This window comes from Arachis stenosperma, chromosome 5, assembly GCF_014773155.1.
Source record: "Arachis stenosperma cultivar V10309 chromosome 5, arast.V10309.gnm1.PFL2, whole genome shotgun sequence".
Lineage (NCBI taxonomy): Eukaryota > Viridiplantae > Streptophyta > Magnoliopsida > Fabales > Fabaceae > Arachis > Arachis stenosperma.
The window spans coordinates 105922446-105994534 of NC_080381.1; the positions used below are offsets into that span (position 1 = coordinate 105922446).

At 38.0% G+C, this 72089-nt stretch overlaps 1 protein-coding gene and 1 non-coding gene across 2 annotated transcripts; one reads left to right on the plus strand and one right to left on the minus strand.

Moving 5' to 3' along the window:
- Window positions 1–8111: 8111 nt before the first annotated feature.
- On the minus strand, window positions 8112–14101 carry LOC130982090 (transcription factor BIM2-like). The gene is made up of 7 exons (XM_057905947.1): window positions 13665–14101; window positions 13240–13324; window positions 11796–11865; window positions 11595–11690; window positions 10192–10607; window positions 9729–9858; window positions 8112–8480 (listed from the first exon to the last, which is right to left on the minus strand). The coding sequence occupies exons 1-7, from the start codon at window positions 13777–13779 to the stop codon at window positions 8376–8378; spliced, it is 1017 nt and encodes a 338-aa protein (XP_057761930.1). The 5' UTR covers window positions 13780–14101; the 3' UTR covers window positions 8112–8375.
- A 27500-nt stretch (window positions 14102–41601) lies between these two features.
- LOC130983469 (small nucleolar RNA R71) lies at window positions 41602–41709 on the plus strand. The gene has a single exon (XR_009087456.1). It is a non-coding gene; the product is annotated as a small nucleolar RNA R71 (small nucleolar RNA).
- Window positions 41710–72089: the final 30380 nt, after the last annotated feature.

The window sequence follows — 72089 nt, forward strand, 5'->3', positions numbered from 1 at the left end:
GAGAGATATATGGAATATTTTACAACTTTAAGACATCAATGCAAATGATCATGCAACTAGAACAAGAGAACAGATAAAACATAACAGAAAACAGAAAAATAACAGAAGGGAAAGGAGGTAAAAGAGAACGAATCCACCTTTAATGGTGGCGACTAGTGCTTATCCTTGAGGATCCAATGTGATGCTTGATCTCTTCAATGTCACTTCTTTGCCTTAGTTGTTCTTCCCTCATAGCCCTTTCATCTTCTCTAATGGCTCTTTGATCTTCTCGTATTTCATTGAGGGTGATGGAGTACTCTTGATGTTCTACCCTCAATTGCTCCATGTTAGTGCTCAGTTCTCCAAGATAAGTTTGTCATTGATCCCAATAGCCTTGAGGAGCAAAATAAATACCTTGACGCATCTCAGGGATCTCATACTGAGGCAGCAGCACAGGCTCTTGTGCATGCTGTCTAGTTTGCTCCATCCTCTTCTTAGTGATGGGCTTGTCCTCCCCAATGGAGATGTCTCCATTTATGACAATTCCAACTAAATTGCATAGATGACAGATGAGGTGTGGGAATGCCAACCTTGCATTGGTGGAAGACTTCTCAGCTATCTTGTACAATTCTTGAGGAATCACCTCATGCACTTCCACCTCACTTCCAATCATGATGCAATGGATCATGATAGCACTGTCAATGGTCACTTCTGACTGATTTCTAGTGGGGATGATGGATCTTTGGATGAACTCTAACCATCCTTTACCTATGGGCTTAAGTTCAACCCTTCTTAGTTGAATGGGCTTACCTTGGGAATCCCTTTTCCACTGTGCTCCTTCCACACAGATGTCTGAGAGCACTTGATCCAATCTCTGATCAAAGTTAACTCTCCTAATGTAAGGATGAGGATCTCCTTGCATTAGAGGTAAGTTGAATGCAAACCTCACACTTTTTGGGCTGAAATCTAAGATTCTTCCTCGGACCATAGAGCTCCAATTCCTTGGATTTGGATTCACACTAGTGTCATGATTTTTAGTAACCCATGCATTAGCATAGAACTCTTGCACCATTAGAATCCCAACATCTTGAATGGGATTGGTTAGGACTTCCCAACCTCATCTCCGGATCTCTCTTCGGATTTTCGGATACTCATTATTTTTGAGTCTGAAAGGGACCTTAGGGATCACTTTCTTTTTTGTCACTACTTCATAGAAGTGGTCTTGGTGGGCTTTGGTGATGAATCTCTCCATCTCCCAAGATTCAGAGGAGGTGGCTACTGCATTTCCTTTCCTCTTTCTAGAGGGTTCTCCAACCTTGGGTGCCATGAATGGTACTGAAAAGAAAAAAGCTATGCCTTTCCAACACCAAACTTAAAACTTTGCTCGTCCTCGAGCAAAATTAAAGTAAAGAGAAGAATGAAGTAGAAGAAGAAGGAAATAGAAGAAGATAGAGGGAGAGATGGCTCTCAGTCAAGTGGGGTGTATAAGGGTATGAGAGGTGTGTGTATGAAGGGGTATGAATAGGGTTATTTATAGGGAGAGGGTAGGGTTGGGTTCGGTCATGGGTAGGGTTTTGGGTGGGAAATTTAATTTGAAGTGAGTGGGGGTTGGTGGGAGTTATGATAATTGTGGGAAAGTGGTATGGATGTGATTGGGCTAGGGTTTATAGGGAAGTATATATGGGGAAGTGTGAAAGCAAGTGGGGTAGGTGAAGATGTTGTGGGACCCACTGGTCCTGAGAGGCTAGGGAATCAGATTCCCTGATTCTCTACACTGGCGTTTGAATACTCAGGGGCTGCTCCCTAGCTGGCGTTTAACGCCAGCAATGCTGCCCATGAGGGGCATTGAACGCCCAGCAGGGATATCCTGGCTGGCGTTCAACTTTTATTAACACTCTCTCTGGAGTGTTCTATTTTCACTGCTGTGAATTCTGTCACTGTTCTATCTGATGCACATGATCATGACTCTAAAAATAAAATGATAAAAATAATTAAATAAGGTTGGGTTACCTCCCAACTAGCGCTTCTTTAACGTCATTAGCTTGACGGTTAGCTCCTTATGGAGGTGAGTATGAGCTCAGATTTTCGTCCCTGGCATTGAATTTTCTTCCTATCTTCTCATGAATGAGCTCCACATGCTCTAAAGACAAGATGCAATTCACTGTATGTGGTAAGACTGGCTTCTTGGTAAAGACAACTCTCATGCAAGTGAGAGGCCTTTAGTTGGGACTTTCTTGTCGCTCCAGCCTTTAGGTACTTTCTTTTTAGTACCTTTGTGCTTAGAGCTTGTTGATAGCTGCCCAACACTAAACTTAGAATTGATGTATGTGGGCTCTGTAATGCTCTGCATAGAAAGAGAGGGTTGGAATACTAGGTGTTGCACAAGTTATCTCTCTTTTATTTAAGGGAGAATTGGGATAAGGCATCTTAAATAAGATGTGATCCTCCCCTATTTGTAGAGTCAGTTCTCCCTTAGCCACATCAATGATAGCATTGGCAGTGGCTAGAAAAGGTCTTCCAAGGATGACAGAGTCATCCTCATCCTCTCCTACGTCCAAGACTATAAAGTTTGCAGGGATGTAGTAGTTTTCAACTTTTACCAAAACATCCTCTACTAAGCCATATGGCTTCTTCATTGTCTTGTCTGCCATCTCTAATGAGATATTTGCAGCTTATACCTCAAAAATTCCCAGCTTTTCCATTACAGAGAGTGGCATGAGGTTGATACTTGACCCTAGGTCACACAGAGCCTTTTCAAAGGTCATGGTGCCTATGGTGCAAAGAATCAGAAAGCATCCAGGATCTGGAAGCTTCTGAGGTAGCTTCTGCTAAACCAAAGCATGGAGTTCTTTGGTAAGCAGTGCAGGTTCTTCCTCCAAAGGCTTTGAACCAAATAACTTGGCATTCAGCTTTATAAGAGCTACTAGGTACCGAGCAACTTGCTCTTCCCTAGTGTCTTCATCCTCATCAGAGGATAAGTAGTCATCAAAAATTTTGCACTGCATAAGTGCATGCAAAGGAACCTCTATGGTCTTTATGTGAGCCTTTGCTTCCTTTGGTTCTGGGATAGAGGTTTCTTGAGTGGGACTCAAGCACTCAGAAGGTGTGCTTTCACTGGCGTTTAACGCCAGCTCTGTTAGCTTATTGGGCGTTAAAGGCACATGATGTGCACCCTTACTGGCGTTAAATGTCAGTCCCTCTATCATTTTGGGCGTTGAACGCCCAGCAGGGATGTCCTGGCTGGCGTTGAACGCCTAGTGAGGGGTTCCTCACTAGCGTTCAGTGCTAGAGTTCCTGGGTGTTTGGGTGTTGAACGCCCAGCCAGTACTCTCTGGCTGGCATTCAACGCCAGCTCTGCTGCCAGGATGCTGCCAGATTGGGCGTTAAATGCCTAGTGCACTGGCGTTCAACGCCACCCCATTCTCTCCAGATTCGGCCTCTACTTCCATGGTTATGGCCTTGCACTCTTCTCTTGGGTTCACTTTAGTGTTGCTTGGAAGAGTGTCAGGAGGAGCCTCAGGGTTCCTTTTGCTTAGTTGACCGTCTTGTACCTCCAGATTTTTAATGGAGGACCTTGTTTCATTCATGAAACTATGAGTGGTCTTAGAGAGGTTGAAAACCAGAGTGACTAAGTCAGAAAGGTTCTGCTTATAGGTTTCCATATTCCCTTGAGAAGAAAGGAATAGTGGTCTGTTGTTGAACCAATTCTGGTTCCTTCTACCTTGATTGTTATTGAAACCTTGTTGAGGTTTCTGTTGATCCTTCTATGAAAGGTTAGAATGATTCCTCCATGAAGGATTATAGGTGTTTCCATAGGGTTCTCCTATGTAGTTCACCTCCTCCATGGTGGGTTGATCAGGATCATAAGCTTCTACTTCAGAAGAGGCTTCCTGAGTACTGACAAACCCCAATTTGACGGTTTATCTTGTATTGAATTTAGGGGATTTTATAACCTTTTACCCACATTTATTCAATGAAATAGCATGGTTTTGTATATTCTCCTTTAATTGTGCTTAAGAGTGAAAACATGCTTTTTAGGTCTTAAAATAGCTAAATCTAATTCTCCTTGATTCAATTAGGTGCCTTGATATGTTTGTTAAGTGATTTAAGGTTTAGGAGGCAAAGATTGGACCAAGGGAATGAAGAAAGAAAGCATGAAAAGTTGGAGAACTCATGAAGAAATGAAAGAACCGGAAAGCTGTCAAGCCGACCTCTTCGCACTTAAACGACCATAACTTGAGCTACAGAGGTCCAAACGATGCGGTTTCAGTTGGGTTAGAAAGCTAACATCCGGGGCTTCGAAACGATATAAGATTTGCCATGGTTGCTACACGTATGGTGGCGCGCACGCGCACTATACGCGTACGCGTCGTTGTGCCACCTGGTTCACTTAATGCAATCCGTGGGCCAGCGAATTCTCAAGCCTTGTGGGCCCAATCCAACTCATTTCTGATGCTATTTAAGCCAAGGATTGAAGGGGAATCAACATACTTTTACATGTTAGTTACCATTAGTTTAGTTTAGTAGTTAGAGTTAGTTTCTAGAGAGAGAAGCTCTCACTTCTCTCTAGAATTAGGATTAGGATTAGGATTAGTTCTTAGATCTAGGTTTTACTCTTTGCTTTCTTTTACTTCTACCTTTCAATTCTTTGTTGTTAGATTCATTCTTCTTCTACTCTTTTGTTGTAATTTCCTTTATGTTGTTCTTACATTTTGTTGTAGATCTAGTATTGTTCCCTCTACATTCTTTCAATTCAATAAGAGGTAATTCATAATAATTGTTCTTCTTTGCTTTTCTATTATTGATCTCTCACCTTTGTAGTTAGATCTCTCTCTAATTCTTGCAATTTATGTTGGTTACTTTTGTTGCCTTTTATGTGTTTGTTGAAATGCCTCTTCTAGATATAGTATAGATTTTTGTTCCTCTTGGCCTAGGTAGAGTAATTAGTGACACTTGAGTTATCTAATCCCTTTGTTGATTGGTAATTGGAGAGATTGCTAATTGATTTGAATGCCTCTAAAGCTAGTCTTTCCTTTAGGAGTTGATTAGGACTTGAGGAATCAAATTGATTCATCCACTTGACTTTCCTCCATGGTTAGAGGTTAACTAAGTGGGAGCAACACACAATTCTCATCACAATTGAGAAGGATAACTAGGATAGGACTTCTAGTTCTCATATCTTGCCAAGAGCTTTGTTAGTTGTTAGTTTATTTTCTTTGCCATTTATATTTCTTGTCTAAAATCTCAAAAACCCCAAAACAACTCAAACCAATAACAAGACACTTTATTGTAATTCCTAGGGAGAACGACCCGAGGTTTGAATACTTCGGTTTATAGATTTTAGGGGTTTGTACTTGTGACAAACAAATTTTTGTATGAGAGGATTATTGTTGGTTTAGAGACTATACTTCGACGAGATTTCATTTGTAAAATTCTAAACCGTCAAAAATCCAATCGTCAAGTACTGCCTGCTGCAGTTTTCATTCCAGTCAAGTGCTGGGAGATCATATTAACCTGTTGGGTCAAGATCTTGTTCTGAGCTAGTATGGCATCCAGAGTATCAATTTCTGGAACTCCTTTCTTCTGAGAGTTTCCATGGTTTACAGGATTTCTTTCAGAAGTGTACATGAACTGGTTGTTAGCAACCATCTCAATGAGTTATCTAGCTTCTGCAGGTGTTTTCTTCAAGTGGAGTGATCCACCTGCAGAGCTGTCCAATAAAATCTTGGACATCTAAGACAAGCCATCATAGAACACGCCTATGACAGACCATTCTGAGAGCATGTCAGGAGGACATCTCCTGACCAGTTGCTTGTATCTTTTCCAAGCTTCATAGAGAGATTCACCTTCTCTTTTTCTGAAGGATTGAATATCCACTCTAATTTTGCTCATCCTTTGAGGGAGAAAGAATTTAGCAAGAAAAGCATTAACCAGCTTTTCCCAAGAGTTCAAACTCTCTTGTGGTTGGGACTCCAACCATGTCTTAGCTCTGTCTCTTACAGCAAAGAGAAAGAGTATAAGTTTGTGGACTTCAGGATCTACTCCGTTAGTCTTTACAGTATCATAGATTAGCAAGAACTCAGCTAAGAACTGATATAGATCTTCCATTGGAAGTCCATGAAACTTGCAATTCTGTTGCAAAAGAGAGACTAACTGAGGCTTAAGCTCAAAATTGTTAGCTCCAATGGCAAGTACAGAGATGCTTCTGCCATATAAGTCAGAGATAGGTATAGTGTAGTTACCAAGAACCTTTCTTGCTTCCTCTTGGGGTTCGGCCATGTCTTTCCTTTCTTGTTCAAAAACTTTCTGAAAGGTCTCTTCCGGAGTGTTGTGCTTTAACTTGTTGTAAACACCTCCTTAGAGTTTTCTCATGTTCAGGATCAAGAGTCAAGAGGGGTTCTTTATCCCTGTTTCTGGTCATAAACAAGAAAAGAAGAAAAGAGAGAAAGGAAGAAAGCTTTTTGTGCCACTTGGACCAAGAGCTTCCAGTTAGATGTGAAGAAGGAAAGAAAGAAGAGAGAAAGAAAAGTGAAGATGGAAGAAGAGAGAGAAGTAGAGTTTGAATAAATGGAAGTGAATAGGAGAAGAGGTATAAATAGAAAAGATAAATAAGAAATAAAATACTTTTGTTTTTATTTTATTTATTAATTGTTTTTGAAAATTAAGTTTAATTAAATTAAAAAGATTTGAATTTTAATTATTGTTTTTCGAAAAAGAGGGAAGAGAAATAGAAGAAGTAATTTTCAAAAATTTAGAGAGAGAAGAGTTAGTTAGGTAGTTTTGAAAAAGAAGAGAGAGAAGATAGTTAATTAATTAAGAAAATATTTGAATTTAAAGTAAGATAAAAGATAAGATATGAAAAGATTTGAATTTTAGAATTTGAAATTAGAAAAGATAAGATAAGAAATTGAAAAGATTTGAAAAAAAATTGATTTTAAAAATTGAAGGTAGAAAAGATAAGATTAAAAACAAAAAGATTTTGAAAAAGATTTTAAAAATATCAGATTTGAAATTTGATTTTGAAAAAGATAAGATCTTTGGAAAAGATATTATTTTTAATTTTGAAAAGATTTGATTTTTGAAATTTTACAACTAAGATGAGATAAGATAAAAATTTTGAAATTAAAATCGAAATTTTTAATTAAAAATTTCAAAAATATAGTTAAAATAAAAGTAGAAAGGATATTTTTTATTTTTGAATTTAATGATGAAAGAGAAAAACAAGTAAAAGACACAAAACTTAAAATTTTTAGATCTAACACCCCATGTTTTTTAAAATTTAAGGGAAAAAACACCAAAGAACACCAATGTTCGAATCCACAAGTAACTAGTCTGAACTACAAATATTCGAGTCCGACCTCTAAAGGCTCAGACTCATGTAGGAGCACTGTTCATACCCTGGTCCAAAATAAAGCTAGGCCCAAAAAGAATGCAGGCCCACACAAGAGATCAGGCCTCCTCCGCACCTACCCAACCTCATAGAGATCGAGCGCAACGACAGTTGTATAAAGACCTACTTATCTAAATAACTACTTCTTAAGATATCTCCTATCTATATAGAAAGAGATCTCAACAACTTTTCTATCAAAAGGAAATGGCCATCCACTGTCAAAGGTGGAACTACTCTAAAAGGTAGTTAACTATTCTACTATAAATACACTAACATCCTCAAGTATATTCAGAATCCAATCTACTAAACATCTGCCTAAAACCTTGTCTCTTGCATATACCACCTCCCACTTCTTTACGAAGAACTCGGACGGCAGCACCTCAACTCCAATACAAGTCGAACGTTGTCACAGAAGAAGCCTGAACTTCAGGTTTAGACCCAAACACAACCCAGTTTTAGATAACACTCGGAACAAAATCTATTCTTTTTCAGCAAGAATAATTCGGTCTACTGAGGTAACTTTTACCATTATTCATAAAAATTGTCTTATTGGGAAGCAAAGTAGCTATCAATTTATTTTTTATTTTGGATAAAAAATTACCGCTGGAAGCCTGGAAGTCTGAAAAGATAATTCCTCAACATCAAACTAATGTCGAGTACTTTTGCAGTTTTGCTGCCTAGGAATAGGATACATACACCAAAGAAATGGAAGTATTTAACACAAATTTACCAACCCAAAAGCTACATAACACTAACTATAATTATAATATGTACCATACAAACAAAATACAAGATATGGCATATGACATGTCCAGTCACATAAGTCATCTCAACAATATTCCCACAATAACATTTGCGTTCTTAGGTTTTTGTTTCGAAAATGACCTCCTTCGTAAGTGAATTAGAAACTGGCCAAGGATGTACATTAACAGAAGGATATACCACGTCGGGAACCAGTGCAGATTCTGGATGACCCCTGCAGGAGTTGCCGAAAAGCCTGGAGAAATCACTTGAATGTTTTCAGACGTTTCTGAGCTTGGTCCGAGTCTTCACTGCCTGCATCTCTAAACTGTGCAAAAGCTTGGTTGCTGGAAGGAACCATGTCGTGATTCTGCACAACACGGAAAAATAAAATAAAATCTAGACTAAAACGGAATCAAAATGGATTATCATATCCCTGAGTATGAATCATATCAGTGATATAAATCACACGAATCATACATGTACCGTAAGAATCATACACATTTGAGATGCACTAACATGATAAAACATACCGATAGCATGTTAAATCCTATCAAATTGAGAGACTCAAATCGCAAATGTAAGGTTCTAACTACCGTTAACTAAGCATGGTATCTAAAGTATAGGTCACTACCTATGAATAACTGAATACATGTTACATGTCCATGTCTCATCCAATTGAATTCGTCTCACACACTATACATCTCTTGCAGCACTCTATTGTAAAGTAGCATTAGAAGTTTGAAACCACAAATCAGCAAGCATTCACCACAGAACCAAGTAATTCTCAATCTTAGGTTTCAAGGCAAATGCCAACTATGTTTAGATTTGAATTAAACATTACATTGATCAATTTTTTTAAGTCAAATAGTTACCACTTAAGTAGATTATTCGTACAATATATATTCAGCACAGCAAAGGGGGATGGAATCTTTGATTAAAGAATGGCTCCCTTTATAACTGGCTTGTATTTAAAATATGTAACCTTATTACTTATACATAGTACGCAGGTATGACAACGTAGACCCAAAAGAATGTATGAGGATCATGATGGAAGACAAGAAATAGTTTTTGCCTGCCCAAAACTCCAGAATTAGAACCAACTAAAGACACACCAAACATAATTATTTTCCAATAAGTGATCTTCACTAGTGCATAATTTTCAAGCCCTAACTATGTTGAAATTCCACTTCAAGCATATTAAAATTTAGGCAGAAATAAGATTTTGGTCCCTATAAAATATCTGGTTTTTGGTTTGATACTTATAATTTTGGGTCTTGGCCCAAGGGAATTGGTTAAGAGCACCATAAAAGAAAAATTTTATTGAATGCTACTAAAAAGATAAGGCACTTTTTTAGCTAAATCCCTGTTTTTTGGGTTTCAATCCAGCAAAATAAAAACTTTGAAAGGTATTAGTCCCTGCCAATAACAGTCTATATTAACTACTAAGATGGCAAATAGAATTCCAATTCATATGATGATCTTAATTTTATATACAATGTTCCATAGATTGCATCAAAAAATAAAATAAAATAATAAAAATAAAAATTTCTCTTGGACATCTTGCTGACGAAAGGAACAAGTAAGATACGCTATATATGGTATAGCCTATATATACCTTGGGAGAAGAGGTCCCACAGCTTGGTCCATTGTTTGCTCGTTTTCCAAGATTAATCTGAACCGAAATGCTGGCCTGTGATAGATCTAAACCAGCACTCTGTAGTGCCTGAGTCAGATTGTTCAACAACCTGTTCTTCAAATCATTTTAATAATTGTTACTAAAGCTGATAAAAAGCCTTATAAACAAATGCGAGAAGATTAGAATTTCATTCAAGCCATACTCGTATTCATAACCATTGGAATTCTTTACAGCACTACAAGCATCACAGTATCAACAATGGCCATCATTTAATGCAAATGCCAATATATTTAGTCCTTATATCACAGTTTCTATTTGCAAACTTTAAATTTTAAAGACAAGGGGAAGAGCTAATAGAAGGTTAAGTGGTTCCCATTAAACAAACCATGCAGCAACAATAGACAGTTACAAAAAGTCAACAAAAGAAAAAGTAAGCACCCACCCTTGGGAGTACACACTAGAAATGCTGATTGTCCCTCCTTCAATAGTCAGCTCGTCCTGTTGGCTCAGTGGTTCACTAGCGGCAGGGCACTCAGTTGACTGCGCTTCTGAAACAGATCCCTGTAGAGGATGTGAAAGTACACCATCGCTTCTGACAGGAATAGACATGTTTGGGTGCATACCCAGGGGCAGAGCTATTCCCTTGCTAGCTAAATCAGTTTGTCCTTCGGATGCTTTGCTGACAATATCCCTACCCTGATCGGTGTCTATCATATGCTGGTTGCCGCTAAGCATAGTTGGAGAGATACTAATGTTGCTTTCGTCAAACTTTCCAGGAAAAGGTGACACAGGACCTGAACCATTCTTTATGGCTTGTGGTTGCCCAACAAAGCTTTGCACACGCCAATGGCTATTTCTCTGCAACATTAAGGTGAGTAAACAAGTTTAGAAAAATAAAAATAAAGGTTTAACATTAAACTAGGTAGATCATGATAAAATACTGTACAGTATTCAACCAAAACAATAGCCAATAGGACTAAACAAAGTCCACTACAAGACAGCAAAAGTAGAAAGCCTCATTTGCAGGAAATAAATTTAATATAGTTAAAATCCAAGTAGGAAACTAGATCCCTAATTTTATTTTAAATACAGAAAAGGGTTGAATCAATTAGTGACACAACTCGAGAATAAGGGGCTAATACTCAAAATAGCCTTTGAAAGATCATGCATAAGTCAATTTGGTCCCTAAAAGATACCAATGTGAGTCAAGTTAGTCATTCCATTAACTTTCCGTTGATGTGTCATTGATAATTGTTGACGTGTGAGGTCACATTTGCCACATACGACATTCTTAATGGGTTATATTGAACTTAACGTTGATATCATAATATGTCAGCTGAAAATTAAGGAACAATTTTGACTAGCATTGGTATCTTTAGGGACAAAATTGAAGCATTGAATCTTTTAGGGATCAAATTGACTCGTGCATAATTTTTCAAGGACCAATTTGAACACTAACCCATATACTTTTATGACAACGAAACTAAAAAATCAAATGAGTGTGACTAATTTGGCAAACAATGCATAATAAAATATACAAAAATTACAAACCCAAACAGCTGTTCTAACAGATATGATCAACAAGAACATAATTTTGAATTTCAATTTCACTCTGTACTCTGAGTGTCATTTATTTTTCATCTGAATGTACACATATGAGCACAACCACCACAACTACATATAATAGGTTAAGCCAAATGTCATATCATTGTTTTCTCCACACAAGAAAAGTGGTCTGAATTTGGGCTCAGCTACTTTGAAAGTACTATACGATGAGGGATTTGTATATAGTCAAAAAGTACATGATCTAGAAACAATATAGTTTCTATAGTTTCTGTAATTTACCCATGGCATCAACTTTGAGGGTTCATGACCCCAACCCTGATATGAGCCTTCATACTTTTGTACCTTCTCCTGTAAGTACTGAACATACTCAATCACCTGAAAAAAGAAAGCAAAAATCAGCAAGTTCTAAAGATATATCCTATCCTAATTTAAATAGTGATAAAGTACAACTTATTATTTGCTTTCTGTATCACGATGTACCTCCAGTAAGAATGATGCTGTGTCCCTCTTTTGATCACTATGAGGTATGAGATCCCTCAATATCTGAAATCTGAAAATAGATCACCAATATCCAGCTTAGCAACACATTATGGTAATTTCAATTAAAAGCATATCAGGTTGAAAGAAAGAAACCAAAAGTCCCCAGGATTTGTTTGGATTTATCTTTGTTTCTTGATTTTATCTCCTGCATTTCTTGTTTACTTGATTTTGTGAAAACATTTCCTATTTTCATTCTTTGTTTTCTATTTTATTTCTCTGAACCCAGTTTTCTACCCTAAACGACATGCAAGTATTCAAACTTGTCCAGTTGTCCATCCCCTATCTGACACACAAAAAGCAAAATAGTGAACACAACAAAAGAATACTACAGCATTGCACATTTTTGTAAGTTTAAAAATCTGGTGAATATTGGAACCAACCAACCATGCAATTTCAAAACAAAGATAGAATCAATGACATCATCACTAAACAGTCAAGATACCCTTCATTCCTGGCTTGGAGTACACTGCAACTGCTGGCGTGATTGGCATCAGTGACCATGCTGTTGTGGTGGTGCTTATGGAGGGATGTGGCTATCTACTACCTCAACCAGGAAGGAAGGGCTGCCAATAGACAGGGAATGGAGGGAGGTGCTAAGCCAAGTCACCTTCATAGCAGATAACTATGCCAACAGTGTTGACAGCTTGACGGCCAAAAGCTGACAGCAAAGCCAGTAGGGTCTAGGGACGTAATGGTGAATAAGGGTGGAGGAAAGTGCAAATGAGAGTCAGTGGTGGCTCTTTGGCACTATGTGTGAAACCTCACAGGTATGGGAGAAAGTGGCTGAAACTACAAATTTGCCACTGTACTAATGTGAAAATGCTGAAAACTATAGGATGTTATTTCCAAAATTTCCATAAACAATCCCTACAACTTAAAATGAAGCTGGTGAACCAAACATAACATCTATAAGCAACCAAAAAAGATACCCTTGGTTTCCATGGAAATGAAAGTCAAACAAACCAAATGTGCTCTAACGTTTCTTTCATCACTTGTTTCTGTTATTTTCTTCACACAATGTTAAAGTAGAAAACATAGGAATGAAAACAAAAACCAAAAAACACAAACATTTTTGCCAACATTAGCAACTTCAACATGTGTAATCATGCCAAAAATGAAGTATTCAGAGAATTAAACAATTACATTCAACCTCAAGCAATCCAGCAATAATAAACTAAAGTTGATTTCTTAATTGAATTCCAGGCAATCTACACTAGAAATCTCAATAAATTCCATCAATCATTTCAAAACACTGTCAGTTACACTCAGCAACAACACATGAAGCACACAACAACATTTCAATTTACCATCATGGTTGAGGGCTCCAACATCAAATACACTGGCACTGAGGACTGAACTTATGACACTGGCCCGTTGCACATACCTCTCATTTATCTTGCTTCTTCTTCGCTGCTCAGTCACCGAATGTTTTGATCTTATCACGCTTGCTTTATCAACAGCTTTGGCATCTGCATTAACAAAACCAGAAACTAAACATAACAACTGCAAATCTGTCCTAAGAATAACTCAAAATCACAAATGAAGAAGCAAACTCTTCATAAAAATTAAATTCACCAAATATAACATATTTTCCCCCAAAATTAAAACTTCAAAATTGTAACTCAACATAGTCACCGTAACATATTCAAAACATAATTTAGGGAAATGAAAAAACAACCACCAACACCACCTTTTCACACAACCTCGTACGACACACATAAAACACCTTCAAACAAATGGATCTAAGGCTAACATAAGAGCAAGGCCCTAACATGTTACACTAAAAAAAAGATTAAAAAAGGGAGTTGCCTTTGTTGGTGTTATTGGCGTTATTAGGGGCAGAGGAAGGGCCTTGTTTCTTAGAAGAACCGAATTCCTCTTCGTCGTACTCTTCCTCTTCTTGGTTCCCTTTCCCTACCCTCATTGTTCTACAAAAAGAAATGATTAGAACTTTGGGGGTACCCAGATGAGAAATCGATGAGAAATCACAGGGGAGAAGAAGGAAAAACAAATTGGGAAATTTAGGAAAGAAAAAACGGGCTTAGATTGGGGGCGAGGATGAAGAATTTGTGCGAGTTTTTGGAAGAAAAATGATAGGTTTGTGTTGTGGGGGTCGACGGTGTGGGAGTGTTCTTCTGATTTTGGGTCTCCGGCAGAGTACATCAGTCAGTCACCAGAGATAGAGAGACGAGAGGAAGAAACGATAGCATGTGGCTGGGCTCATGCGCATCTCGTGACCCCTTCATTTTTTTTTTTTTTTACTTGTTTTTATGCGTAAACTCCCCATTTACTTCTTGACAAATGTATAATTCATTATTATTTTTATTGGAATTTAATCTTAATGTATTAGTTTTTATATATCAGCCGTGAGTTAAAAAAATATTTTTATATTTTTATTTTTAAAATTATAAATTTAATATTAATAATTAAAAAATAAATTATGAAAAAAATAAAATATTTAAAGTTATTTAATATATATAAAAAATATAAAATAAATAAATTTAAATTAAAAAAATAAAAAAAATATGTTATTATTATGTATAACAAAATCAAGATAAAGATTTATTAACATTATTTATAAATTAGTTATTTATATATTAAATATTGATTTTTTTAATCCTATTTAATTTGAAACAAATTTAAAATTTTATATTTAAAACATTCTTTTATTTATACATAATTCTAATAGATAAAAAATTATTTTTTTAATCTTATATTGAACATTTTAGTTATCTTTAATTTTATTGTTATTTCAAAATTATTAATTTTTATTTTGATTATATCATTTTCTTTTATTATTTTTTTTACATGTATAACTATTATTGTCTATCTTGCCTTGTTTTATTCTCCTTCCTTATTGTTTTTTCCCTATTAACCCCAACCGCAATCTATTACCATCATACAATTGTCGCAACTCTCATTTTTGTTTATCACTTTGATCCATACGTATCTGTTGTTTTAACTTTTGAGTTGTTAAAAATTTGTTGAAAGAATTATTTTTTTGTTTGATTTAGATATCTAGATATATAACTATTATATAGATACTTATTTTTCATACTTTCTTGTTAAGTCATATTTTATCATTTTAAGAGAAAATTTAAGATATCAACCATTCAAAAATTTTTTATAGAATAATTAAATAAAAAATAAAAAAATTTATAAGCTATTTAATTTGTTTTAATATATAGAATAAATAAATATAAATTAATCTAGATATAATACTAAAATTATTACATTGTTATTATGTATAACAATGAAGATAAAAATTTATAAATATTTGTAAATTTATTTATTTTTCAATTATATATATTTAATTTAAAACAAATATAAAAATTTATATTTAAATCACTCTTTCTCTAATATAAGTTTAATGGCTAAAAAATTTTTATTTTTTATAATTTTATATTCAATATTTTTAATTATCTTTAGTTTTATTATTTTTTTAGAATTTTTAATTTTTGTTTTTTATTATTCTTTTTACTTAGCAATAAAAAAATCTTCACGAGGTTACTGTAAAAAAATAGATAAATCTTAATGAGGTTAATCTAAAAAATAGATAAAAAAATTTATTTAACGTAACTGACATAAGTCATGACTTAATGAAATAAGAGACAACGAAAATATATGTGATAAAAGAGAAAATGAGGTAGTGAAAATTTTTTAATGTAAAATAACTGACATATAGTGGAATAAATTGTTAGAAAGGACAAAATTAAAAGAGAATTTTGAAGACCAAAACAAATTTTATCATTATATATTATTATAGATATTATTATAGATTATAGATTACAATAAAATCGTTAGGATAAACTTTAATTTAAGATTATAAGAATACTATTTAATATCTTACCAAGCGTTGTATGTTATGCTAGATCAACAAATTAAATTATGAGTGTTTGAGAGATTTTTGTAGTTATCTTATAAAATAGTATTTTTTTGTATATAAAATGACTTCATTTATTTTTTAATATAAGAATGCAAAGGAATATTCTTTTATTTTTAATTTTTTATCCAAAACATCTATATTAATTTAAAACATAAATACATTTTTTCTTAATAAATTTATAATAAAAGTTTTAGTTAAAGAGTACTTAGTACTTCTTTTATTATTTAGAGTAATAAATTTAATTTCATTTCATAGTTATTATTGTGTAAGATATATCTATTCACCCAAATTCAAAAATACACATGACCAAAAATAAGCGTGCTTATATTTTTTCTCTTTATTCTATTTGTTATTATTAGTTTTATGAATAGATTGTTTATTTTAATTTTTAATTATTTATTTATTTTATGATAAAGCTAGAATATTAGAAAAACATTTATTATTATTTTGTCTATAAAATTTATTTTATGAAATGAATTATGTAAAGATACTCGAAATCTAAAAAAATTGGACACCAAACCTTGGTAACTTTATATATTATTTGATCAAGGACTACTCTGTTATATGTAAATTTATTTTTAAAACTAAACAATAGACATAAAAAAATATATAAACTGTATATATTAATTTAATTAATTTTGTTATAGAATACCAACCAATCTATCTACTTCTACTTAATATATTAAAACTAGATTTTTTCCCAACTAATGAAGGTGAGGTGTCGATCTCTTGTGACTCCATTTTCCATCCAAAATGAACTTTCCTATTCTCTATTCTAAATTATTTTATAAAAAAATATCTTTATTATAATTATATTATAATTAATATTTAATGAATAATACATAATTATACTAATTTAAAAATATATCTTTATTATAACTATATCAAATCAATATTTAATGCATTATTAAACTACTTATCAATTATCAATTGAAAATACTTTTAATTATTTTAATAATAATAATAATAATAATAATAATAATAATAATAATAATAATAATAATAATAATAATGATATGATAATTACACCGGCCGTAGTCATCATGATAAGAATATTTGAATCTAATCATAAAATGATCAAATTTTATGATATTAATAACGCACATTAATTTTAAATATTTTTAGTCATTTTAATTATATTAATTTTAAAAATATTAATATAATTCTAATTCTTATTTATTATCCAATAATAATAATAATAATAATAATAATAATAATAACTTTAAAAATCCGTATATAAACTATTTCAATTACCCGTGTATTATTATTAAAATTCTATATGTTCCTAATTATAAGTCTTGAAAAACACGACATGCACGGGCTATTAGTGTAGAGTTGTTTATGTTTATTTAGGAAGATATAATAGAATTTATATTGCTAAATTTCAAGACATATATTTCTATTTCAATCTGTGTATATCAGGTATAATATTCTTATTCATTGTCCGGAATTTCTCTGATTATGATAGAAGATAATGATTCTAATCATATTATAAAAAATTATATAATTTTAACAAAATTAATATATGATGTGTAATTACTGTATATAATAAAAAATTACCTAAATAATAAATAATTTACATATTTATTTTTGTTTTACTAAAGTCTATATATAGTATTTTTCTGTGGTACATGAATTTAAATTTGAGAGTCAACACATAATTTTATATTTATTATTTTTCTTTTACAACTTGACTACTTCATAGAATAAGAATGTATTCTTTGTTTTTCATCGAAGTTGATCTTTTATTTTAAGGTACAATTTATAATTTTGATATACTATTAGTGTAAAGTAGTTTTACACAAATATTCAATGACATAATATCATATCATAAAAAATAACTATCTTTTATATTGATTGCATTCACCTAAATGATAGTCCAAAAAAATAGACATAATTAAACAATTATATAAAATATTTTATACTATCAATTATTAAAATTAGACTCTAATTTGTATCTAAAAGTATAAGATAAATTATATATAAAATTAACTTAATAAAAATAAAATATTATTGTAACATTATTTAATTAATAAATTTATTTAGTTAAACGTTATATCTCTTTTTTTTTTTCAATTCCACTTTAATATTTACCAGTAAATTGAAGAATTTTGTATTGATATCTATTTTGATAATTAGTTCTCAAACATAAATTAAAATAAAAATCAATTAAATATTAACGCATTTTGTACTTTTATATATCTAAGTAACTAATTCTATTATTATTATTATTATTATTATTATTATTATTATTATTATTATTATTATTATTTAAAATTAATTTTTTGTCTTTCTTTTATTAAATAATTAAATAATAATTAAATAATCTATAAAATATATAATGAGGATATGAAAAATTTAGTAACAGATGGAGACTTCTAAGCAGAGTCTTTCTGACTTAGCAATCATAGTCTTTGAACACTCTAAGACCATCCACAGTTTCATAATAGAAACTAGGTCCTCCATTAGAAATCTAGAGGTACAAGTTGGTCAATTGAGCAAGAGAATCCCTGAGACCCCTCCTAACACTCTTCTCAGTAACACTGAAGTTAATCTAAGAGAAGAGTGCAAGGCCATCACTGTAAAAGTGGAGGCCGAATCTGAAGGGGATAATCTAGCATTGAACACTAGTAAGAAAGTCCTTACTGGGCATTCAATGCCCAAGGGTGAGCCATTTCAGCGTTGAATGCTAGTAAGGAGGTCCTTATTGGGCGTTCGACGCCCAAGGAAGCACCATCACTGGCGTTGAACACCAGTAAGAAAGGTCTTACTGGGCATTCAACGCCCATAGAAGCACCATCCCTGGCGTTGAACACCAGTAAGGAGGTCCTTACTGGGCATTCAACGCCCAAGGCAGCACAAAAGCTGGCGTTGAACGCCAATAATAGGGCAGCTGGGCATTCAACGCCCACTCAAGGCTTCCCTAATGAAGAACTGAAGGCAACTAAGGTTCATGAGGAGACTAGAAGTTCCCTCGAATGCCTTATTGTAAATTATGGATTATGAAGATCATTCCTCCTCTAATGAGGAAGAAGAAACTAGGGAAGAGCAAGTTGCTCGGTACCTAGGAGTCCTCATGAAGTTGAATGCCAAGATGTTTGGTACAGAGACATTGGAAGAAGAACCTCCAGTGCTCACCAAGGAACTCATTGGCTTGGTTCAACAGAAATGACCTCAGAAGCTGCCGGATCCCGGACGCTTCTTGATTCCCTGCACCATAGGCACCATTACCTTTGAGAAGGCTCTGTGTGACATAGGTTCAAGCATAAACCTCATGCCACTCTCTGTAATGGAGAGACTGGGAATCTTTGAGGTACAAGCTGCAAGAATCTCACTAGAGATGGCAGACAAGTCAATGACAAAAGCCTATGGTTTGGTAGAGGATGTCTGACGTTAGGATTTTTGCTAGTAAAGAATTTTATAAAGCTGCATTGTAAGTATAGATTCTAAACCAACAGAAATCCCTTCGTACAAACGTTTTGGTTGTCACAAGTAACAAACCCCCTAAATAAATTGATAACCGAGTATTTAAACCTCGGGTCGTCTTCTCAAGGAATTGCAGGGAGGTATGTTCTTATTATTGGTTATAGAGATTGTAAATTTGGGGTTTCAAGAGTGAGAAACAAGTATGGCAAATAATTTAAATGGCAATTAAAATAAATAAATACTGTAAAGCAATTCTTTTGGCAAGGTATGAGAAATTGGAAGTCCAGACTTTGTTATTCTTATCAATAATAATGAAAGTTGAATCTTAACTCCACTTAGTTAACCTTTACTAAAGCAAAGGAAAGTCAAGGGACTAATTATTTTGACCTTCGAATCCTATTTATTTCCTAAGAAAAGGTTGGGATTATTGAAGTTCAGTTCAATTAGCAAAGATAACAGTTATCAATTATGTTGAGCTAAGATAACTCCTGAGTTACTGATTTCTTAACCAAGACCAAAAAGGGGAAAAGTAAAATCTACTTGAATGAAAATAAATTGGATAAAGCCAAAGCATCCATAACATATAAATCTAAAATACCTCAAATTATATTAAATAAAAATGTCAATTCTAACATGGACAATATCAATAGCCAATTGGGCAATATCAATCAAACACAATAAAAGCTTCAGAGTAAACAAAAATAGAAGAGAAATTAAATAGTAAAAGGAATATTGAACCTGTAATGAAGAAGTTGAAATCCTAATCCTAATCCTAATCCTAATCCTAAGAGAGAGGAGAGAACCTCTCTCACTAAAAACTACATCTAAAACTAAAAATTATGAATTATGAAAGCATGATGAGTCTCTGCAAGTTCCCTGACTTTAATCTGTGTTTCTGGGCCAAAAACTGGGTTGAAATGCGGCCCAGAATCTCTGCCAGCGACTTTTGTAATTCTGCAGATCGTGCACGTCACGCGATCGCGTCATCCATGCAGACGCGTCATTCGCGTTTTCCCAGCCACGTGTTCGTGTTGTCCACGCTTCCGCGTCACTTGTGCTTTTCCAATCCGCGCGGTCGCGTGAGCCATGCGGCCACGTCACTGCGAATTCCTTTCTTCTGCGCAGTCGCGTCGCTGACGCGTACGCGTCACTTCTCGCTGGTCATCTCCTCAATTTCTTGTGTTCCTTCCATTTTTGCAAGCTTCCTTCCCAATCTCTCACTCATTCATGCCTTATAAAGCCTGAAACACTTAACACATAGATCAAGGTATCGAATGGTAATAAGAGAGGATTAAGATTAGCTAAATTAAGACCAAAGAAGCATGTTTTCAATCATGTAATAATTTTAGGAAGGAAATATAAATGCATGCTAATTATATGAATAAGTGGGTAAAGACCATGATAAAACCACACAATTAAACACATTGTAAACCATAAAATAGTGGTTTATCAATGTTTTAGTAAAGGTTGAAAATCTTTAGATCCCTGCAGATTTTATAATCTTGGATACTGCAGAGGAAGAGGATAAATCCGTCATCCTTGGAAGATCCTTCCTAGCCACTGCCAATGCCATCATTGATGTAGCAAGGGGAAAGCTAGTCCTGCAATTGCATGAGGACTGTATCTTATTCGAGATACCTAGCCCTAACTCTCCCTCTGACAAAGAGAGATAGTTATGCAACACCTAGTGTTCCAACCCTCTCTCTCAGTGCAAAGTTATACAAAGCCCTAGACACCGATTCTAAGTTTGGTGTTGGGTGGCCATCATCAAGCACTGAGAACAATGGTACTAAGAAGAAGGTACCTAAGGGCTGGAGGGACAAGAAGATCCCCATTGAAGGACTCTCACCTGGCATGAGAGTTGTCTTCACTGAGAATCCAGTCATCCCACATACTGTTAACAAGATCTTGTCTCTAGAACATGTGAAACTTATCCATGAGAGCATAGGCAAGAAGTTCACTATAAGGGATGAAATTATGAGCCCATATCTATCTCCGTAAGGGCTAACCGTCAAGCTAATGACGTTAAAGAAGCACTTATTTGGAGGCAACACAACCATAATTAAAGTCATTTCTACCTTTTTTTATTAAGTTTATTTTAGTTATCTTAGTTTAATTTTCATATTTGTTTAAGTTTGTGATCATGTGCAGTAGTTAGAATAGAAACAGAAACAGTCAGAGCTGGAAATAGAACACTCTGGAGCAGGCACCTTGCTAGTGTTGAACGTTAGACAAGAGGGCCAGAATGGGCATTCAACGCCCATGAGGAGCAGCATTACTGGCATTGAACGCCAGCCAGGGAGCATGAAGCTGGCGTTGAACGCCAGCCAGGGAGCAGAGACTGGGCGTTCAACTCCCCAACAAAGGCACAGACCTGGCATTGAACGCCAGGAAGGAGGCTCCCAATGGGCATTCAACACCCTAAAAGGAGCTGGAGCTGGGCATTCAATGCCCACAAGGGGGCAGGGAATTCGAATTCCCTACCCCTCAGGACCAGTGGGTCCTACAGAAACCCCACCTACCCCACCTTCTTCTCTCTCTTACTTTTCTTCTTCCCCATACACCCTACCCCATCCCACCCCTATAATTAACCCCTCATACCACCTCTTTAACACACACTTCATTCACTAAAGCCCCACTTGGCCGAATCATCCTCTCTTACTTTCTCTACCTCTTCTCTTCTTCTTCTACTCTTTTCTTCACTTTTGTTCTTATTTTGCTCGAGGATGAGCAAAGCTTTTAAGTTTGGTATTGAAAAAGCCTTGATTTTTGCTTTTCATTCATACTTATGGCACCCAAAGTCAGAGAATCCTCTAGAAAGAGGAAAGGAAAAACAGTTGCTTCCACCTCCGAACCTTGGGAGATGGAGAGATTCATCACCAAAGCTCATCAAGATCACTTCTATGAAGTGGTGGCAAAGTAAAGGGTGATTCTTGAAGTCTCCTTTAGGCTAAAAAAGAATGAGTACCTGGAGATCTGAAGAGAAATCCGGAGGAGAGGTTGGAAAGTCCTAACCAATCCTATTCCAGAAGTTAGAATCTTGATGGTATAAGAGTTCTATACCAATGCATGGGTCACGAAAAACCATGATACAAGCATGAACCTACATCCCAAAAATTGGCATACGATGGTCCGAGGGCATCTCTTGGATTTCAGCCCGGAAAGTGTACGGTTGGTGCTCCATTTTCAAATAATGCAAGGAGACCCACATCCTTACACTAGAAGAGTCAATTTTGATCAGAGGCTGGACCAAGTCCTTTCAAACATTTGTGTGGAAAGAGCTCAGTGGAAGAGGGATGCTCAAGGCAAGCCTATCCAATTGAGAAGGCTTGACTTCAAGCCCATAGCTAGAGGATGGTTGGAATTTATCCAGCGCTCTATCATCCCTACTAACAATCGGTTAGAAGTGACCATTGACAGAGCCATCATGATTCATTGCATCATGATTGGGAGTGAGGTGGAGGTACATGAGGTAATACTTCAAGAGTTATACAAGAAAGCTGAAAAGCCTTCCACCTTAGCAAGGTTGGCATTCCCCCACCTTATCTGTCATCTATGCAATTCAGCTGAAATTGTCATAGAAGGAGACATTCCTATTGAGGAGGACAAGCCCATCACTAAAAGAAGGATGTAGCAAACTAGAGATCCAGCACATAGACCACAGCAAGAGCATGTGGAGCTGCCTCAACAAGAAATTCCTGAGATGCCTCAAGGGATGCATTTTCCTCCCCAAGGCTATTGGGACCAATTGCACACTTCTCTAGGAGAATTAAGCTCCAGCATGGATCAACTAAGAATGGGACATCAAGAACATTCCACCATCCTCCATGACATAAGAAAAGATTGGTGCACGAAATTGTGATCATCAATGGTGCCATCAACATGGTACGCTCAATTGCAATCTCAACTCTTTATCACAACTTCGCACAACTAACCAGCAAGTGCACTGGGTCGTCCAAGTAATAAACCTTACACGAGTAAGGGTCGATCCCACGGAGATTGTTGGTATGAAGCAAGCTATGGTCATATTGTAAATCTCAGTCAGGCGGATTCAAATGGTTATGGAGGATTAATGATTAAAAGATGAATAAAACATAAAATAAAGATAGAGATACTTATGTAATTCATTGGTGAGAATTTCAGATAAGCATATGGAGATGCTTTGTCCCTTCCGTTTCTCTGCTTTCTGATGAGCGGATATTTTATACGCTTTTTGGGGGTATTTTCATGTAGATTTTAGCATGTTTTAATTAGTTTTTAATAGAATTTTATTAGTTTTTAAGCAAAAATCATATTTCTGGACTTTACTATGAGTTTGTGTATTTTTATGTGATTTCAGGTATTTTCTGGCTGAAATTGAGGGAGCTGAGCAAAAATCTGACTTAGGCTGAAAAAGGACTGCTGATGCTGTTGGATCCTGACCTCCCTGCACTCAGAATGGATTTTCTAGAGCTACAGGAGTACAATTGGCGCGATCTTAATTGCGCTGGAAAGTAGTCATCCAGGGCTTTCCAGCAATATATAATAGTCCATACTTTGCGCGAAGATAGATGACGTAAATTGGCGTTCAACGCCAGTTTCATGCTGCTGTCTGGTGTCCAGCGCCAGAAACAGGTTACAAGTTGGAGTTCAGCGCCCAAAACACATTACAACCTGGTGTTCAACTCCAGAAACAGCCCAAGCACGTGAGAAGCTTTAGTCTCAGCCCCAGTACACACCAAGTGGGCCCCATAAGTGGATTTCTGCACCAATTATCTTAGTTTACTTATTTTCTGTAAACCTAGGCTACTAGTTTACTATTTAAACAACTTTTAGAGGATTACTTTGGACCTCATGATATTTTTAGATCTGAAGTACATACTCTTTGACGGCATGAGTCTCTAAACTCCATTGTTGGGGGTGAGGAGCTATGCAGCGTCTCGATGAATTAATGCAATCACTTATATTTTTCCATTCACATATGCGTGTTCCTATCTAAGATGTTTATTTGCGCTTAATTATGGAGAAGGTGATGATCCGTGACACTCATCACCTTCCTCATTCCATGAACGTGTGTCTAACAACCACTTCCGTTCTACATCAGATTGAATGAGCATCTCTTAGATTCCTTAATCAGAATCTTCGTGGTATAAGCTAGATTGATGGCGGCATTCATGAGAACCTGAAAAGCCTAAACCTTGTCTGTGATATTCCGAGTAGGATTCCGGGATTGAATGACTGTGACGCACTTTAAACTCCTGAAGGCTGGGCGTTGGTGACAGACGCAAAAGAATCAATGGATTCTACTCCAACCTGATTGAGAACCGACAGATGATTAGCCGTGCTGTGACAAAGCATTTGGACCATTTTCACTAAGAGGATGGGAAGTATCCATTAACAATGGTGACACCCTACATAGAGCTTACCATGGAAGGAACTTTGCAATTATGTTATTGAGTTGAATATTACATTGCAGGAATTCAGAGGACAAAGCATCTCCAAAACCCCAACATATTCTTCATTACTGCACTACAAGTAATTATTTCACGCTCTTTTATTTTTCTAATAATTCAAACTGATAATTTTAATTGAAATCCTGACTAAGAATAATAAAATAAACATAGCTTACTTCAAACTAATAATCTCCGTGGGATCGACCCTTACTCACGTAAGGTATTACTTGGACGACCCAGTGCACTTGCTGGTTAGTGGTACGAGATCATAAGAAATCTTGATTTTGATATTGAGATTAGAATTTCGTGCACCACTTTCCTACTGTCTTCATCCAATCCTTCTTACTCCTTTCCATGGCAAGCTGTATGTTGGGCATTACCGTTGTCAATGGCTACAGTCCCGTCCTCTCAGTGAAAATGTTCAATGCGCTCTGTCACAGCACGGCTATTCATCTCTCGGTTCTCGATCATGTCGGAATAGAATCCAGTGATTCTTTTGCGTTTGTCACTAACGCCCCTTGATGCAGGTGGAAATTGTCTTGCAACAGATTTCCTTCGGCAAGTGTACCGAATTTGTCGTCAAGTAAAAACTCACAATAGAGTGAGGTTGAATCCCACAGGGATTGATTGATCAAGCAACTTTAATTAGAAGAATGCTCTAGTTGAGCGAATTCAGAATTTTGGTTGAGAGCTGCAGAAAATAAAATGGCGGGAATGTAAATGACAGAAAAGTAAATGCTAGAATTAAAGAACTGGAAGTAAATGACTGAAAATAAATTGCAGAATTGTAAATGGGAATGAGGTGTTTGCTCATGAAAGTAAACGCAGAAATTAAAGAGAATGGGTGAGATCAGAATTGGGGAATTCATTGGGTGCAGGAGATGTTGCAATTCTCTGGATCAAGTTCATTTTCATCTCTTCCTCAATCAATGCAATCATTGATCTCCTTGGCAATCTTAATTGATTGAATTACAATTTCTGGTAATTCAATCTCTCAAATCTTGATCAATAGCCAATTCCTTGGTCAATTGCTCATGAGAAGAGATGAAGTGTGGTCACTGATTATACCACATGCATTTCCCAAATCAAGTATTGAGAGGATTATAGTCACATATCCATCCAAACCCAATTTGGTCCAGCATGAGAAAGCATTTCTAGCTTGATCTCTTCATTCCTCTTTCAAGGCTCAGAAGAGATCCAAGTTTGAATAGCTCCTTTTCTAAGATAACTACCCAATGGGATGAAGATCGAAAGCTTTCAAGTAAAATCAAGAGAAAAGATAGAAGAAGAATAATGAAAACTAGTATTGATCCATCAAATTACAACAGAGTTCCCTAACCCAATGAAAGGGGTTTAGTTGTTCATAGCTCTAGAAAATGAAAACAAAGATGGAGAATACATCATGGAACTAGAAAAGCAGAGTAAAATACAGAGAGTAGTGCTCTCCTTTCAACCTCCCTAACTCTCTAATAATTCAAAGCTACTCCTATATATACTACTCTTCTCAGCTTCTAGTTGGTTCTTCAAGTCTTGGGCCTTTGGATCTTGAGTTTGAAGCAGTTCTTTTCTTCATTTGGGCTTGGTTTTACTTGCAAAGAAAAAGTGTGAAGTGGGCAGAGACTTTAGCTCAGGACGTTAGAGGTGTTAACATTCAGTGAGAAAATGGGTTCGAAAACGTTAGTGTCATTCAACTTTTTCACTAACGTTTCTTACCCAAGTAAAGGCCACGTTAACTTCAACGTTAGTGGCACAAACGTTGCCACTAACGTTGCCTCTTTGTCCTTCGCACACGTTATTGGGACTCAACTTTCCCAATAACGTTGAGAGCCTCCCCCTTTCCCACGTTAGAGTCCACGTTAACTTAGTTAACGTGGCTCTTTTAACGTAGGCATGCCAATCTTCGAGAATGTTAGTGACACTCAACATTGTCACTAACGTTCCAATATGCCCCTATTCACGTTAGAGTCCACGTTAACTAGGTTAACGTGGCTTCTAACGTGGCTTTGCAAACCATTTCCAACGTTAGTGACAATGTTGAGTGTCACTAACGTTGGCTCATCTTTCACTCATTGCCGTTAGCTTCCACGTTAACTAAGTTAACGTAGAAGTTAACGTGGCTCCTTGGGGTTTTGTGGTTGCTTCCAACGTTAGTGACAATGTTGGATGTCACTAACGTTGTCGACCATTCTTGCCTCTCACGTTAGCTCCCACGTTAACCAAGTTAACGTGGAAGTTAACGTGGTACATTGCACCTTAGGCCAACGTTAGTGACAATGTTGAATGTCACTAACGTTGGCTTCCTTCCCCTTGTTGACGTTAGAGGCCATGTTAACCAAGTTAACGTGGACTCTAACGTGGCCACTTATGATCATTGGCCAACGTTAGTGATAATGTTAAGTGTCACTAACGTTGGCTCAAAATCCTTTCTTCACGTTAGAGCTCACGTTAACGTGACTCTTAACTTGGGCAATGATGGCTTCGAGAGCGTTATTGGCAATCACTTTTCTCATTAACTTTGCAGGTTACCTCCCATTCCACGTTAGTGGCCACGTTAATTAGATTAACGTGACTGCTAAGTGGTTCCTCCTTGCTTCCTTTGGTCCTGAAATCAAGCAATAGAGTGCATCAAAGTTCTAGTCCAAGTCATGGGTAATGCAACATACAATTTGTCACTAAATTCATGCAAAATCCTCATGAAATCATGTAAAATGCACAATGTATGCTTGAATCAAGGTGTAAGTGAATATCTACCCAAAACTAGCTTATTTCCTAAGGAAATGCATGAAACTACCCTAAAAACAGTAAAGAAAAGGTCAGTGAAACTGGCCAAAATGCCCTTGCATCACAACACCAAACTTAAAGCTTGCTTGTCCCTAAGCAAGTACTGGAACAAGGGAATGATGAATGGAATGCCAAGAGAAATGAGTCATTCTTGTGGGGGTCATGTTACTGATTTTATGGTGGTTTCATGCATAGCAACTTAGGTTCATTCCATTACTGGCTTTCAGACCTTTATCATGCTCTAAAACACTGGTTTTGCTTATATACCATGAGACTTTTATTGATCCTTTTATTGTCATTTCAGGGTTTATTTGTGTTCTTCAGGCTAGGTGCTCTGTAAGGGGGCAACTCTTTAAATTAAGCTTTCAGCCAACACTCCCGAACCAGTTGGTTCAAGGTGCTAGATGTTGAAACACCCCTACGGACTTACTTCCTCAAGTCTCTCCCCCATACATACACACCACAGGCATATGGTTTATTTATTTTCTTTTCTTGAGACCTTGGTGTCCAGCACCTCTTTGGGTTACTAAATGCTCTGTAGTGAGGGTTACTCTTGATAGTGGACTTTCAGCTGATAATCCCGAGTTAGTTAACCCAAGTTACCAGGTGATAAGGCACCCCTAAGAGCTTATTCATCCAAGTAGATCTCTCACACAGGAGCACCACAGACACATGGCTCAAGTTAAAAACCATTGGTGCCTAGCCTTATTGCTTACTCTTTTTCTTTTATTTTTCACTTTAAGTGTTCTTTCCCTTTCTCTTATTAGGATCTTGCTATTTACTTAGTCTCATGGGTGTATTCACATCAAAGTGTTCAGGACAGATAGTTGTCTTCCTACCTCATGGTTGAACCAACTTAGCTAACTTATGATTACACCAAAGATTCAGAAAATTACTCCATATTATGAACTCCACTCTGGTCTTTTGAAACACAAACATTCTCTTCTTCCTTTGATTTTAAAGACAAGCATACAATAAGTAAAGATATGATGCAGTGACACTTAAACCAGAAATCATAGACCTAAGCAATAGACTTAAAATGCAGAATTGAAAAGATTCAAACTAACATGGAAGCATGTCCTATTTCATCCAAGATCTTTCATATTTAAACATAGAAAAAGATGGAGTAAAGAAGGAACTCCACCACCTTTTATTCTTGTGGTTGTCCATGCTCTCCTCCTTGCTTGTCTTCCTTGTGTCCCTCTTGAGTGCTTGTACTCCCACTCCCTTTGCCTTTTCCAAACAGTTTCTTCCAGAAACCTCCATCTTCCATCTTCTTCTTGAGTGTTTCCTTTTGCTGTTTCACCTTCCTCTCTTCTTGTTCTACAAAATCTTTTTGGACCTCATCATATGTAGGGATGGCATAGTGTAGATGATGCATATTACTGGACATGTAGTTCAACCTTGCTTGAGTGTTTACGTTGAACTCCTCCCTATGTAATTGACGTCCTTCATTAAGTACAGTGAACTCATTGAATGTTCTCATCTGAGCTAATTACCGCTGATTGAGTTCTTGCAATTGCTTATCTTGACGTCCTTGCCTCTCAGTAACTTGGTTGATGGTTTGAGTGAGCTGGGAGTATTGTTCCTGTTGCTGCTCCATTTGTTGTTTCTGCCACACCTCTTGTTGGCTCATCCAGCTCAGTATTTGCTCTTGCCCTTTCATATGTATCACTCCTATATCTTCAATAGCTCTTAGAAGGTGAGTCATATTCAAGTCTGCTGAGTAAGGATGCTCTTCTTGTTGATATTCTTCCTGATGAGACTCCTCTTGATGAGCTCCTTCTTTTGATTTTAGTTTTCCTATTTTTATACCTCTCCCAGTCAGCTGCTATAACACAAATGTCACCCACGATCTCAGTGAGCTCGTCATTGTCTTGGCTTTTATTTATCCTTGTATGATAACTGGGCTCATCAAAGTGTGGTGCTTTTAGGTGAAGAGTTCTCATTATAGCACCTGGGCTGAAGTCCACCTCCTTTTCTCTTACATAGATTTTGAAGGTTGGGTCCCTAGTTTTGTCTTCTCTTACCACATTTGTGTAAAATTCCTTGATGAGGTTTGCATTGATCTTCCCTTCTGGATTAGTGAGCAATTCCCACCCTCTTTCTTCTATCTTCTTCGGAATCTGTGGGTATTCGTTTTCATTGATTTGGAAGGTTAACTCGGGCAGTATATTTTTGAGTTTTATTCGCTCAAATTCTCGTTCATAGAAGGCAGTTTTGAACCTCTTTTCATCATAAGGAGTGTTCTCCATTGGTTCCTTCCTCTTCTGCCTCTTGGAGCTTGATGACGCCATGAATTTGCGTTGTTGTTTTGAGGTGTTTTGAGGATACGGATAGATGAAGAATGGGTTGGCTAGGACAATTTGTGATGAAGGATTTTAGTACGCCAAAAGTGTAGAGTGTGGAGAGTGGGGGTTTGAATGTGAGGAGTGAGGCTGCACTAAGGTTCCTTTATATAGGGAGATTATGAGAGAATGGAAGGTGTGGATTGCAAGAATGGTTGCTTGATGGATGGTTGGGGTTGTCTATGAAGGAAGGACAATGATCATCACTTAGTGAGAGTGAATGGTTCGGTCTTCAAAGGGTCTCCTTTCTTTAATGTTGCATGGCAACGTTTCCCCATGCGTTCCTTCTTGAGACAAGTGTGTAGTTCTCTTCATGAAGTGGCTGAACCTCCCCCATTTAATTGTCCAATCAATCTCCATCAATGCTCCTTTTCTTTTCCCTATAAAGACAAAATAAGAAAGGTGAGAATAATATCAAACCAAAGACAATTGAACTTTACGACTAGAATTAAAAAGAAAAATGAGAAAAGATTAAATTGTTTATTCATGAATTCCAACTAACTAACTAACTATTTGTGAGTCCTTATATGCATATTGGTGGCACCATGGGGTGACACCAAACTTAGTTTGGAGCACTGTGATGAAAAGTTCTGTTCAAAGCTTCCAAGACTAGTATGCTCTTGATTGCATTCATGCTTTCTTGGCATGCTTTAAACACCAAACTTGTTCTTCACTGTATACTGCACAATAAGGATTCCACCAAGAGTTTGTCAAGTTTGGGTTTGAATTCATAAATATTGACTTATTTAATATCTTCTAAAAGCTTATAAAACATGGGTTGCCTCCCATGAAGCGCTTCTTTAGCGTCACTAGCTTGACGTTTCTCCCTCATCAGGGTGGTTGGTAATGCTTGAAGTCCTCCCCTCTCGCTGTTGACTTGTATCCATTGGTTGTATCAATGATCTCTACATGTTCCAGGGAGAGAATTCTGTTGATTGTGAAGACTTTAGGTAACTGAGATGGTACAGTAGGGAGATTAGAGGGGATATCTGGGAAGTAACCTGAGATCACTCTATCTCCTGGAGAGAAGTCTTCCGTAGGGATCTTTTTGTTCCTCCACTTCCTTGGTACCTTCTTCCTTGTGTCCTTTGATATTGCCTTGCTCTTGATGGCTTCTTTTCCTACGGTAGTTGTGATGTTGTCTTCACATGCCTCTAGGGGTTTAGGTTCCTCTGCCTTTTCCTTGAGCTGTGGTAGTGGCTGTTTCCCTTGTTTATTAACCAAAGGGGTCTCCAGATAGGTTGGGTGTGCTTCTGTGCTTGCTTCCTCCTTTAGCATCTCATCATGGTCTTCACTTGGTTCCTTGTGTTCTTGGTCTACTTCTTGTGAGAGTTTGAAGACATTAAAGCTGAGCCGTTCATCATGGATCCTCAATATTAGCTCCCCTTTCTCCATATCTATGAGTGCTCTGGCCGTAGCTAGGAAGGGTCTTCCCAATATGATTGGGTGAATGTGACTCTCTTCCATGTCCAGGATGACAAAGTCTGTTGGGAGAAAGTATTTCCCAACCTTTAGTAACACATTTTCCACCACTCCTATTGCTTGCTTTTGAGTCTTGTCAGCCAGTCTGATGACCACATCTGTGGGCATTATCTCATTGATCTGCAGCCTCTTCACCAGGGATAGGGGCAGTAAGTTGATGCTTGCCCCTAAATCACAGAGTGCTTTATCAAACATTGTTTCCCCTATGGCACAAGTGATGTGAAAACTCCCTGGGTCTCTTCTTTTTGCAGGCAATTCAGGTTGAATAAGGGCACTACATTCCTTGTTTAACACTATAGTTTGGCTTCCTTTGAGTGAGCTTTTCCTGGAAAGAAGTTCCTTCATGTACTTGATGAATGCAGGCATTTGTTGTATGGCCTTGATGAATGGTATGTTCACATGCAGAGATGCAAACAAGTCTAGGAACCTTGAGTATATTCTCTTCCCCACAGCACCATTGAGCAGTTGGGGAAATGGTGTATAGAGCTTCAGCAACTCTTGTTGTGAGATTTCTGGTTTTTGGTGATCTCTATCCTCCTCCTCTGTTGAGTTGTTTTCAGGCTGTTGGGAGAGGTTGCTTTGCTCGTCTTCATCCTCTTGATCACTTGTAGTGACCATTTTGCAATCTTCCCATCTTACTTTCTTTGCCTCTCCTCTTGGGTTTTTCTCCGTGTCACTTGGGAAGCCATCAGTAGGTTTGGGAATCTTCTCCGCTAAGCATCCCACTTGGAATTCCAGCTTCTTGATGGTCTCTCATTGGTTCTTAATGTTGGCTCGCACCTCTTCTTTGAACACCTTGTCTTCTTGAATCTCTTGGCATATTCCTTCAAGTAAAGTTTCAAGCTTAGAGAGTCTGTCATCAATTGATGGTAAATTGGGATTAGAGGTGGAAGGATGAGAGGTGTTGTTGTGGGGGTGTTGATATGTCCTCTGTGTGAATTGTTGATGAGCTTAATTGTTGTTGAAGTTGTAACGTCTCTGGTCTTGGCTTTGCTCTTGCTGATTCCCCCACCCAAAGTTTGGGTGGTTCCTCTATCCAGAGTTGTATGTCTTGGAGTATAGATCATGGTTCTGTCTAGGTGAATTCCCAATGTAGTTGGCTTGCTCAAGGTCCTCTTCTTCAACTTCTTCTTGGGTTGTTGATGAGGTGGTGATTGCTGCCACGTAGTTCCTTTCCATCTTCTTGGTGAGGTCAGCTAACTGCTTGGTAATGAGCTTGTTCTGAGCCAGCAGAGCATCTACATTGTTTAGCTCTATTACTCCCTTAGTGTTCCCTCTTTCGAAAGCATAGAAGTAGTCATTCTCAGCTACAGTTTCAATGACATCTATGGCTTCTTCAGTGGTCTTCTTCTTGTTCAAGGATCTTCCAGAGGAATGATCTACTGCCTTCTTTGATTCATATGACAAGCCGTCATAGAAGATGTGCAGTTGGACCCACTCATTGAACATCTCTGGTGGGCATCTCCTCGTTAGGTCTTTGAACCTTTCCCAAGCTTCATAAAGTGTCTCCCCATCTTGCTGTCTGAACGTCTGTACTTCGGTTCTCAGCCTATTGATCCTTTGAGGGGGGTAAAACCTTGCCAAAAACTTATTCACTACCTCGTCCCAATTTGTCAGGCTTTCTTTTGGGAAAAATTCAAGCCATTTGAATGCCTTGTCCCTGAGAGAAAATGGGAACAAGAGCAGCCTATAGACATCCTGGTGGACTCCATTAGACTTCACTGTGTCACAAATCCTCAAGAAGATGGTCAAGTGTTGATTCGGATCTTCTTGAGCACCTCCTCCAAATGAGCAATTATTCTGCACAAGAGTGATGAGCTGAGGTTTTAGCTCGAAATTGTTGGCATGTATGGTGGGCTTCTGAATGCTGCTCCCACAGTTGCCTGGGTTGGGATTGATATAAGAGCTTAACACTCTTCTATCCTCCGCAACATTATTTGCTCTACCTCCTCCCCCATGGTTATTAGCCTCTTCTTCATGTTGGTTTTCTATGTTGCCTTCCATGTTTAGCTCAAAGTATTCCTCCTCCTCTTCAGCACCGATTGCACGTTTCCCTCTTGCTTCCCTCCTTAATCTAAGGAAGGTCCTCTCTGGTTCAGAATCGAAAGAAGTTGAAGCCCCGCTTCTTCTCCCTGTCATACAATCAACAAGTACAAACAAGTAACAATATGTGCAGATAGTATTGTTGTCAGAATTACTATTAGTTGTGAGTGATGCAATATATCAAACAGTTAGTGGGTTAGTAAACTGAATTGTAAATAACAAGGAAAACGAAAGAGTAGAGGGGGAAGGGGAGAAGTTAACTAAGACAGAAAGTAAATTACTCAAGCAGAAAATTAAATCAACAAAACAAAAATTGCTCAATCTAGTGATCTTCTATTTTAATCATTGTTGATGCACAATCAATCCCCGGCAACGGCGCCATAAACTTGATGCAGGTGGAAATTGTCTTGCAACAGATTTCCTTCGGCAAGTGTACCGAATTTGTCGTCAAGTAAAAACTCACAATAGAGTGAGGTCGAATCCCACAGGGATTGATTGATCAAGCAACTTTAATTAGAAGAATGCTCTAGTTGAGCGAATTCAGAATTTGGGTTGAGAGCTGCAGAAAATAAAACGGCGGGAATGTAAATGACAGAAAAGTAAATGCTAGAATTGATGAACTGGAAGTAAATGACTGAAAATAAATTGCAGAATTATAAATGGGAATGGGGTGTTTGCTCATGAAAGTAAACGCAGAAATTAAAGAGAATGGGTGAGATCAGAATTGGGGAATTCATTGGGTGCAGGAGATGTTGCAATTCTCCGGATCAAGTTCATTTTCATCTCTTCCTCAATCAATGCAATCATTGATCTCCTTGGCAATCTTAATTGATTGAATTAAAATTTCTTGTAATTCAATCTCTCAAATCTTGATCAATAGCCAATTCCTTGGTCAATTGCTCATGAGAAGAGATGAAGTGTAGTCACTGATTATACTACATGCATTTCCCAAATCAAGTATTGAGAGGATTATAGTCACATATCCATCCAAACCTAATTTGGTCCAGCATGAGAAAGCATTTCTAGCTTGATCTCTTCATTCCTCTTTCAAGGCTCAGAAGAGATCCAAGTTTGAATAGCTCCTTTTCCAAAATAACTACCCAATGGGATGAAGATCGAAAGCTTTCAAGTAAAATCAAGAGAAAAGATAGAAGAAGAATAATGAAAACTAGTATTGATCCATCAAATTACAACAGAGCTCCCTAACCCAATGAAAGGGGTTTAGTTGTTCATAGCTCTAGAAAATGAAAACAAAGATGGAGAATACATCATGGAACTAGAAAAGCAGAGTAAAATACAGAGAGTAGTGCTCTCCTTTCAACCTCCCTAACTCTCTAATAATTCAAAGCTACTCCTATATATACTACTCTTCTCAGCTTCTAGTTGGTTCTTCAAGTCTTGGGCCTTTGGATCTTGAGTTTGAAGCAGTTCTTTTCTTCATTTGGGCTTGGTTTTACTTGCAGAAAGAAAGTGTGAAGTGGGCAGAGACTTTAGCTCAGGACGTTAGAGGTGTTAACATTCAGTGAGAAAATGGGTTCGAAAACGTTAGTGTCATTCAACTTTTTCACTAACGTTTCTTACCCAAGTAAAGGCCACGTTAACTTCAACGTTAGTGGCACAAACGTTGCCACTAACGTTGCCTCTTTGTCCTTCGCACACGTTATTGGGACTCAACTTTCCCAATAACGTTGAGAGCCTCCCCCTTTCCCACGTTAGAGTCCACGTTAACTTAGTTAACGTGGCTCTTTTAACATAGGCATGCCAATCTTCGAGAACGTTAGTGACACTCAACATTGTCACTAACGTTCCAATATGCCCCTATTCACGTTAGAGTCCACGTTAACTAGGTTAATGTGGCTTCTAACGTGGCTTTGCAAACCATTTCCAACGTTAGTGACAATGTTGAGTGTCACTAACGTTGGCTCATCTTTCACTCATTGCCGTTAGCTTCCACATTAACTAAGTTAACGTAGAAGTTAACGTGGCTCCTTGGGGTTTTGTGGTTGCTTCCAACATTAGTGACAATGTTGGATGTCACTAACGTTGTCGACCATTCTTGCCTCTCACGTTAGCTCCCACGTTAACCAAGTTAACGTGGTACATTGCACCTTAGGCCAACGTTAGTGACAATGTTGAATGTCACTAACGTTGGCTTCCTTCCCCTTGTTGACGTTAGAGGCCACGTTAACCAAGTTAACGTGGACTCTAACGTGGCCACTTATGATCATTGGCCAACGTTAGTGATAATGTTAAGTGTCACTAACGTTGGCTCAAAATCCTTTCTTCACGTTAGAGCTCACGTTAACGTAGTTAACGTGACTCTTAACGTGGGCAATGATGGCTTCGAGAGTGTTATTGGCAATCACTTTTCTCATTAACTTTGCAGGTTACCTCCCATTCCACGTTAGTGGCCACGTTAATTAGATTAACGTGATTGCTAAGTGGTTCCTCCTTGCTTCCTTTGGTCTTAAAATCAAGCAATAGAGTGCATCAAAGTTCTAGTCCAAGTCATGGGTAATGCAACATACAATTTGTCACTAAATTCATGCAAAATCCCCATGAAATCATGTAAAATGCACAATGTATGCTTGAATCAAGGTGTAAGTGAATATCTACCCAAAACTAGCTTATTTCCTAAGGAAATGCATGAAACTACCCTAAAAACAGTAAAGAAAAGGTCAGTGAAACTGGCCAAAATGCCCTTGCATCACCCCACAATCGCGAGTTTGAAGCTCGTCACAGTCATTCAATCCCTGAATCCTACTCAGAATACCACAGACAAGGTTTAGACCTTCCGGATTCTCAAGAATGGCAACCAATGGATTCTAGCTTATACCACGAAGATTCTGATTAAGGAATCCAAGAGATATACATTCAAGCCTTGTTTGCATGTAGAACGGAGGTGGTTGTCAGGCACGTGTTCATAAGTGAGAGTGATGATGAGCGTCACATAATCATCACATTCATCAAGTTCTTGGGTGCGAATGAATATCTTAGAACAAGAATAAGCTGAATTGAATGGAAAATAGTAGTAATTGCATTAATACTCGAGGTACAGCAGAGCTCCACACCTTAATCTGTGGTGTGTAGAAACTCCACCGTTGAAAATACATAAGTGATAATGGTGATCATTGGCTTCGGCCCCAGAGAGGGAACCAGAAGAACCAAGATATGATCTAAGACAGCATAGGATTGATCAAAGATAAAAATACAATAGCAAAAGGTCCTATTTATAGAGAACTAGTAGCTTAGGTTTTACAAAAATGAGTAAATGACGTAAAAATCCACTTTCGGGCCCACTTGGTGTGTGCTTGGGCTAAGCATTGAAGTTTTCATGTGTAGAGACTTTTCTTGGAGTTAAACGCCAGCTTTTGTGCTAGTTTGGGCGTTTAACTCTAGCTTTTGTGCCAGTTCCAGCGTTAAACGCCGGGAATTCTTGAGCTGATTTGGAACGCCGGTTTGGGCCATCAAATCTCGGGCAAAGTGTGGACTATTATATATTTCTAGAAATCCCAGGATGTCTTCTTTCTAATGCAATTGAGAGCGTGCCTATTGGGCTTATGTAGCTCCAGAAAATCCACTTCGAGTGCAGGGAGGTCAGAATCCAACAGCATCTGTAGTCCTTTTCAGCCTCTGAATCATATTTTTACTCAGGTCCCTCAATTTCAGCCAGAAAATACCTGAAATCACAGAAAAATACACAAACTCATAGTAAAGTCCAGAAAAGTGAATTTTAAATAAAAACTAATAAAAATATAATAAAAACTAGCTAAAACATACTCAAAACATACTAAAAACAATGCCAAAAAGTGTATAAATTATCCGCTCATCACAACACCAAACTTAAATTGTTGCTTGTCCCCAAGCAACTGAAAATCAAATAGGATAAAAAGAAGAGAATATACAATGAATTCCAAAAACATCTATGAAGATCAGTATTAATTAGATGAGCGGGGCTTTTAGCTTTTTGCCTCTGAACAATTTTGGCATCTCACTTTATCCTTTGAAGTTTAGAATGATTGACTTCTATAGGAACTCAAAATCCGGATAGTGTTATTGATTCTCCTAGTTAAGTATGATGATTCTTGAACATAGCTACTTTATGAGTTTTGGCCGTGGCCCAAAGCACTCTGTTTTCCAGTATTACCACCGGATACATCCATGCCACAGACACATAACTGGGTGAACCTTTTCAAACTGTGACTCAGCTTTGCTAGAGTCCCCAATTAGAGGTGTCCAGGGTTCTTAAGCACACTCTTTTTGTTTTGGATCACGACTTTAACCGCTCAGTCACAAGTTTTCACTTGACACCTTCACGCCACAAGCACATGGTTAGGGACAGCTTGGTTTAGCCACTTAGGCCAGGATGTTATTCCTGTAGGCCCTCCTATCCACTGATGCTCAAAGCCTTGGATCCTTTTTATTATCCTTGCCTTTTGGTTTAAAGGGCTATTGGCTTTTTCTGCTTGCTCTTTTTCTTCTCTTTTTTTTTTTTGAATTCACTGCTTTTTCTTGCTTCAAGAATCATTCTTATGATTTTTCAGATCCTCAGTAACATGTCTCCTTTTTCATCATTCTTTCAAGAGCCAACAAATTTAACATTCATGAACAACAAATTCAAAAGACATATGCACTGTTCAAGCATACATTCAGAAATCAAAAGTATTGCCACCACATCAAAATAATTAATCTGTTATAAAATTCGAAATTTATGCAATTCTTCTCTTTTTCAATTAAGAACATTTTTCATTTAAGAAAGGTGATGGATTCATAGGACATTCATAACTTTAAGGCATAGACACTAAGACACTAATGATCATGAGACACAAACATAAATAAAACATTAAGCATAATAATTCGAAAAACAGAAAATAAAGAATAAGGAAATTAAAGAACGGGTCCACCTTAGTGATGGCGGCTTGTTCTTCCTCTTGAAGATCTTATGGAGTGCTTGAGCTCCTCATTGTCTCTTCCTTGCCTTTGTTGCTCCTCTCTCATGATTCTTTGATCTTATCTAATTTCATGGAGGAGGATGGAATGTTCTTGGTGCTCCACCCTTAGTTGTCCCATGTTGGAACTCAATTCTCCTAGAGAGGTGTTGATTTGCTCCCAATAGTTTTATGGAGGAAAGTGCATTCCTTGAGGCATCTCAGGGATTTCATGATGAGGAATTTCCTCATGCTCTTGATGAGGTTCTCTTATTTGCTCCACTCTTTTCTTGGTGATGGGCTTGAGGTCATGCCTTCTTAGTTGAACCGGCTTCCCTCTTTAATCTCTCTTCCATTGAGTGCCCTCTTCACAAATGTCTATGAGGACTTGGTCCAACCTTTGATCAAAGTTGACCCTTCTAGTGTAGGGGTGTTCATCTCCTTGCATCATGGGCAAGTTGAATGCCAACCTTACATTTTCCGGACTAAAATCTAAGCATTTCCCCTGAACCATTGTAAGCCAATTCTTTGGGTCCGAGTTCACACTTTGATCATGGTTCTTGGTGATCCATGCATTGGCATAGAACTCTTGAACCATTAAGATTCCGACTTGTTGAATGGGGTTGGTAAGAATTTCCCAACCTCTTCTTCAGATCTCATGTTGGATCTCTGGATATTCACTCTTTTTGAGTTTGAAAGGGACCCCGGGGATCACCTTCTTCTTGGCCACAACTTCATAGAAGTGGTCTTGATGCACCCTTGAAATGAATCTTTCCATCTCTCAGGACTCGGAGGTGGAAGCTTTTGCCTTCCCTTTCCTCTTTCTAGAGGTTTCTCCGGCCTTAGGTGCCATAAATGATTATGAAAAAACAAAAAGCAACGCTTTTACCATACCAAACTTAGAAGGTTTGCTCGTCCTCGAGCAAAAGAAGAAAGAAAAGAGTAGAAGAAGAAGAAAATGGAGGAGATGGAGGGGGCTTTGTGGTTCGGCCAAGGGGGAGAAGTAGTGTTTAGGTTGTGTGAAAATGAAGGAGTGAAGAAGGGTTTATATAAGGGTGGAGAGAGGGGTAGGGTTCGGCCATTATGGGTGGGTTTGGGAGGGAAAGTGGTTTGAATTTGGATGGTGGGGGAGGTGGGGTTTTATGAAGGATAGATGTGAGTGGTGAAAAGAATGGTGGGATTTGATAGGTGAGGGGTTTTTTTGGGGAAGAGGTATTGAGGTGATTGGTGAATGGGTGAAGAAGAGAGAGAGTAGTGGGATAGGTGGGGATCCTGTGGGGTCCACAGATCCTGAGGTGTCAAGGATAGCTCATCCCTGCACCAAGTGACGTGTAAAACGCCCTTTCTGCCAATCCTGTCGTTAAACGCCGGGCTGCTACCCTTTTCTGGCGTTAAACGCTAGTCTGGTGCCCCTTTTTGGCGTTAAACGCCAGTCTGGTGCCCCTTTCTGGCGTTAAACGCCCAGAATGGTGCCAGACTGGGCGTTAAACGCCCATTTGCTGCCCTTACTGGCGTTTAAACGCCAGCAAGTTTTTCCTCCAGGGTGTGCTATTTTTTATTCTGTTTTTTCATTCTGTTTTTTCTTTTTCAGTTGTTTTTGTGACTTCACATGATCATCAACCTATAGAAAACATAAAATAACAATGGAAAATAAATAAATATAACATTGGGTTACCTCCCAACAAGTGCTTCTTTAATGTCAGTAGCTTGACAGTGGGCTCTCATGGAGCCTCAAAGATACTCAGAGCAATGTTGGAACCTCCCAACACCAAACTTAGAGTTTGAATGTGGGGGTTCAACACCAAACTTAGAATTTGGTTGTGGCCTCCCAACACCTCACTTAGAGTTTGACTGTGGGGGCTCTGTTTGACTCTGTTTTGAGAGAAGCTCTTCATGCTTCCTCTCCATGGTTATAGAGGGATATCATTGAGCCTTAAACACAAAGGATTCTTCATTCACTTGAATGATCAATTCTCCTTTGTCAACATCAATCACAGCCTTTGCTGTGGCTAGGAAGGATCTGCCAAGGATGATGGATTCATCCATACACTTCCCAGTCTCTAGGATAATGAAATCAGCAGGGATGTAGTGGTCTTCAACCTTTACCAGAACATCCTCTACAAGTCCATAAGCTTGTTTTCTTGAATTGTCTGCCATCTCTAGTGAGATTCTTGCAGCTTGTACCTCAAAGATCCATAGCTTCTCAATTACAGAGAAAGGCATGAGGTTTATGCTTGACCCTAGGTCACACAAAGCCTTCTCGAAGGTTATGGTGCCTAATGTACAAGGTATTGAGAACTTCCTAGGGTCCTGTCTCTTTTCAGGTAAACTCTGCCTAGTCAAGTCATTCAGTTCTTTGGTGAGCAAAGGGGGTTCATCCTCCCAAGTCTCATTACCAAATAAGTTGTCATTTAGCTTCATGATTGCTCCAAGGTAATTAGAAACTTGCTCTTCAGTGACATCTTCGTCCTCTTCAGAGGAAGAATACTCATTAGAGCTCATGAATGGCAGAAGTAAATACAATGGAATCTCTATGGTCTCAGTGTGAGCCTCAGATTCCCATGGTTCCTCATTAGGGAACTCATTGGAGGCCAGTGAACGTCCATTGAGGTCTTCCTCAGTGGCAATCATTGCCTCTTTCTCCTCTCCAAATTTGGCCATGTTGATGGCCTTACACTCTCCTTTTGGATTCTCTTCTGTATTGCTTGGAAGAGTACTAGGAGGGAGTTCAGTAACTTTCTTACTCAACTGACCCACTTGTGCCTCCAAGTTTCAAATGGAGGTCCTTGTTTTAGTCATGAAACTTTGAGTAGTTTTGATTAGATCAGAGACCATGGTTGCTAAGTCAGAGTGGCTCTGCTTAGAATTCTCTGTCTGTTGCTGAGAAGATGATGGAAAAGGCTTGCCATTGCTAAACCTGTTTCTTCCACCATTATTGTTGTTGAAACCTTGTTGAGGTCTCTATTGATCCTTCCATGAGAGATTTGGATGATTTCTCCATGAAGGATTATAGGTGTTTCCATAGGGTTCTCCCATGTAATTCACCTCTTCTATTGATGGGTTCTCAGGATCATAAGCTTCTTCTTCAGATGAAGCGTCCTTAGTACTGCCTGGTGCAGCTTACATTCCAGGCAGACTTTGAGAAATCATATTGACTTGCTGAGTCAATATTTTGTTCTAAGCCAGTATGGCATTCAGAGTATCAATCTCAAGAACTCCTTTCTTCTGATTCGTCTCATTGTTCACAAGATTCCTTTCAGAAGTGTACATGAATTGGTTATTTGCAATCATTTCAATGAGTTCTTGAGCTTCTGCAGGCGTCTTCTTCAGATGAAGAGATCCTCCAGCAGAGCTGTCCAATGACATCTTGGAAAGTTCAGACAGACCATCATAGAAGATACCTATGATGCTCCATTCAGAAAGCATGTCAGAAGGACACTTTTTGATCAATTATTTGTATCTTTCCCAAGCTTCATAGAGGGATTCACCTTCCTTCTGTTTGAAGGTTTGGACTTCCACTATAAGCTTACTCAATTTTTGAGGTGGAAAGAACTTTGCTAAGAAGGCATTGACTAGCTTTTCCCAAGAGTTCAGGCTTTCTTTAGGTTGTGAGTCCAACCATATCCTAGCTCTGTCTCTTACAGCAAAAGGGAATAGCATAAGTCTGTAGACCTCCGGGTCAACCCCATTAGTCTTGACAGTGTCACAGATTTACAAGAATTCAGCTAAAAACTAATGAGGATCTTCCAATGGAAGTACATGGAACTTGCAATTCTGTTGCATTAGAGAAACTAATTGAGGCTTAAGCTCAAAGTTGTTTGCTCTAATGGCAGGGATAGAGATTCTTCTCCCATAGAAGTCGGGAATAGGTGCAGTAAAGTCATCCAGCACCTTCCTTGCATTGTTGGCATTGTTGTTGTTTTCGGCTGCCATGTCTTTTTCTTGTTTGAAGATTTCTGTTAGGTCCTCTAAAGAGAGTAGTGCTTTAGCTTCTCTTAGCTTTCGCTTCAAGGTCCTTTCAGGTTCAGGGTCAGCCTCAACAAGAATACTTTTGTCTTTGCTCCTGCTCATATGAAAGAGAAGAGAACAAGAAAATATGGAATCCTCTATGTCACAGTATAAAGATTCCTTGAGACGTCAGAGGAAAAGAAGAATAGAAGGAGGAGGTAGAAGAATTCGAACTTATCAAGAGGGATAGAGTTCGAATTGTGCATTGAGGAGGAGTGTTAGTCCATAAGTAGAAGGATGTGAGAAGAGGGGAAGAATTTTCCAAATTAAAGTAAAAGATTTTAAAAGAATTTTGAAAATTGATTGATGATTTTCGAAAACTAAGAGTGTGAAAGAAATTAAGTGATTTTTGAAAAAGATTTTTGAAAGTAGAAATCAAAAAGATATGATTGAAAACTTTTTTGAAAAAGATGTGATTAAAAAGATATGATTGAAAAACAATTTAAAAGGATTTGATTTTTAAAATTAATGACTTGGCTAACAAGAAATTTAAAAGATATGATTCAGACATTAAACCTTTCTCAACAGAAAAGGCAACATACTTGAAATGTTTGAATCAAATCATTAATTGTTAGCAAGTATTTTTGAAAAATGGAAAGAAATTGATTTTGAAAATATATGATTGAAAAGATATGATTTGAAGAAGATTTGATTTTGAAAAATTATGAAAACTAAAAAAAATTTGAATTAAAAACAAAATCTTCCCTCTTGTGCCATCCTGGCGTTAAACGCCAAGAATGGTATCCATTCTGGCGTTTAACGCCAAAATGCTACCCTTTTGGGCGTTAAACGCCTACCTGGCTGGCGTTTAAATGCCAGTTTTCCTTCCTCACTGGGCGTTTTGAACGCCCAGCTTTTTCTGTGTAATTCCTCTGCTGCATGTTCTGAATCTTCAATTCTCTGTATTATTGACTTGAAAAGACACAAATAATTTTTTTTTGAATTTTTAATGATGAGGAATAATCAAAATGCAGCTAAAATCAAATAAACAATGCATGCAAGACACCAAACTTAGAAGTTTGTATACTATTGACACTAACAAATTGAGAATGCATATGAGAAACAACAAAACACTCAAGACAAGAGAATTTAAAGATCAGAGCAAGGAAATCATCAAGAACAACTTGAAGATTAATGAAGACACATGAATGAATTCAAAAAATGCAAGAAGAACAGAAACATGCAATTGACACCAAACTTAAAATTAGACAGTAAACTCAAACAAGAAACATGAAATATTTTTTATTTTTATGATTTTATAACATTTTTTTGGATTTTTCGAAAATTATTGGGAAAAGAAAAATAAGGATTTCAAAATTCCTAATGAGAATTCCAAGAATCATGCAATGTTAGTCTAAAGCTTTAGTCTAAAAAGATTAGACATGGCAAGCCAAGCTTCAGCAGGACATTACATTCAAGAGCTAAATTGATGAGAATCAATCAGCTTTGGTGATGATGAAAACATCATCTGAAACTCTAGAATTCATTCTTAAGAACTCTGAAGAACAAAATAAAATAAAATTACCTAATCTAAGCAACAAGATGAACCGTCAGTTGTCCAAACTCGAACAATCTCCGGCAACGGTGCCAAAAACTTGGTGCACGAAATTGTGATCATCAATGGCGCCATCAACATGGTACACTCAATTGCAATCTCAACTCTTTATCACAACTTCGCACAACTAACCAGCAAGTGCACTGGGTCGTCCAAGTAATAAACCTTACGCGAGTAAGGGTCGATCACACGGAGATTGTTGGTATGAAGCAAGCTATGGTCATCTTGTAAATCTCAGTCAGGCGGATTCAAATGGTTATGGAGGATTAATGATTAAAAGATGAATAAAACATAAAATAAAGATAGAGATACTTATGTAATTCATTGGTGAGAATTTCAGATAAGCGTATGGAGATGCTTTGTCCTTTCCGTCTCTCTACTTTCCTACTATCTTCATCCAATTCTTCTTACTCCTTTCCATGGCAAGCTGTATGTTGGGCATCACCGTTGTCAATGGCTACAGTCCCGTCCTCTCAGTGAAAATGTTCAACGCGCTCTGTCACAGCACGTCTATTCATCTGTCGATTCTCGATCATGTCGGAATAGAATCCAGTGACTCTTTTGCGTCTGTCACTAACGCCCCACAATCGCGAGTTTGAAGCTCGTCACAGTCATTCAATCCCTGAATCCTACTCAGAATACCACAGACAAGGTTTAGACCTTCTGGATCCTTAAGAATGGCCGCCAATGGATTCTAGCTTATACCACGAAGATTCTGATTAAGGAATCCAAGAGATATACATTCAAGCCTTGTTTGCATGTAGAACGAGGTGGTTGTCAGGCACGCGTTCATAAGTGAGAATGATGATGAGAGTCACATAATCATCACATTCATCAAGTTCTTGGGTGCGAATGAATATCTTAGAACAAGAATAAGCTGAATTGAATGGAAAATAGTAGTAATTGCATTAATACTCGAGGTACAGCAGAGCTCCACACCTTAATCTGTGGTGTGTAGAAACTCCACCGTTGAAAATACATAAGTGATAATGGTGACCATTGGCTTCGGCCCCAGAGAGGGAACCAGAAGAACCAAGATATGATCTAAGACAGCATAGGACTGATCAAAGATAAAAATACAATAGCAAAAGGTCATATTTATAGAGAACTAGTAGCTTAGGTTTTACAAAAATGAGTAAATGACGTAAAAATCCACTTCAGGGTCCACTTGGTGTGTGCTTGGGCTGAGCATTGAAGCTTTCATGTGTAGAGACTTTTCTTGGAGTTAAACGCCAGCTTTTGTGCCAGTTTGGGCGTTTAACTCCAGCTTTTGTGCCAGTTCCGGCGTTAAACGTTGGGAATTCTTGAGCTGATTTGGAACGCCGGTTTGGGCCATCAAATCTCGGATAAAGTATGTACTATTATATATTGCTGGAAAGCCCAGAATGTCTAATTTCCAACACAATTGAGAACACGCCAATTGAGCTTCTGTAGCTCCAGAAAATTCACTTCGAGTGCAGGGAGGTCAGAATCCAACAGCATCTGCAGTCCTTTTCAGCCTATGAATCAGATTTTTGATCAGGTCCCTCAATTTCAGCCAGAAAATACCTGAAATCACAGAAAAACATACAAACTCATAGTAAAGTCCAGAAAAGTGAATTTTAAATAAAAACTAATAAAAATATAATAAAAACTAGCTAAAATATACTAAAAACATACTAAAAACAATGCCAAAAAGCATATAAATTATCCGCTCATCAAATATCAAAGGGCCATGATGGAAGATCAAAGAGTTGTGAGGGAAGGACAAAAGAGGCAGGGGCGTGACATAGAAGAAATCAAGCACTCCATTGGATCCTCCAGAAGGAGTAGTAGCCGCCATCACTAAGGTGGATTTGTTCCCTTAATCCCCTGTTGCCTATGTTATTTTTCTGTTTTCTATGTATTTTATCTTATTGTCTGTTTCTAGTGCATGATCATCTTTATCTATGTCTTAAAGCTAAATATTCCATGCATCTCTCACCTTGCTTAAAAGAAAAATTTTAATTGAAAAAGAAAAGTAAGATGTATGAATTTCGAGTTATATATTAAGAATAGTTCAATTATTTAATGTGGTGGCATTTCTTTTTCTTTCTGAATGTATGAATAAACAGTGCATATTTGGTATTGGAGTAAAGAATGTTGGCTCTTGAAAGAATGATGATAAAAAGTGAAGTATTATTGATAATTCGAAAGATCCAAAAAATTGATTCTTGAAAAAGCAGCAAAAAGCAATAAAAGAAAGAAAAAATGTGTATATGTAAAAAAAAGCAAGCTAAAAAAGAAAGAAACAGAAAAAGCCAATAGCTCTTTAAACCAAAAGGCAAGAGCAAGGATCCAAGGCTTTGATCATCACTAGTTAGGAGGGCCTGAAAGAAACACAATCTGGGCCTAAACAGTTCAAATGAGCTGCTTCCCTAACTATATGCTTGTGGTGTGAAGGTGTTAAGTGAAAAATTTGAGACTGAGCAGTTAAAATCATGATCCAAAGAAAAAAGTGTGCTTAAGAACTCTGGACACCACTGGCTGGGGATTCTAGCAAAGCTGAATCATAGTTCGGAAGGGTTTACCCAGTTAAGTGTCTGTGGCGTTTATGTATCCGGTGGTAATACTGGAAAACAAAGCGCTTAGGGTCACAGACAAGACTCTAAAGAAGCTGTGTTCAAGAATAAAAAAGAACTAAACTAGGAGAGTCCATAATATCATCTGGATTCTAAGTTCCTAAAGATGCCAATCATTCTGAGCTTCAATGGAAAGTGAGATGCCAAAACTATTCAGAAGCAAAAACCTTCTAAGTCCTGCTCATCTAATTGAAACTGAGCTTCATTGAAACTCTGAGATTTATTGTATCTTTCTCTTCTTTTCAATCCTACTTTGATTTAGTTGCTTAAGGACAAGCAACAATTTAAGTTTGGTGTTCTGATTAGTGGATATTTTATATGCTTTTTGGCATCATTTTTAAATAGTTTTCACTATGTTTTGTTTAAGTTTATTATATTTTCATAGGATTTAGTGAAAAATTTACATTTTTGGATTCTACTTTGAGTTTGTATTTTATTGTGATTTCAGGTATTTTCTAGCTAAAATTGAGGAGTTTGAGCACAAGTCTGATTCAGAGACAGAGAAAGGACTGCAGATGCTGTCAGGATCTGACCTCTGTGCACTCGAAGGAGATTTTCTGGAGCTATAGAAGTCCAAATGGTGCGCTCTCAAAAGCTATGAAAATCTAACATCTAGTGCTTTCCAAAAATATATAATAGTCCATACTTTACTCTGGATATAAAGGTTCAAAACTGGCATTCAACGCTAGCCACCTTTCCTATTCTTGGTGTTGGACGCCCAAAAGGGAGCAGCTAGCATCCAACGCCCAAAAGGGAGTCCCAAGCCAGCGTTCAACACCCCTAAGGGGTATTAGCTCGTGGAGACACCCCAAACTCAGCCCAAACACTCACGAAGTGGGTCTAGAAAGTGGATTTTTGCACTACAAGACTAGTCTATCTTATTTTCTGTAATCCTTAATCATTAGATTAGTATATATAGACAAGAGTTGACCCTTGTTAGGAGCTCTTCTCCACTCTACACATTCTTCATTGTTTCTTTGTACAGTATGAGTCACTAACCTCCTAAGTTTAAGGTTAGGAGCTCTGCTGATTCTTATGAATTAATAATATTACTATTCTTCTTCAATCTATGCTTGATTCTATTCTAGGATGTATCTTTGTTCTTCAACCTTATGAATCGAATGAACCGTGACAATCATCCTTATTCTACATAGGTTCTTGTGAGTCCTTGACGGGATAGTATTGAACCACAAGCTTGATTATACATCTCTTAGATGGCTAATCCACGGCTTCATTGGGGACTTCTCGAGATATCAGTTTAGCCGAGGTATGGGGCGATTAGGGCCTTTGTGGTATAGGCTAGAATCCAAAGAAGTAGTATTCTCTGATTCAAAAGATCCAACCTTGTCTGTGGTGATTTGAGTAGGATCACCAAGGGAATGGACTGCTAGAGCTTAACCCCCGTTAAGATTGGATGATCGCTGACCTGGCGTTAATCATATACAGCCTGCCATGGAATGAATCAATCAGAAGTTGGAGTAGATGGTGAGAATAGGTGATCCAAAAGGAAGAAGCATCTCCGAAGCGTCAACCGTTCTCATACCATAGATTTCACACCTATCTAGTAACATTTTATTTATTTATCTAATTTATATGTTTTTCGTGACAAACTATAATTTGTATATGCCTAACTAAGATCTGTAAGGTAACCATTGCTTGCTCAAACAGAGAATCTCCGTGGGATCGACCCTCACTCACCTGAGGTATTACTTGGACGACCCGGTATACTTGCCGGTCTATCTGTGCGAAACGTGCGGAGCCAGTTTCATGCACCAATCACCTTCCCTAGGACGCAGATGAGGAGACAGTTAGGAGGTATGCGAGGGCATACATCATGATGCTATTATCCACCCAGCTCTTTGGTGACTAGAGCGGAATTTACAATCCACAAACTAACCGACAAGTGCACCGAGTCGTACCAAGTAGTATCTCAAGTGAATGAGGGTCGATCCCACGAGGATTGATGGATCAAACAATAATGATTGAGTGATTGGCTTAGTTAGACAAGCAGAAAAGAGTGTTTTGAGAGTTTAATTGCATCAAACAGTAAATTCAGGAAATAAAAAAGCAAGCAGTAAATGGTTTGTGAAATATATGGATAAAACAGTTAAGGCTTTAGAGATATTTATTTTCTGGATTAACTTTTCTTTCCAACTATTTTAATCATGCAAGATTCAATTCATGGCAAACTATATGTGACTAACTGATGAGCGGATATTTTATACGCTTTTTGGGGGGTATTTTCATGTAGATTTTAGCATATTTTAATTAGTTTTAATAGAATTTTATTAGTTTTTAAGCAAAAATCATATTTCTGGACTTTACTATGAGTTTGTGTGTTTTTCTGTGATTTCAGGTATTTTCTGGCTGAAATTGAGGGAGCTGAGCAAAAATCTGATTTAGGCTGAAAAAGGACTGCTGATGCTGTTGGATTCTGACCTCCCTGCACTTGGAATGGATTTTTTGGAGCTACAGGAGTCCAATTGGCGCGCTCTCAATTGGGTTGGAAAGTAGACATCCAGGGCTTTCCAGCAATATATAATAGTTCATAGTTTGCGCGAAGATAGACGACGTAAACTGGTGTTCAACGCCAGTTCCATGTTGCAGTCTGGCGTCCAGCGCCAGAAACAGGTTACAAGTTGGATTACTAGTAAACCTAGGCTACTAGTTTACTATTTAAACAAATTTTAGAGGATTACTTGGTACCTCATGACGTCTATAGAACTGGATTTTATATTCCTTGGCAGCATGAGTCTCTAAACTCCATTGTTGGGGGTGAGGAGCTCTACAGCGTCTTGATGAATTAATACAATTACTTTTGTTTTCCATTCAAACACGCTTGTTCCTATCTAAGATGTTCATTCACGCTTAAACATGAAGAAGGTGATGATCCGTGACACTCATCACCTTCCTCAGATCCATGAACGTGTGCCTGACAACCACCTCCGTTCTACATCAGATTGAATGAGCTTCTCTTAGATTCCTTAATCAGAATCTTCGTGGTATAAGCTAGAATTGATGGCGGCCACTCTTGAGGATCCGGAAAGTATAAACCTTGTCTGTGGTATTCCGAGTAGGATTCAAGGATTGAATGGCTGTGACGAGCTTCAAACTCGCGATTGCTGGGCGTCATGACAAACGCAAAAGGATTAATGGATCCTATTCCAACATGATCGAGAACCAACAGCTGATTAGCCGTGCTGTGACAGAGCATCTGGACCATTTTCACTGAGAGGATGGGAGGTAGCCACTGACAATGGTGACACCCTACATACAGCTTGCCATGGAAGGAGCCTTGCGTGTGGAAAAGGATTTCAAGGAAGAGTTGAAGTTCAGAGGACAAAGCATCTCCAAAACCCCAACATATTCTTCATTAATAAAGTAACAATTACTTATTCCAAACACTTTTACTTCTTACAATTAAATCCAAATAACCTTATTGGCATCCTGACTAAGATTAATAAAATAAACATAGTTTGCTTCAAACCAATAATCTCTATGGGATCGACCCTTACTCACGTAAGGTATTACTTGGACGACCCAGTGCAATTGCTGGTTAGTGGTACGAGATCATAAGAAATCTTGATTTTGATATTGAGATTAGAATTTCGTGCACCAAGTTTTTGGCGCCGTTGCTGGGGATTATTCGAGTTTGAACAACTAAAGGTTTATTTTGTTGCTTAGATTAGGAATAATTTATTTTTGTTGTTATAGAGTCATTAAATTCTGAGTCCTTTATTCCCTTTTCAAAAATTTTTCAAAAAAATATTATTTTTCTTTATCAATTTCTAATTTGCGTGCGTTTAGTGTCTTGTTCTAAGTTTGGTGTCAATTGCATGTTTTTCCTTGTCTCTTAACTTTTCGAATTGCATGTTCTTGTTCTTCTTTGATCTTTGGTTTGCCTTGTTCTGTGTCTTTTCTTGTTTTTCTTGTGCTTTTTCAAAACATTAGTTTTAATACATCTTTAAAATACGTTACATTTTTAGCTCAGTTGGTTAGAGCGCTGGCTTATGTTCTTGGCAATTGGGTATCTTCTTTTTAAAATCTTTTCTTCAAAAAAATAATTTTTCTTGATTTAATCTTGTGCCAAACTTTAAGTTTGGTGTTTTCTTGTTGATTTTTCTTTAATTTTCGAAAATTTATCTTGGTTTTCTAAAAATTTTAAGTTTGGTGTTCTTTCTTTTGTTCTTGGTGTTCTTGTGAATCTTCAAGGTGTTCTTGAGTCTTTCTTGTGTTTTGATCTTAAAATTTTTAAGTTTGGTGTTCCTTGGTGTTTTCCCTCCAAAATTTTCGAAAATAAGGAGCATTAGATCTAAAAACGTTAAGTCTTGTGTCTTTTGTGTGTTTTTCTCTTTCATCATAAAATTCAAAATTCAAAAAAATATCTTTTCTAACTAATTTTAAACTACATTTTCGAAAATTTTATATAAAAATTCAGATTTCAATTTCAAAATTTTTCAATTCTTATCTTTTTAATATATATTTTTTATTATCTTTTTCAAAAATTTTATCCTAACCACTTTCTCCTTTTCCTCAAATTTTTCGAAAATCTTCACAAAATATTTTCAATTTCTTTTTTTATTTTATTTATTTCATTTTTATTTATTTCATTTTTATTTTATTTTATAAAATAAATTTTTACAAAATAAATAATATCAACATACATATCATCTCCCTTGTTCTATCATGGAATTAAGTGGAAATGAACAGTCCAGGAGGACTCTGGGGTCATATGCTAACCTCACTACTGCTTCATATGGGAGTAGTATCTGTATACCCTCCATTGGAGTTAGTAGCTTTGAGTTGAATCCTTAGCTCATTATCATGGTGCAGCAAAGTTGCCAGTATTTCGGTCTTCCACATGAAGAACCTACAGAGTTTCTGGCATAATTTTTACAAATTGCTGACACAGTACATGATAAGGAAGTAGATCAGGATGTCTACAGATTACTACTGTTTCCATTCGCTGTAAAAGATCAAGCTAAGAGATGGTTAAATAACCAACCTAAAAACAGCATAAGGACATGGAAACAACTGTCAGAAAAATTCCTGAATCACTATTTTCCTCCTAAGCGGATGACACAGCTAAGGCTGAGCATCCAAGGCTTCAAACAAGGAGATAATGAATCCCTTTATGATGCTTGGGAGAGATACAGAGAGATGCTGAGAAAATGCCCCTCTGAAAATTTTTCAGAGTGGGTGCAATTAGACATCTTCTACTATGGGCTTACAGAAAAAGCTCAGATTTCTCTAGATCACTCAGCTGGTGGATCTATACATATGAGAAAAACAATTGAAGAAGCCCAAGAACTCATTGATACAGTTGCCAGAAATCAGCATCTGTACCTAAGCAGTGAATCTTCCATGAAAGAAGAAGCTAAAACAGTAACTGCTGAACTCAGTCCTGTAGATCAGGCTAATGAATTCAATCAGCAATTAGACTTTCTAACTCAGCAGCTAGCCGAATTCAGGGAAATACTACAGGAAACAAGAATGGCTAACAGGAATATGGAAGTACAGTTAAAGCAAACAGAAAAGTAACTGTCAAAACAAATAACAGAAGAATGCCAAGCAGTTCAATTAAGAAGTGGGAAAACATTAAATACCTCACTTCAAAGCAGCAGGAAGCCAAGAGATGAACAAATGGCTACTCAAAATCCCTCTGAGGACAATCAAAGCCCAGAGAGGAATAATGTTGGCGCTGAACACCCAGACCATGCTCATTCCTGGCGTTCAATGCCAGAAACAAGCATGAATCCGGCGTTGAACGCCCAAAGGGAGCACAGTTCTGGCGTTCAAACGCCAGTAACAGATAAGGAGTTGGCGTCTAACGCCACTCCAGCTTCCACCCCTGACATTCAAACGCCAGTGGGGGATCAGTCACATACAAGTGCTGATAACAACCCTTCTAAAAAGGCTTCCCAACCCACTTCTGTAGGTAATAAACCTGCAGTAACTAAGGTTGAGGAATATAAAGCCAAAATGCCTTATCCTTAAAAACTCCGCCAAGCGGAACAGGATAAGCAATTTGCCCGCTTTGCAGACTATCTCAAGACTCTTGAAATAAAGATTCCGTTTGCAGAGGCACTTGAGCAAATACCCTCTTATGCCAAGTTCATGAAAGAGATCTTAAGTCATAAGAAGGATTGGAGGGAAACTGAGAAAGTTTACCTCACTGAAGAATGCAGTGCAGTCATTCTAAAAAGCTTACCTGAGAAGCTTAAAGATCCGGGAAGCTTTATGATACCATGCACATTAGAAGGTACTTGTACCAAGCAAGCTCTATGTGATCTTGGGGCAAGTATTAATCTAATACCTACGGCTACTATCGAAAAGCTGGGGTTGACTGATGAAGTTAAACCAACCCGGATATGTCTTCAACTTGCTGATGGCTCCATTAAATACCCATCAGGCGTGATTGAAGACATGATTGTCAAGGTTGGGCCATTTGCCTTTTCCACTGACTTTGTGGTGCTAGAAATGGAGGAGCACAAGAGTGCAACTCTCATTCTGGGAAGACCTTTCCTAGCAACTGGCCGAACCCTCATTGATGTTCAAAAAGGGGAAGTAACCCTGAGAGTCAATGAGGATGAGTTCAAGTTGAATGTTGTCAAAGCTATGCAACATCCAGACACCCCAAATGACTGCATGAGTGTTGATATCATTGACTCTCTGGTAAGAGAGGTCAATATGGCTGAGAGTCTCGAATCAGAGCTAGAGGACATCTTTAAAGATGCTCAGCCTGATTTGGAGGAATTAGAGAGAATAATAGAACCTCTGAAAATCCCTTAGGAAGAGGAGAAACCTCCCAAACCCGAGCTCAAACCATTACCACCATCCCTGAAATATGCATTTCTGGGAGAAGGTGATACCTTTCCTGTAATCATAAGCTCTATCTTAGAGCCACAGGAAGAGGAAGCACTAATTCAAGTGCTAAAGACACACAAGACAGCTCTTGGGTGGTCCATCAGTGATCTTAAGGGCATTAGCCCAGCCAAATGCATGCACAAGATCTTATTGGAGGGTGACGCCAAGCCAGTGGTCCAACCACAAAGGCGGCTGAATCCAGCCATGAAAGAAGTGGTGCAGAAGGAGGTCACTAAATTACTAGAAGCTGGGATTATTTATCCTATTTCTGACAGCCCCTGGGTAAGCCCTGTCCAAGTCGTCCCTAAGAAGGGAGGCATGACAGTGGTTCATAATGAAAAAAATGAACTGGTTCCTACAAGAACAGTTACAGGGTGGCGTATGTGTATTGATTATAGAAGGCCCAATACAGCCACCAGAAAGGATCATTTTCCTTTACCATTCATAGACCAGATGCTAGAAAGACTAGCAGGTCATGAATACTACTGCTTCCTGGATGGATATTCAAGTTATAATCAAATTGCAGTAGATCCAAAAGATCAAGAGAAAACGGCATTCACATGTCCATCCGGAGTATTTGCATACAGAAGGATGCCATTTGGCTTGTGCAATGCACCTGCAACCTTTCAAAGGTGCATGCTCTCAATTTTCTCTGATATGGTGGAAAAATTTCTGGAAGTCTTCATGGATGACTTTTCAGTATTGGAGACTCATTCAGCTCCTGTCTTGACCATCTAGCACTTATTCTAAAGAGATGCCAAGAGACCAACCTAGTTTTAAACTGGGAGAAATGTCACTTTATGGTGACTGAAGGAATTGTCCTTGGGCACAAAATCTCGAACAAGGGAATAGAGGTGGATCAAGCTAAGGTAGAGGTAATTAAAAAATTACCACCATCAGCCAATGTTAAGGCAATTAGAAGCTTTCTAGTACATGCAGGATTCTATAGGAGGTTTATAAAGGATTTTTCAAAAATCGCCAAACCTCTAAGTAATCTGCTAGCTGCTGACACACCATTTATCTTTGATAAGGAGTGTCTGCAGGCGTTTGAGACTCTGAAAGCTAAGCTGGTCACAGCACCAGTCATCTCTGCACCAGACTGGACATTACCATTTGAATTAATGTGTGATGCCAGTGACCATGCCATTGGTGCAGTGTTAGGACAGAGACATGACAAGCTTCTGCACGTCATTTACTATGCTAGTCGTGTTTTAAATGACGCACAAAAGAATTACACAACCACAAAAAAGAGCTGCTTGCAGTGGTTTATGCCATTGACAAGTTTAGATCCTATTTAGTAGGATCAAAAGTGATTGTGTATACTGATTGATGAGCGGATAATTTATACGCTTTTTGGCATTGTTTTTAGGTAGTTTTTAGTAAGTTCAAGCTACTTTTAGGGATGTTTTCATTAGTTTTTATGTTAAATTCACATTTCTGGACTTTACTATGAGTTTGTGAGTTTTTCTGTAATTTCAGGTAATTTCTGGCTGAAATTGAGGGACTTGAGCAAAACTCTGAAAAAGGCTGACAAAAGGACTGCTGATGTTGTTGGAATCTGACCTCCCTGCATTCAAAATTGATTTTCTGGAGCTACAGAACTCCAAATAGTGCGCTCGCAACGGCGTTGGAAAGTAGACATCCAGAGCTTTCCGGCAATATATAATAGTCCATACTTTATTCGGGAATTGACGACGTAAATTGGAGTTGAACGCCAATTACATGCTGCTGTCTGGAGTTAAACGCCAGAAACACGTCACGACCCGGAGTTGAACGCCCAAAACATGTTATAACTTGGCGTTCAACTCCAAGAGAAGCCTCAGCTCGTGGATAGATCAAGCTCAGCCCAAGCATACACCAAGTGGGCCTCGGAAGTGGATTTATGCATCAATTACTTACTCATGTAAACCCTAGTAGCTAGTTTATTATAAATAGAACTTTTTACTAGTGTATTAGACATCTCTGGACGCCTAGTCCTTAGACCATGGGGGCTGGCCATTCGGCCATGCCTGAACCTTTCACTTATGTATTTTCAACGGTGGAGTTTCTACACACCATAGATTAAGGGTGTGGAGCTCTGCTGTACCTCAAGTTTCAATACAATTACTATTACTTTTTATTCAATTCTCTTTTATTCTTATTCCAAGATATACGTTGCACTTCAACTTGATGAATGTGATGATCCGTGACACTCATCATCATTCTCACATATGAACACGCGTGACTGACAACCACTTCCATTCTACTTTAGGCCGGGCGCATATCTCTTAGATTCCCCAACAGAATCTTCGTGGTATAAGCTAGATAGATGGCGGCATTCATGGGGATCCGGAAAGTCTAACCTTGTTTGTGGTATTCCGTGTAGGATCCCGGGAATCCGGAAAGTCTAACCTTGTCTGTGGTATTCTGAGTAGGTTTCCGGTATTGAATGACTGTGACGAGCTTCAAACTCCTGAAGGCTGGGCGTTAGTGACAAACGCAAAAGAATCAATGGATTCTACTCCAACCTGATTGAGAACCGACAGATGATTAGCCGTGCTGTGACAAAGCATTTGGACCATTTTCACTGAAAGGACGGGATGTAGCCATTGTCAAGGGTGATGCCTCCAGACAATTAGCCGTGCAGTGACAGCGCATAGGACCATTTTCCCGAGAGGATAAAAAGTAGCCATTGATGATGGTGATGCCCTACATACAGCTTGCCATGGAAAGGAGTGAGAAGGATTGGATGAAAGTAATAAGAAAGTAGAGATTCGAAAGGATTCTAGCATCTCCATACGCCTATCTGAAATTCCCACTATTGATTTACATAAGTATTTCTATCCCTTTTTATTTTCCATTTATTATTAATTTTCGAACTCATCATAAACCATTTAATCTGCCTAACTGAGATTTACAAGGTGACCATAGCTTGCTCCATACCAACAATCTCTGTGGGATCGACCCTTACTCACGTAAGGTATTACTTGGATGACCCAGTACACTTGCTGGTTAAGTTGAACGGAGTTATGATCACACCAGGGATTATTAAGATCCCAATTCATCACACCATGATCTCTTTGGGGTATTTTTGATTTCATACAAATACAAAGAGACCAACTTTGAGGATCACAATTTTGTCCACCAAGTTTTTGGCGCCGTTGCAGGGGATTGTTCGAGTTTGGACAACTGACGGTTCATCTTGTTGCTCAAATTAGGTAATTCTCTTTTCAAAAACTTTTTCAAAATTTTTCTTTTCTTTTTCGTTTTTCCAAACTTTATTTTCGAAAAAATTAATAAAAATCCAAAAACATTAATAAAACCATAAAAATAAAAAATATTTTATGTTTCTTGTTTGAATCTTGAGTTAATTTTTAAGTTTGGTGTCAATTGCATGCTTTAAAAATTTTTCTTGCATTTTTCGAAAATTCATGCATTCATAGTGTTCTTCATGATCTTCAAGTTGTTCTTGGTAAGTCTTCTTGTTTGATCTTGATGTTTTTCTTGTTTTGTGTTGTTTCTTGTTTTTCATATGCATTTTTTGTTTGTTAGAGTCCATGCATTAAAGATTTCTAAGTTTGGTGTCTTGCATGTTTTCTTTGCATAAAAAATTTTTCAAAAATATGTTCTTGATGTTCATCAAAATCTTCAAAGTGTTCTTGGTATTCATCTTGACATTCATAGTGTTCTTGCATGCATCATGTGTTTTGATCCAAAATTTTTAAAGTTTTGGGTCATAATTGTGTTTTTCTCTCTCATAATTAAAAATTCAAAAAAATCAAAAAAATATCTTTTCCTTTTTTCTCTCAAATTTTCGAAAATTTGAGTTGACTTAGTCAAAAATTTTTAAAATTAGTTGTTTCTTACAAGTCAAGTCAAATTTTCAATTTTAAAAATCTTATCTTTTCAAAATCTTTTTCAAAAATCATATCTTTTTCATTTTCTTTCGAAAATTTCAAAAAAAAAATCTTTTTCAAAATATTTTCAAAATCTTTTTCTTATCTTTATATCATATTTTCGAAAATTCACTAATAATTAATGTGATTGATTCAAAAATTTGAAGTTTGTTACTTTCTTTATAAGAAAGGTTCAATCTTTAAGTTCTAGAATCTTATCTTGTAGTTTCTTGTTAGTGAAGTAAGTAATTTCAAATTTTTAAATTAAATATTTTTATCTCTTATCTTATCTTTTTCAAAAATTTTATCTTTTTTAAAATTTGATTTCAAAATATCTTATCTAACTTCTTATCTTGTTATCTTTTCAAATTTGATTTTAATATCTTTTTAAACTAACTCTTTAACTTTTTGTTTGCTTCTTATCTTTTTCAAAACTAACTAACTACTTTTCCCTCTCTAATTTTCGAAAATACCTCTCTCTTTTTCAAAAAATCTTTTTAATTATTTTAAAATTTAATTTTAATTATATCTTATATTTAATTTTAAAAAATACTAACCCCTTTTTCAAAATTATTTTCGAAATTCTCCCTCTCTTTTCTTATTCTATTTAATTATTTATTTACTAACACTCCTTTTCACCTCTCTCCATCTAAATATCCGAACCCACTCTCCTTCATTCTTCTCCCCTTTCTTCTTCTACTAACATAAAAGAATCTCTATACTGTGACATAGAGGATTCCTCTTTCTTTTCTTGTTTTCTTCTCTTTCATATGAGCAGGAACAAGGAAAAAGGCACTCTTGTTGAAATTGATCCTGAACCTGAAAGGACTCTGAAGAGAAAACTAAGAGAAGCTAAATTACAACAATCTAAAGGTAACCTTTCAAAAATATTAGAACAAGAGAAGGAGATGGAAGCCGAAAATAATAATAATGCAAGGAGAATGCTTGGTGACTTCACAAAGCCAACGTCCAAATTTGATGGAAGAAGCATCTCCATTCCTGCCATTGGAGCAAACAATTTTGAGCTTAAGCCTTAACTAGTTGCTTTAATGCAACAGAACTGCAAGTTTTATGGACTTCCATCTGAAGATCCTTACCAGTTTTTAACTGAGTTCTTGCAGATTTGTGAGACTTTAAAGACGAATGGAGTAGATCCTGAACTCTACAGGCTCATGCTTTTCTCTTTTGCTGTAAGAGACAGAGCTAGAATATGGTTGGATTCACAACCTAAGGATAGCCTGGACTCCTGGGATAAGCTGGTCACGACTTTCTTGGATAAATTCTTTCCTCCCCAAAAGCTGAGCAAGCTTAGAGTGGATGTTCAGACCTTCAAGCAAAAGGATGGTGAATCCCTCTATGAAGCTTGGGAAAGATACAAGCAGCTGACCAAAAGGTGTCCATCTGACATGTTTTCAGAATGGACCATATTAGATATATTCTATTATGGTCTATCTGAATTTTCGAAAATGTCATTGGACCATTCTGCAGGTAGATCCATTCACCTAAAGAAAACGCCTGCAGAAGCTAAAGAACTAATTGACATGGTTGCAAATAACCAATTCATGCACACTTCTGAGAGGAATTCTGTGAATAATGGGACGCCTCAGAAGAAAGGAGTTCTTGAGATTGATGCTCTGAATGCCATATTGGCTCAGAACAAAGTGTTGACTCAGCAAGTCAACATGATCTCTCAAAGTCTGAATGGATGGCAAAATGCATCCAACAGTACTAAAGAGGCAGCTTCTGAAGAAGCTTATGATCCTGAGAACCCTGCAATGGCAGAGGTTAATTACATGGGTGAACCTTATGGAAACACCTATAACTCATCATGGAGAAATCATCCAAATTTCTTATGGAAGGATCAACAAAAGCCTCAACAAGGCTTTAACAATGGTGGACGCAATAGGCTGAGCAATAGCAAGCCTTTTCCATCATCTTCTCAGCAACAGACAGAGAATTCTAAACAAAACAACTCTAATTTAACCAATCTAGTCTCTGATCTGTCAAAAGTCACTTTCAGTTTCATGAGTGAAACAAGGTCCTCCATTAGAAATCTGGAGGCACAATTGGGCCAGCTGAGTAAGAAAATCATTGAAACTCCTCCCAGTATTCTCCCAAGCAATACAGAAGAGAATCCAAAAGGAGAATGCAAGGCCATTGATATAATCAACATGGCCGAATGCACAAAGGAGGAGGAGGACGAAAATCCTAGTGAGGAAGACCTCCTGGGACGTCCCTCAAGCAAGAAGGAGTTTCCTATTAAGGATCCAAAGGAATCTGAGGCTCATATAGAGACCATAGAGATTCCATTAAATCTCCTTCTGCCATTCATGAGCTCTGAAGACTATTCTTCCTCTGATGAGGATGAAGATGTGACTGGAGAGCAAGTTGCTCAATATTTAGGAGCTATCATGAAGCTGAATGCCAAGTTGTTTGGTAATGAGACTTGGGAAAGTGAACCTCCCTTGCTCATTAATGAACTAGATACATGGATTCAGCAAATTTTACCTCAAAAGAGACAAGATCCTGGCAAGTTCTTAATACCTTGCACCATAGGCACCATGACCTTTGAAAAAGCTCTATGTGATCTAGGGTCAGGGATAAATCTTATGCCACTCTCTGTAATGGAGAAGTTGGGGATCATTGAGGTACAACCTGCCTTGTTCTCATTACAATTGGCAGACAAGTCATTGAGACAAGCTTATGGAATAGTAGAGGACGTGTTAGTAAAGGTTGAAGGCATTTACATCCCTGCTGATTTCATAATCTTAGACACTAGGAAGGAAGAGGATGAATGCATCATCCTTGGAAGACCTTTCCTAGCCACAGCAGGAGCTGTGATAGATGTCAACAGAGGTGAATTAGTCCTTCAAATTGAATGGGGACTACCTTGTGTTTAAGGCACATGGCCATCCCTCTGTGACAAAAGAGAGTAAGCATGAAGAGCTTATCTCAGTTCAGAGTCAAGAAGAGCCCCCACAATCAAACTCTAAGTTTGGTGTTGGGAGGCCACAAACAAACTCTAAGTTTGGTGTTAAGATCCCATATCCAAACTCTAAGTTTGGTGTTGGGACTATACAACATTGACCTGATCACCTTGTGGCTCCATGAGAGCCCACTGTCAAGCTATTGACATTAAAGAAGCGCTTGTTGGGAGGTAACCCAATTTTATTTATCTAATTTTTATTTTATTTTATTTTATTGTTATTTTGTGTTTTATTAGGTACATGATCATATGGAGTCACGAAAAAAATATAAAAATTAAAAACAGAATCAAAAACAGCAGAAGAAAAATCACACCCTGGAGGGAGGACAGACTGGCGTTCAACGCCAGTGAGGAGCATTTGGCTGGCGTTCAACGCCAGAACAGAGCATGAATCTGGCGCTGAACGCTAGAAACAACCAATATCCTGGCATTTGAACGCCAGGAATGTGCCTTGAGGAAAGCTGGCGCTGAACGCCAGTAACAAGCATGAAACTGGCGTTCAACGCCAGAAACATGCTGCACATGGGCGTTGAACGCCCAGAGTGTGCATCATCTCGGCGTTTAAATGCCAGAATGGTGTGCAGAGGCATTTTACATGCCTAATTGGTGCAGGGATGTAGATCCTTGACACCTCAGGATCTGTGGACCCCACAGGATCATCTCAGGATCTGTGAACCTCACAAGATCCCCACCTACCTCACCCTCTCTCTCCATTCATGGTCATCCCTTCTGTTTTTCATTCACCACCTACTTCTATCCACTCTTCCCCATACACCCCACCTACCTTTAAAATTCAAATTCTCTTTCCCACCCAATCCTACCCATATAGCCGAATTCACACATCCCTCAATCTCCTCAATATCTTCTTCTTATTCTTCATCTTTTCTTTCTTCTCTTGCTCGAGGGCGAGCAATTTTCTAAGTTTGGTGTGGTAAAAGCATAGCTTTTTGCTTTTCCATAACCATTAATGGCACCTAAGGCCAGACATCCAAAAAAAAAAGAAGAAGAGAAAAAAGGGAAGACAAAAGCTTCCACCTCTGAGTCATGGGAGATGGAAAGACTCATGTAAAGGGTTTATAGGTCAGTGGTAGAATATTTGACTACAATTCAAGAGATCCCTGAGATACCTCAGGGGATAAATTGTCCTCCACACAATTATTGGGAGCAACTAAGGATAGGAACACCAAAATTACTAGGGATCATGCAACAGAAGCAAGGAAGAGACATAAAGGAGCTCAAAAAGCACCATTGGACCTTCAAGAAGGCGCCAGCCTTACTCAGGTGGATTCATTCCTTGTTCTTATTTCTTTCTGCTTTTCGGTTTTTATGTTGTATGTTTATCTATGTTTTGTGTCTCTACTTCATGATCATTAGTAGTTAGTAACTATGTCTTAAAGTTATGAATAATTCCATTAATCCTTCACCTCTCTTAAATGAAAAATGTTTTTATTCAAAAGAACAAGAAATATATGAATTTCGAATTTATCCTTGAATTTAATTTAATTATATTGATGTGGTGACAATACTTTTTGTTTTCTGAATGAATGCTTGAACAGTGCATATTTTTGATCTTGTTGTTGATGAATGTTAAAACTGTTGGCTCTTGAAAGAATGATGAAGAAAGAGAAATGTTATTGATGATCTGAAAAATCATGAAATTGATTCTTGAAGCAAGAAAAAGCAGTGAAAAACAAAAGCTTGCGAAAAAAAAGGGCAAAAAAAAAAGAAATAGAAAGAAAAAGAAAAAGTAAGCAGAAAAAGCCAATAGCCCTTAAAACCAAAAGGCAAGGGTAAAAAGGATCCAAGGCTTTGAGCATCAATGGATAGGAGGGCCCAAGGAAATAAAATCCAGGCCTAAGCGGCTAAACCAAGCTGTCCCTAACCATGTGCTTGTGTCATGCAGGTCCAAGTGAAAAGCTTGAGACTGAGTGGTTAAAGTCGTGATCCAAAGCAAATGAGTGTGCTTAAGAACTATGGACACCTCTAACTGGGGACTCTAGCAAAGCTGAGTCACAATCTGAAAAGGTTCACCCAGTCATGTGTCTGTGGCATTTATGTATCTGGTGGTAATACTGGAAAACAAAGTGCTTAGGGCCACGGCCAAGACTCATAAAAGTAGCTGTGTTCAAGAATCAACATACTTAACTAGGAGAATCAATAACACTATCTGAAACTCTGAGTTCCTAGAGAAGCCAATCATTCTGAACTTCAAAGAAAAAAGTGAGATGCCAAAACTGTTCAGAAGCAAAAAGCTACAAGTCCCGCTCATCTAATTAGAATTAATATTCATTGATATTTTGGAATTTACAGTATATTCTCTTCTTTTTATCCTAATTGATTTTCAGTTGCTTGGGGACAAGCAACAATTTAAGTTTGGTGTTGTGATGAGTGGATAATTTATACGCTTTTTGGCATTGTTTTTAGGTAGTTTTTAGTAAGTTCAAGCTACTTTTAGGGATGTTTTCATTAGTTTTTATGTTAAATTCACATTTCTGGACTTTACTATGAGTTTGTGTGTTTTTCTGTAATTTCAGGTAATTTCTGGCTGAAATTGAGGGACTTGAGCAAAACTCTGAAAAAGGCTGACAAAAGGACTGCTGATGCTGTTGGAATCTGACTTCCCTGCACTCAAAATGAATTTTCTGGAGCTACAGAACTCCAAATGGCGCGCTCTCAACGGCGTTGGAAAGTAGACATCCAGAGCTTTCCAGCAATATATAATAGTCCATACTTTATTCGGAAATTGACGACGTAAATTGGCGTTGAACGCCAATTACATGCTGCTGTCTGGAGTTAAACGCCAGAAACACGTCACGACCCGGAGTTGAACGCCCAAAACATGTTATAACTCGGCGTTCAACTCCAAGAGAAGCCTCAGCTCGTGGATAGATCAAGCTCAGCCCAAGCATACACCAAGTGGGCCCCGGAAGTGGATTTATGCATCAATTACTTACTCATGTAAACCCTAGTAGCTAGTTTATTATAAATAGAACTTTTTACTAGTGTATTAGACATCTCTGGACGCCTAGTCCTTAGACCATGGGGGCTGGCCATTCGGCCATGCCTGAACCTTTCACTTATGTATTTTCAACGGTGGAGTTTCTATACACCATAGATTAAGGGTGTGGAGCTCTGCTGTACCTCAAGTTTCAATACAATTACTATTACTTTTTATTCAATTCTCTTTTATTCTTATTCCAAGATATACGTTGCACTTCAACTTGATGAATGTGATGATCCATGACACTCATCATCATTCTCACCTATGAACGCGCGTGACTGACAACCACTTCCGTTCTACTTTAGGCCAGGCGCATATCTCTTAGATTCCCCAACAGAATCTTTGTGGTATAAGCTAGATAGATGGCGGCATTCATGGGGATCCGAAAAGTCTAACCTTGTCTGTGGTATTCCGAGTAGGATCCCGGTGATACGTAAAAATTTAATTTCACGTAATTAACGGCAAGTATACCGGGTCGTATCAAGTAGTAAAACTCACTTAGAGTGAGGTCGATCCCACGAGGATTGGTAGATTAAGCAACTTTAGTTAAATGATAGATTTAGTCAAGCAAACATAGTTTTGAATTTCATGAGCATTTTGATTTTTGAACATAATTGCAAGAATGTAAATGACACAAAATGTAAAGAACTAGAATAGAGAAATAAAATGAAAGTAAATGACGGAAACTTAAAGTGCAAGGAACTTAAATGACATCAAAGATAAATTGCAAGGAATTAAAGGTTGCAGAAATTTAAAGAACATAAGAGTAAATGGCAAGAAATAAAGGAACAGAATGTAATAACAAGAATAGTAAATTGACAGGATGTAGAAGGGAGTTGGGCAATGGGTTTTCAAACACTAAGAACAAGAGAAATAAGAATTAATGATAGAGAGGATCATTAGGGATCAGAGATGCTAGTTTTCATGAATTGATGTTAGTCAAATCTTCCTCAATCATGGGTATAGATCCATGGCAAGTGGGTGATTGAATCCCAATCTCTTGGTGATTCAATCTCTCTCAACATAACCAATTGCCACTCTCGTGATCTAATTGTTCATGAAAAGAGATGAAGCTTAAATCTAATCCAGCCACACAATTCCTATAATCTCAACCAAGGAGAGTTACATCTCACATACTAACCAAGGTATATTGATTAAAGAAATCATGAAAGGATGAACTCTAAACTGAATTATGTGGCTCATTCCTCAAATTCACCACATAATTCATGTAGATTAACCCCTCTCTCGATGGTGGTTGAATCTATGAAGAGCAAGAGTTCCCTCTTTAGATCAACCACTAGAATTGAGGAGGAGAAGATGGGTTCACCAATTCATTCCAACAAACAGAGCTCCTCCCCCTAATGAAAGTGGGGTTTAGTGAGTCATTGCTCCAATTTCAACAACAATTGCCATAAATCAAAATTAAACTAAATGTAAAGGAAGAAGAAGAAGAAGAAGAAGAAGAAGAAGAATGAAGTGCTTAAAACTTCAAAATGAAGAAGAAGAATTCCAATAGAAAACCAAAGATGAGCTTTCCGGGAGAGTACCCGGAAGTTCTAACCAAAGCTAAGTACAAGTGCTAAAAGTGTATAAAAATTCTAAGTGTCAAAAAGTATTCAAAAGTCTAAAAGTCCCCTACAAGTACATCAATCTCTTCTATTTATACTACTCTAAAACTCTTCAGAGATCTTCAATTTGGGTTAGCAATGTGGGCTTTCTCATTGTTGAATTCTTGGCTCAATTGGAGGTGTTTTGGCCTTTGTGATGACTAGGGGGAGTAGAGCAAGTTGGCACCAATTCTGGCCCATTGATGGGCGTTGTTAGCAATAACTCAGGCCTTAGTGCACGTTGGCAACGTGCATGCCAATTTCCTGGGCATGAAGTATGAGACTTGGGCGTTGCTAGCCCAAGTTGTTGCCAACAACTTGCTTTTCCTCTTCTTGGCCTTACTTTCATGCTAAATGTAGCCCAGAATTTGAGTGTCAACCTTCAGCTTCAATATGGACTATTATACATCATTGGAAAGCTCTTGATGTCTATTTTCTAATGCTACTGGAATCACCTCAATTGGACTTTCCTAGCTCAAGTTATGGTTCCTCAAAGAAGGTAAGGTCAAGCTGCCAAGTTGTTGCCAAGTTGTTGTGAATAACGCACCCTCAACCCCAAGTTGGCAACGTGCCCATGCATCACTCTCCCAAGGCAGGGGCTTGAGGCTGGCGTTGTTGCAAAACACGCCCCCTTAATGCACGTTGGCAACGTGCTCGATCCCACATCCAAGGCTCATCTCTAGCTCCCTTGAATTTCACTTCATGTTCTTGTTTTTAGGGTCTAAAGATGACTCTGGTTTGGCTTCAATCTTGTGCTCCACCATAGACTATTATATATGGTTGGAAAGCTCTGAATGTCAGCTTTCCAACGCAACTGGAAACACTCAATTTGGATCTCTGTAGCTCAAGATATCTTCCATTGAAGAGGACATGGTCAGGCTGCCTTGTTGGAGTTGTTGTGAATAACGCCCATACATTTCAAGTTAGCAACGTGCACCATAATTTCCTGGCGTTGTTGTGAATAACTCCTTCTCTTTAGCACGTTGGCAACGTGCTCGAGCCCTTCTCAAGGCTCCATGCTTGCTTCCTGGCGTTGGCAACGTGCATGGCAAGGCCATTGGGCGTTGGCAACGTGCATGGTGCATCTCCCTGGCGCTAGCAACTTGGATGGTGCCTTGATTGGCGTTGGCAACGCGGATGGTGGGCTGATGGGCGTTTGCAACGCCGTTGGTGCGCCATTGGGCGTTTGGCAACCTGGTTGGTGCGCCATTGGGCGTTTGGCAACCTGGTTGGTGCGCCATTGAGCGTTTGGCAACCTGGTTGGTGCGCCATTGGGCGTTGGCAACCTGGTTGGTGCGCCAAGACTTGGTGCCAAAATTTGCTTGTGTGTGGCGTTGGCAACGCCCATCTAGCGTTGGCAACGTGGTTTAGCTTGCTTCCCATGGTGCCAAAGTTGCTTGGTTGTGTGGCGTTGGCAACGCCCTCCTCAAGTTGGCAACGTGGTTGAGCTTGCTCCAGGGCCAGGCTTGTGTGTGGCGTTGCCTTCAACAACGCCCATAGTTCTTGGCGTTGGCAACGCCCTCGACACTCCTTCATGGCTCAAGTTCCTTGCCTGTGTGGGCGTTGGCAACTTGGTTCTAGAGTTGGCAACGCCAACTTTGCTTCCAGGGCTGCCAAACTTGCTTGTGTTGTGGCGTTGGCAACTTGGTTCTAGAGTTGGCAACGCCAACTTTGCTCCTTCCAGGGTCAAGCTTGCCTTGTGTTGTGGCGTTGGCAACGTGGATCTCAAGTTGGCAACGCCAACTTTGCTCCTTGGTTGCCTCCAGGACCAAGCTCTTTGTGTGTGGGCGTTGTCCTCAATAACGCACACTATATCCAAGTTGGCAACGCCAACTTCATTTTCCTGGTGTTGGCAAGAATAACGCCCCTTGTATCCAAGTTGGCAACGCCAACTTCTTGCCCAGCTTGCATCATTCTTGCTTCCATGCTTCCTTGTCTCATCACCTATCATCAACAAGGGAAATAGCTTCAAAGTCTTACCAATTCATGCAATAAATTTCATGAGATTCATTCATACTCATTCATATATGCATTCCTTAAAACATTTGCATGAATTTGGCTAGAATTAACATGTTCCTTGATATCATCATGCATGGAAACAAAACTCATAAAAGGACTTGTTTATTTAGGGAAAATGAGTGAAATTAAGCTAAAACTAACTAAACTAACTAACTAATAATGCAAATATGCATTTGCATCACAACACCAAACTTAAAGTATTGCTTGTCCTCAAGCAAAATATACAGGATTTTGTCACAAGAATTTAAGATGTAAGACTTGAATGTTCTTCCAGAGAGTAATTTTCATTGAGCATATTGTCCTCACTTGTGTGGTCATTAATTTATTGTAATTGAACACAACTATTCAACTTTTTCAATTAAAATGCTTGCTTCACTACTAAATTGGTTAACTTCACTAGACTTCTTTCATACCTTAGCACATGATCCTTGAACCAAATTTTTTTTTTTGCTTATTTCTTTTTCCTTCTTTTTTTCTCTTTTTTTTTCTTTTTCTTTCAATTAAGCTCGAAATCTTGTCTTAAGGCGGCTCTTTAGCATAAGCTTTCAATCAACAATCCCAAACTAGTTGGTTCAAGTTGTTAAGTGTTGAGACACTCTTAAAGATTTACTCACTCAAGCCTCTTTCCTTAACACATTCAGTCACAGGCATATAACATTGAAATCTTGTTTGGATAGTGGTGTCCAGCACCTCTTTGGGTTGCTAAATGTTCTGTTATAGAGCTACTCTTGATTGTGGGTTTTCAATCGATAATCCCGAGTTAGTTAACTCAAGTTACCGGGTGATGAAGCACCCCTCGGATTTACTAGCCCAAGTATGTCTCTTAACATCAATCACCACAGACACATATCCAACTTTTGTCATTGATGCCTAGCCTTTCATTCTATGTACTCTATTTTCTTTATTGTCAAGGTTATTTGTGCTATTACTGTTAAAGTCTTTGTGATCCTTAACCAAACTAGTCTTTTATAAGCAAGCATTCTTTTGAAATCATTGAACATTGCTTCTTTCACAATAAACATACTAGCACTTTTCTCATGGGACAACATGATTCTTTTTAAGCTAGAATTCTCTCTGTTCTTACATCAAACTACACCTTTTATTCCAATGACAAGTAAAAGTACTAAAGACAAGCAACCATTCCAAATTTGTGAGTGGTGATGCATGGAATGGGCAATATAAAAGACAATGCTTCAAAAAGAAAATGCATCCTAGAAGGTATACCATATTTCAGACATACATCTTTTTTTATTTAAAAACATAAAGAAACATAAAGCAAAACAAAGGAACTTCACCACCTTTAGTCTTCATGTCCCTTTTCCTTTGCTTGATTCTCCTTGCTTTCCTTTGCCCTTTGGATCTTGTTTCTTTTTACTTCTTAACTCTCCTTGTTGCTTTGTTGTTGAATCTCCCTTTGGATCTTCTTTCTTTTTGCTCCTCCGTTCTCCTTGTTGTTGTGTCGTTGCATCCCTCTCTTCTCTTTGCCAAATTCCTGAGCTTATCATTGTCTCCTGTAGCCTCTGTTGATTGAATCTCACCCTTGCTAGTTCTTGCTGTTCAAATATCTTCCGAGCCTCATTAAAACATTTGATTTGTGGGTTGATCAATGGGGTGTGGAACAGAGGTAACTAAGCTTTTCTTGGGTGCATATGTCATAGTCAAGTCTGTCCTTGTGCCTGGCTTCCTTGAACATTCTGTTTTCATTGAAATCTCTGTAGAGTGTTTCATGTCTAGCATCCAACCTATGGAGAAGTTCTCTTTGCTGAGCTTGCTCTATCCTTAGTTGAGCTTGTTCTTGTATCACTTTCTCCATGGCTTTTTCATGTTCCATAGCCGAATTGTTGATGGCTTCCTGCATCTTGGCGTATTGTTCTTGTTGTAACTCCATCATGTGTGCTTGGTATTCATTTTGTTGGTTCATCCATTGAACTTGAATACCTCTTTGTTGATCCATCAACTGCCAAAGATCCCTTTGTTGTTGAGCTTGCTCTTCTTGGCTTCTTTGAATTTGTGAGTATTGCCCAGAAATCCCTTCCAAGGCGGCTTGGAGTTGGTTCATGTTCAAGGTGTGGGATTCATCCATTTCTTGAGGCTCCTCCTCTTGTCTTACTTCTTTCCTTTTTTTCCTTCTTGCTAAGGGTTGCCTTTCCAATTGTGTTGTGGTGATGAACTCCAACCTTTCTCGGGTGAGAGGCTTTCCAATAGAGACCAAATCAGTTTCTCCAAATTCTTCAAGAGGCACTCCAGCTTCTTCACATAGGCGCAGAATGGTACTAGGATATCCTAGCCAGCTGTCCTGTTTGACTTTTTGAGCTATTTCAATGATGTTCCTGGCTATAATGTCTCCAACATTGATTTCCCCTCCTTTCATTATGCAATGGATCATTATAGCTCTATTCACGGTTACCTCAGAGTTATTTGAAGTAGAGATCAATGACCTCCTCACTATGTCATGCCATCCTTTTGCTTGAGGTATGAGATCACCTCTCCGAAGTTTGAGTGGTCGGCCATGTGAATCCAATACCCAATCAGTGCCTATTCTGCATAAGTCACTCACCACATCCACATATCTTGGGTCATTTTCAACCCTTTCTTCATAGCTAGGTCGTTTGAACTGTTTGTGCTTGACCCTTAGCACCCTATTGATGGTGTCCGGGCTAAAATCAACATCCACACCTCTTACATAGCTCATGTAAGGTTCTTCATCATCATATTCTCTTATCACATTAGTAAAGAATTCATGGATGAGAAGCATGCTCACTTCTTGAGGTTGGTCACAGAGAAGCTCCCATCCCCTTTTTCTGATTATTTTTTGTATTTCAGGATATTCATCTTTTTAAGCTTGAATGGTAGCTCTGGAACAACATCTTTGCTTGACATCCAACTAAAGATCCGCTCATTGTGTTTGGATTTGAATCTTCTTTGATCAAATTCATCTTCTCTCCTATCCCTTGATGATGAGGCCATTGAGATTCACTTGCAAGATTGAATCTCCCCAACACCAAACTTAGATGAATGCTTGTCCTCAAGCACAAGGAAAATGATTGTGAATGAGAGAGATATGAGATAAGCACGGTGACTTAGAGAAGGTAGAAAATGATGGTGAAGGAGATTGAGTGTTTCGGTTATGTGAGAGATGTGATGCTTCAAGAGTTTTGTTGGGTAAAGATGAGGTCCAAGGTTAGAATTTGTGAAACATGGAGTAGGTTAGAGGTTGAGTATGAGTTCGGTTAGTGAAGTGAAAGTTGGTGGGTAGAAGAAATGAATGATGAATGATATGGTTGAAGTATTTAAAGTGAAAGTTGGTGGGAAGGCATTTAAGGCTCGGTCATGGCATGCTTCCTTGTGCCCATTGCATGTTGATTTGTTTTTCCCCATGCACAAAGTTCAAAACTCATGTGACTTCCCTTCCTTGTGTATCCGTGACCTCACTCACTAAGATTCTCCATCATTTCTTTCTTTCTTCCATTATATGCTTCCAAGATTCCCCATCACTTCTTTCTTTCTTTCCTGCAACAAAATGCCAAAGGCTTGAGATTCTTAAAGTGACATTAATGGCTAAAAATCTATGATGATGTTCCTATGCAAAATTGACTAAATTAGATTCCCTAATCTATTTTTTTAGCATTAATAATGCAAGTAAAGACACCAAACTTAGTTTGTGACTAAGTGTTCTATGGAATTAATTCCAAAGATAGCCACCTCAAACTTAGTAATTTACCTACATTGCATGCTTTTTCACGTTTTTTTTTTTTTTTTTATAACTAAAGTAGATGACAATACTTTCATAGCCTAGCATTTTCGTGTATGTATGGACACCAAACTTAGTTTGTGGCTAAGTGTTGTAGAACACACATTTGCCATTACTTCAAAATTGGCCACACCAAACTTAGTGCCTTGCATACACCATGTACTAGTCTACTTGATCATTATTGGTTACTAAAACATAAAAATAAAAGACTCCCTGTGCATGGGTTGCCTCCCATGAAGCGCTTTGTTTATTGTCCTTAGCTCGACATTGCAGCTTCTTTGCTCATGTTAAGAGTTGCACACTCTCTTCCTTGCTCCAAGGGCCACCAAAATAGTGCTTCACCCTATGTCCATTGACTGTGAAGGTTTGTTTTGAGGCTTCATCAAGCAGTTCAACATAGCCATGAGGTGATACTTTGGTGATGGTGTATGGACCAGTCCATCTAGACCTCAGCTTCCCAGGGAAGATCTTCAATCTTGAATTGAATAACAACACCTTTTGGCCCGGTTCAAATGTTCTTTGAGAGATCCTCTTATCATGCCATCTCTTTGCTCTCTCCTTGTATATTTTGGCATTGTCATATGCCTCCAATCTGAACTCCTCAAGCTCATTGAGTTGTAGCAACCTCTTCTCTCCTGCTGCTTGAGCATCTAAATTCAGAAGTTTGGTGGCCCAGAAGGCCTTATGTTCAAGCTCCACAGGGAGGTGGCATGCTTTTCCATACACCAACTGAAATGGAGATTTTCCTATGGTGTCTTGAAGGCTGTCCTATATGCCAAAGTGCATCATCTAGCTTCCTAACCCAATCCTTTCTTGTTGTTCCCACAGTTTTCTCCAAGATCCTTTTCAGCTCTCTGTTGGCAAGTTCAGCTTGTCCATTGGTTTGTGGGTGATATGGGTAGCTACTTTGTGTGTAACACCATACTTGTGGAGTAAAGAATTGAGTTGCTTGTTGCAAAAGTGGCTTCCCCCATCACTTATAAGTCCTTTGGGCACTCCAAATCTAGTGAAGATGTTCTTCTTGAGGAATTGCAAGACCACGTTGGTATCACATGTGGTGGTGGCTATTGCTTCTACCCATTTGGAGACATACTCTACTGCTACCAGGATGTATTTGAACGTGTAGGATGGAGGAAAAGGTCCCATGAAATCTATTCCCCACAAATCAAAGAGTTCCACTTCCAAAATGAACTTTTGAGGCATCTCATTTTTCTTTGACAAACCCCCTGTTCTTTGACATTCATTGCATTGGCTCACAAACTCCCTAGCATCCTTGAAGATTGAAGGCCAATAGAAACCACTTTGAAGGACCTTTGCAGCAGTTCTTTCAGCCCCAAAATGACCACCATAGCTAGAGTTGTGACAATGCCATAGTATGTCCTTCATCTCACCTTCTGGCACACATCTTCTTATCATTCCATCTGGCATCTTTTGAACAAGAATGGTTCGTCCCAAAAGAAGAACCTAGCCTCATGCAACAGCTTCTTAACTTGTTGTCTTGTGTACTCTTGTGGAATGATTCTTCCTGCCTTGTAGTTGGCCATGTCTGCAAACCAAGGGACATGTTGAATGTGTAAGAGGTGTTCATCTGGAAACTCTTCATTTATTGATGGAATGTTGTCTTGGCATGCATCTTGTG

What these genes read in the sequence shown, in the direction of transcription:
- LOC130982090 (XM_057905947.1), bottom strand. Translation starts at nt 13,779, where the DNA reads ATGAGGGTAGGGAAAGGGAACCAAGAAGAGGAAGAGTACGACGAAGAG. An exon ending in AGAAGCAAGATAAATGAGAG is followed by an intron (nt 11,866 to 13,239) that starts GTATGTGCAACG and finishes ATCTATTTTCAG; the next exon opens with ATTTCAGATATTGAGGGATC. An exon ending in CCTCAAAGTTGATGCCATGG is followed by an intron (nt 10,608 to 11,594) that starts GTAAATTACAGA and finishes TTAATGTTGCAG; the next exon opens with AGAAATAGCCATTGGCGTGT.